The 72,089-nt window shown below is 35.2% G+C and overlaps 2 pseudogenes; both read right to left on the bottom strand.

Annotated features, from left to right (window-relative positions):
- Positions 1–2,918: 2,918 nt before the first annotated feature.
- Positions 2,919–21,191, bottom strand: LOC149152236 (uncharacterized; annotated as a pseudogene).
- A 66-nt stretch (positions 21,192–21,257) lies between these two features.
- LOC149152237 (small ribosomal subunit protein uS14z/uS14y/uS14x pseudogene) lies at positions 21,258–36,970 on the bottom strand (annotated as a pseudogene).
- Between the last annotated feature and the right edge of the window lie 35,119 nt (positions 36,971–72,089).

A 72,089-nucleotide genomic window follows, 5' to 3' on the forward strand; every position in this document is an offset into this window, starting at 1 on the left:
TTAGACCCCATGATAGGTCACAAAATTTCTTATTGCCTCACTTCCATAGATAACAATGCTTCGAGCTCAATGTTCTTTGGCATATCTGCAGCTTTCTAAGGTAAGTATGTGATACGCCTCTGATAAAGTGTGATAGTGGTGCTGTGTTTTCCTTTAATGTCGGTGTAGAAGGATGATGATCCAATGCTTCCCGTGTGTTTAACGACATGTGCTTAAATCTAGTGATGTGTCTGTTCACTAACACCTGTAGATTTTGGTGTAACCGCAATTGTCACTCTAGCAGTTGGTATCAAGCCAAAAGTCTTGAGTTCAAAACACCCCTCGCTCCGATAGGGGGAGATTGTTGTGCTACAGGGTGATTGATTGTAGGGGGAGATTGTTGTGCTACCCTTTTATGGATAACTGTGATTGATTCAGGGGATCTGGTCGCTCCTGCCTACTTCGCTCTCGTGGTAAATTTAATCTGGACTTTGCATTATCCTCCACTGTTCAATGCGCCGCTTCATGGGGTCCCTTCTTTTAATGTTTCTGGTGGAGGGGAGGTCAACTCGATTTTCCTAATCTGGTTTTTCATTTCAGACTGGGTGCGGAACTCGACATCGCATGGCAGAGTCTCTTACATGCACTTGATGATGACGTACTTTGCATGTATGTGGAAAAAACACTTGGTGCCTCCATCATTGGCAACAACGCTTCGGGTGATTTTCATTTTTCCCTTTGATTTGAATAACAATATCATGAGCTTTGTCAAAAGCGACTGTACAAGGTTCGATTGAATCAGGAGGTACATCAGTTAGAGTTTATACACATATATGTATGAGAAGCGATAAGCTAGTAGTATGAAGGTGATGAAATTTCATTTTTGTATGCGATGAGCTGATCGTCTATTTTCTTATATAAATACAGTCTTTTGGTCAAGGTTGCGAGATAAAATGCAACATCATGTGAATGGTTGTTGATTTATAAGAGAAGACATGATAAGGAGGATTCGTGAGACAGTAAGAATATTTTGTGGTGTTGCCTGTAATTATATTTTCATAAGATGAGATGGTTGGAGCGGAGCGTAAATGTGTACTCGTGGCAAAATTTTACTAATGAAAATCAAATGAAATGAGAGAAACCAATGGGTTAATATAGTAGAGCGATGCTAGGTGTTTTAAGATCTCTTATTGGGTAGATATTATAATTTTTACCAATAAAAATTATGTTTATTTAGAAATTAATTTTTAGTTATCGTGATTTACATTAATTTTTTTGAAGTTATATTAATTGATCAATTTATTATTATTATTAATTTTTTTTTATTAGAGATTATTGATTTCGTTGGCCTCGACTACTTTTGGCTTCTGCACAGTCACGATGATTTTTTGATTTTTTTATATCTGTTGGGTTGAAGCTTATCAACGAGAGTGTGGTACGTCAAGAAGTCTGAGTGTTTTCCATCTGACATTCCATTCGTCATATGACATCGCTCTGATTTCACAAATGCCTCGCCTTCACCCATTCTAAGTACCCCTACACTTTCTCCTTCACCCATTCTGTTGTGGCTGCCTCATTTTTAATGTTTCCATGTATTTGTTGCTCAACCCCACTACAAATTCGATTCTAGTGTTTGCAAACATCTCTAAAACTTGTCCGTTCACATCGTATAACTTAAAAATTTCTTGATAATATTGATTGAATGTAGCATCCCTGCTACGCGTTTCTGAGAGGGAAAGTTGTATGAAACTTATCCATACTTGATGCCTGCAATCGTTGTGTTTCTCGTTATTCCTAATATAATGTCAGTCCCTGCGCTACCTTCACCAGCAACGATGTGCAACGGTGCAATCTCAGTTGACAATTCCAACTCATATAGAAAATTCAACCACGATTTGAACCTCTAGAACAAAGTCGCCTCTAATAGTTTCGGGTTTAGATGTTGTAGGATTTGTAGCTCCGATGATTTTCCTACAAATTGCAACAACACCTTTCCCCTCGCAGACCATACTGTTACAGGGACATAAATTATGTACTCTACCAATCCAAGAAAAAAGGGTTTTGAAGGCAAATCCTCGTAGTTTTCCAAAGCAAATGATCTCTCTACAACCACCATCGTCAGACCTTACAAAATAAAGCCCTTCTTATCAAAGCTAGATATAATTTCTCCCACCAATCCACGTTGCACGCCATCAGGCTTGATCATGATGAAGGCCTGCTCCATAATGAATCTACGGAGAGTTCAAACATTACGAAAATAGTAAGTTTCTCGACACGAACAAGGATACATTTCACAATGACGTGCAATTAGAATACTACAAGAATCATACCTAGGAACACTCGCTGGGATAATTTGATTAACTGATCCACAACTCCAACAAAAGAGACTCCTAACCCATGTTCACTCTCCTTTTGATTATGGTAATTGACTGAGATGCACTAATGATCTATGTGTTTTTCTTTTAAATTAAGGCATTTGACTGTGATTCACCGATGATACATTTCTTTTTTCTTTTAAATTATGACAATTGACTATAATTCACCCATGATCAAGTTAGAGGGAAAAGACAAAAACTTGGAACATTGGCTCTAGATTTTAGCAAGAAAATTCGAAGACAAGCTTTGCACAGATTATAAATGCATGCATAGCCATGGAATAAATCCTGCAAAGATGCATAATTTATTTATGGATTTTGCAATGTCCTCATCCCATTACTTCATTGAAGATACAAGGAATACGTTCATTGTACACATCCCAACCTTAGCCCAATCCATAATACTAGACGAGTTGTCTTGTGGGCCGTAATCACTCGTTTAGAGAAAATCCTTGTGTGGCTTCATGCAGTCTGTGGTGTTTACAAGCAAACATCCTGAAATATCCTACCTATATATATTCAACATTGTAGTGAAAGCTACTCGGATTAGAATCCGAATAAAATTTACGAGTTCTTCCACATTTCGAAGGTGTAATTCATTTCCGGGTAGATTTATCGTCGTCGTGAACAAACCGAAAGTAAAAAAACACAGAAATGTGTTAGATATGATTCAAATTTTTGTAACGGTGATCTTCAAATGGAATTAAAGAAGCAAAGATAATGATGGTCTTGAACTGAAATTAAAGAAGAAGAGAAAATAATGATCTTGAACTTAATATATATAAATAAAGAAAATTTGTCAGATGAGATTCTGTTTATTATGCAGGAAAACCTTAAGAAGGAAAATTTTGATCCTGATACCTTGGTTCTTGCCGCGTAATAACCCCTTGTCAGAATCCCATATGGTGTTGTCTCTTCGTCCATAACGTACGTATACGATTTTTGTTAAGGACTAAATGTTCCCAACATAACACGAATATTGTCCACTTAAAAAATTCACAGAAAATAAATTGAATTCCTTGAATATAAGGTGCTTCATTTGACATAAATGCACATCTTGTGAGAGCATAAGCTCTGAGAAAAGATCTTACCTCTGACTCCGCTTTTCCACACGGTCTTGATGTAAGTGAGGCCGGACACAATGTTATCTAGAATTGAGGAACATAATTTAGACTGTAACGACTACCTTCCTTGAGAGTAAACGAGGAAACACTTAGTTTAGAAGCACATGGAATAGGGAGAATTATGTTGATCCATTCGGGGGATAATATCGAAAGGCTCATGATCTTCACATCCAGCTCCAGGCATTCTGTAAATTGCAGAGACATTAGTTATGGGAAAAAAATGTCAAATTCAAAGTAAAAAAGAACAAAACATAAGCAAAAGATTTCCCAATTTAAAGTCAAAGAAAAGATAGCAGAAGCATAGAAATTATTTTAAGAAATGTTCATACCTCCTTTAAGCATATAAATTATTTAAACAAATGTTCATACCTTTTATGGACTCCATGTCCATTCTGCTAAGCAGTTGCTTTTTCCATCTTCCTCAGCGCTCGTCCTTCTGCCAAGCCAAATCATTTTTTCTCTTTTAATATTATTAAGAGTTAGTAATGCCCAGAAAAGAATTCTTGACTTGTCATTTAAGGAAAACATTATATCTTATCTTTCTCAAGTTGTTCCTTGAGAGGAAGAAGCGGTTCGAGGACAAAATCCTCTGCAACTTTAGCACCGTCTTGCTCCTCCTCATCTGTCTCATAGTAAGAAGACTTGTTGAACTGCCTCAACAATGTTTCATCGCTGTAATCATCTACAGAAAGACTGGCCTCACCCATTTCCTCCACAATTTCCTTAACTTCACCCATTTCTGACTTAAAACCACTCTAAACCTCCGACTTCTCGCGTCTCATGGAGCCTGTCAAAACAAACATTTTCGGCACCCACGAAATCTCTGCTTCTTTTACAAAAATTGAGTAAAGAGTAATTGTTGACGGCTAAGAATGGGACAACAAGATTACAAACCTTCACAAGCAAAACACAAGTGTTGGGGATTTTTAATGGGAAAATCCCAAAAACACATAAAAACTAAAACTCAACACACAGAGACAATGCTCTGTTTCCTTCACTCCAGGATCTTTTGTGCACAGGGAAGCTTAAAAAAAATTTACTGAGGAAGAGAGTATTTCACCACCATAAAAACATTTCAATTCATTAAAATATATGCCTGATACATATTCATCCTCTTTGCTGAGAGGGATTCACCACAAAAATACGTTCAACAAAACATTTACTTTGTCTCCACATGAGAATTTACTGTGCTAGGTAAAATTCTCATTTACATTCACTGCTGTGAAAAAACATTACTTACTGGTTTAAAACCTTCTTTTACATACTGCTGTAAAAACAAAATTTACACAGGCTTACAAAACAAATGCGTTCCCCTGTTCTTTTCTTCATGCACTGCTGTGCAAATTCTCTCTCTGTTCTTTTTTTTCGCTGCCCCGAGCTCTCACACATAACAAAAAAAGTCAACAATAAAAAATATACCAGCTCTTCTTCTTTTGATATTACATTGCGTAAAAACAAAAAAAACACAAAGTCCATGCTTTTCTTTAAATGCACCATACCTATCTTTAAGTTCTCCATACGTTCGTGCATAAAAAAAATATTAAAAACAAAATATTTACCAACCATCCTAAGAACACATTTAATTTCATTAAATTACTTTAACGGCGTTCAACCCAAAAACTTTTACTCCACGCAATGTTTTAATTCGATGTTGGTTTGTATGCAGCTTCAATCGATCAACGGCGGAGAGCGCGGGAGCAGATCTGACGGTGGAGGAGAATATCGGAAGCCAATTTTGGGTTGAACTTTACATCCCGATATGTGAGAGATGATGACGTATGGGGAGAGCCACGTGTCTGCACCAAATCGTATCAGAGTTAAAAATACGGAAACCACTTTCATGCAAAAGCGGTCCGATATGCATAAAATGGTTTATGGTTTTGCTGAGCGGTTTTGGAGTTATGTACGGCTGCGCAGTTGGAATTATGACTTCAACACTCCCCTTTAATTTCAACTGCTGGGCATTCGGTCATACCCAGACACTTTCTCAAAAATTCAAAGCTTTTCTGATCCAATGGCTTTGTCAAGATGTCTGCTACCTGTTCTTGAGTCCTGCAATGTTCTAGGACAATTTCTCCATTGTTCACCAATTCTCTGATGTAGTGAAACCTTGTATCAATGTGTTTCGTTCTCTTATGAAATACTGAATTCTTTGACAATGCAATAGCTGAGCTATTGTCACAAAAAATCACTGTCGCTTTTGCCTGCTCTTGGCCTAAGCTTCTCAACATCCTTCTCATCCACACTGCTTGACATGCTGCTGCTGTAGCTGCCACATATTCAGCCTCTGCTGTAGACAATGCTACAATGGACTGCTTCTTAGAAGCCCATGAAATGGCTCCTGAACCCATATGAAAAACATAACCGAAAGTGTTTTTCCGATCATCTACACTTCCAGCCCAATCACTGTCAGTGTATCCAACCAAATCTGAATGTTCTAAGACACTATATAATATGCCAAACATTTTGGTACCTTTGACATACCTTAAAATTCTTTTTGCTGCCTGCCAATGTGCCTCCTTTGGCCTCTCCATAAATCTGGAAATTAAACTAACAGCATACATAATGTCAGGCCTAGTAGCTATTAAATACATAAGGCTGCCAACAATACTCTTGTACAAACTAGGATCAAAATCCTTGCTGCTGTCATCTCTGCTGAGTTTTAATCCCATTACTGTGGGAGTGATCGCTGCCTTGCATTCTTGCATGTTAAATCTGCTCAATACTTGATTTACATATCTTGCTTGTGAGATAAAAATTCCTTTTTCATTTTGATCTACTTCTATGCCTAAGAAGTATCTCAAGAAGCCCATGTCAGTCATTTCAAATTCTTCCTTCATGACTGATTTAAAATTCTCAATGAGCTGATTATCATTACCTGTGAAAATAACATCATCAACATATAAGACAACAATCAAAATTTTACCATCTTTTTCTTTGATGTAGACTGTGGGTTCTCCTTCACATTTGTCAAATTCATTATCCAATAGATAAGAATCTATCCTGTTGTACCATGCTCTTGGCGCTTGCTTCAGCCCATAAAGACCCTTCTTCAATTTGCACACTTTGTGCTCTTCACCTTTCTTCTCATAGCCGAGAGGCTGTTCAACATAAACCTCTTCCTTTAACACTCCATTTAGGAATGCTGACTTCACATCCATTTGGTAGACTTTCCATTTGTTTTGAGTTGCTATGGACAGCACTGCTCTCACGGTTTTCATTCTTGCAACCGGTGCGAAAGTCTCCTCATAATCTCTTCCATACTGCTGCTTGTACCCTTTGACAACCAGCCTTGCCTTGTGCCTTTCTATCTTGCCTTCAGCGTTACTCTTGGTCTTATAGACCCATTTCACTCCAATGACTTCTTTGACTTTTGGTAGCTCAACCAAATCCCATGTTTTGTTTCTCTCTATGGCATTCATTTCCTCATCCATAGCTTCTATCCATTTCTTATCTTTGATTGCATCCTCGAAATGAATAGGATAATCAACATGACAATACAAGGCAAATAAGGAATTCATTCCTTCATCATAAATGTCACTTAGATTTCTAAACTTCTTACCTCTTTCATTTGGTGTGCAAGTGCTTGAAGACGCACTTGAATTTCCTCCTTGTGATGTGCTTGGAGAAGCACTTTCATTTATCCTCAATGGTGTCCCTTGCTGTCCTTGTGTTGGCGCTGCTGTTTGGGGATGCATTTCAGCCACCTCCTCATCATCTTCATCATGAGACAAACAGTTTTTAACATTCACTGTTTTCTCTATGCTTCCATCCCAAGCTTCCTCTTCAATGAATTGAACATCTCTGCTGACAAAAAACTTCTTGGTGGATGGGATATACAACCTGTAGGATTTGCATTCCTCACTGTATCCAATGAAAAGACATTTCTCCCCTTTGTTGTCCAACTTCCTCCTTAGCTGATCTGGTATGTGTGCATAAGCCACACATCCAAAAACTCTCATGTGGGTGACTCCTTGCTTTCTCCCACTCCATGCTTCTTCCGGCACTTTGTTCAACACTGCTTTTGTAGGACACCTGTTCAAAATATACACTGCACAATTTACAGCTTCAGCCCAATAATCATTTGGCAAATGCTTTGCCTTTAGCATGCTCCTCGCCATATCCATGATGGTCCTATTCTTCCTTTCAGCTACTCCATTCTATTGTGGGGTGTACCTAGCTGTAAACTGTTTGTGAATTCCATTTTCTTACAAAATCTTAGGAATTCCTTGGAGATATACTCACCTCCTCTATCAGTTCTCAAAACTTTTATATGCAGCCCGCTTTGGTTTTCCACAAATGCCTTGAAGTTTTGGAATTTCTCAAACACTTCACTTTTGTTTTTAAGGAAATATATCCAAGTCTTTCTTGTAAAGTCATCAATGAATGTTAGGAAATATTGGCTGCCTGCTAATGATGGAGCTTGCATCGGTCCACATAAATCTGAGTGGATGATCTCTAAGGGTGCCTTTGCCCTTATGCTTTTCCCTGATGGAAAACTCTCTCTATGTTGTTTCCCTAATATGCAGTCTTCACATAGGCTGTCCAGTTTCTCTATCAATGGTAATCCTCTTACCATTCATTTCCTACTCAACAAATTTAGACCTCCAAAATTGAGATGTCCAAATCTCAAGTGCCACAACCAATTTTCATCCTTTGGCACGCTTTGGAAAGCCTCTTGGGTGACTGCTGCAATTTCTCCTTTGTTTTTCAAATCTGCTCTTATTCTAAGAGGGAACATCCTGTTCCTTGTCATCTTTACTTCAACAATGCATCGTTTGCTGGGTGCTATATCCATGATGGTGCATACATCATTTTTAAAGAAAACATTGTACCCCTTATGGACAAGCTGTCCAATACTCAAGAGGTTACATCTCATTCCGGGGACATAGTAGACATCTGCTATGGTTTTCCTTTCTCCTTGCTTTGTAAATATTTTTACCTCCCTTTTTCCCATAACAGAAATTTTGCTATCAGTTCCTAGTGTGACTTCTGATTTCACATTTTTATCTAGGGCAGAAAAGAACGCTATGTTTCCTGTCATATGGTTGCTGCAACCTGAGTCTAAAAACCATATGTCTTCACTGTTTGTTTCAGCCATGTTACAAGCTAACAACACATTATTTTGGCTGATGTTTTCTCTACTGACATTTGCATTTTGTCTATTATTTATATCATGCTCCTTCTTTCTACATTCACTGGCATAATGCCCATATTTTTCACAGTAATAACATTGGACATTGGATTTTTCATACCTTTGTCCTTGAGCATGATGTTGTCCTCTTTGTTGGCTGCTGCCTTGGCCTTGGTTCTGATTTGGATTGCTGCCTCTTCCTTGTGCATTTGCTGGGCTGTTCTTTCCACCTCTGTTCTGGCTTCTGCCTCTTCCTCTCTTGTTTCCTCTGCCTTGACCTCTTTCTCTTCCAAAAGACATCTGGATCTTGAAGGCTTGCTCTAGAGATGAGTTTTCATTTCTACTCAACCTCTACTCATGTGTTATCAGTGATGCATGAAGCTCATCAACTGAAAAGTTTGAGAGATCCTTTGTCTCTTCAATGGTGGTGACAATCGCATCAAACTTTGAGGGTAAGACCCTCAATATTTTCTCCACAATCCTCCTATCTTCAAGGGTTTCTCCATGAGTCCTTATCTGTGTGACCAAACCAATTATATGAGTGAAGAATGAGTCAATGTTGTCTGACTCCTTCATGCACAGATTCTCAAAATCCTTCCTCAGCAATTGTAGTTTTGCTGTCTTCACTCTCTCCATGCCTTGATAGGCTGTCTTGAGGGTTTGCCATGCTTCATTCGCTGTCTTAGCTGCTGCTAATCTTGGAAACACACTCTGGTCTACTGCTAGATACAACAACACACGGGCTTTTGAATCCTTCTTCCTATTGCTCTTCAGTAGATCTCTCTCTCTCTGAGTTAATGCATTGAACTCAGTTTCATCTGCTGGTTCTTCAAAACCTTCCTCAACTATTTCCCATAAATCTTGAGAGGCAAACAGAGCTGTCATGGTTATTGCCCAATAGTCATAGTTTTTCCCATTAAACTGTGGTGGCTGGGTGTTAAACATACCCATACCAGTGCTTGTGCTGGCCATTCCTTGCATTCTGATCTATGCCTCTAAATCCTTGACTGTATGTTTAAAACAACTCACTGCTTCTTCAGCAACACAAAAAAAACTTTGTGAAATACCTGAGTATTTTCTTGACTGAGCCTTCACTCTGCTGGAGAAGATCTACTGCTGCAACAAACTCCTCCCTTCAGCTTCTTGAACACCTTCAAAGAGCCTAAGCCTGCTCTGATACCACTGTTGGGGATTTTTAATGGGAAAATCCCAAAAACACATAAAAACTAAAACTCAACACACAGAGACAGTGCTCTGTTTCCTTCACTCCAGGATCTTTTGTGGACAGGGAAGCTTAATTTTTTTTTACTGAGGAACAGAGTATTTCACCACCATAAAAACATTTCCATTCATTAAAATATATGCCTGATACATATTCATCCTCTTTGCTGAGAGGGATTCACCACAAAAATACGTTCAACAAAACATTTACTTTGTCTCCACATGAGAATTTACTGTGCTAGGTAAAATTCTCATTTACATTCACTGCTGTGAAAAAACATTACTTACTAGTGTAAAACCTTCTTTTACATACTGCTGTAAAAACAAAATTTACACAGGCTTACAAAACAAATGTGTTCCTCTGTTCTTTTCTTCATGCACTGTTGTGCAAATTCTCTCTCTGTTCTTTTTTTCGCTGCCCCCGAGTTCTCACACATAACAAAAAAAATCAACAATAAAAAATATACGAGCTCCTTCTTCTTTTGGATATTACATTGCGTAAAAACAAAAAAAAACACAAAGTCCATGCTTTTCTTTAAATGCACCATACCTATCTTTAAGTTCTCCATACGTGCATAAAAGAAATATTAAAAACAAAATATTTACCAACCATCCTACGAACACATTTAATTTCATTAAATTACTTTAACGGCGGTCAACCCAAAAACTTTTGGAGTTGTCTATAACGCGACTTTTTGAAAGCCTTTCTGGCGGATTTTTCCGGTCGAAATCCGGCAAGAATTATTGGAATGGCAAGTTTGATAGCTAGTTTCTGCATAATGAAAGCGTCCCAGGGGTTTTTCAGGGTGCTGAATCCAAATATGCAGTTAAAAAACCATTTTAACGGCAAGAAATCAAGATTTGACCTCAATTTCTTCGCCGGATTCCGTCACCGGAATCTTCAAAAAGTCGCATTATAGACAACTCCAAAACTTTTACTCCACGCAATGTTTTAATTCGATGTTGGTTTGTATGCAGCTTCAATCGATCAACGGCGGAGAGCGCGGGAGCAGATCTGACGGTGGAGGAGAATATCAGAAGCCAATTTTGGGTTGAACTTTACTTCCCGATATGTCAGAGATGATGACGTATGGGGAGAGCCACGTGTCTGCACCAAATCGTATCGGAGTCAAAAATATGGAAACCACTTTCACGCAAAAGCGGTCCGATATGCATAAAATGGTTTATGATTTTGCTGAGTGGTTTTGGAGTTATGTACGGCTGCGCAGTTGGAATTATGACTTCAACAACAAGGCCACCTAGAACAAAAATTGAACATACATTAATCTCCATATTTTTCTAAACACAAACACTATAAAACCCTAAATCCTAAATTTAATTCATTTTCCTTCTCTGTCAGCTCTTCGGTAATACGAACTATAACTATATATTATACTCGAGCCTCCTCCGAGAGACGAGCTCTTCACTTTGAAAAAATCAAATCGCAGCAATCAAATAGCAGCAGCAACGGGGTTTGTATCTCTACAAAATATCTATATATATATATATATATAGGAACAGTAACTGGGATAACTTGATTAACTGATCCACGATCCTAAAAATGTCGTGGGAACTTACAATGCAACGACACCTAGAGAAGCGGAGTTGTCACGTTTCGGTTATGCCTCGCGTGTGTAAGGCATGTGTTCTATCAAAAAAAATAAAAAACCTATCGCTTTGTAGTGCGATATGTAAAATGTGTACCATGTCAAGGTTGCGTTATGGTTGGTTTTCAAACGATCATATCAATAGTGATGTATAAAAATGTATGTTTTTATTGCCTTGGAGGATCTTCCCTAATGGATCGAATCTTCCACGTGATAAATTAGAGAGTTGACTTTGAAGGAAAGTGCCGTTGTCACCACAGAAAATGATTGTAAAGTCATTGCTTGCCGAGAAACTGAAGGTGCTTCCAGCGTCATCGGCTAGATACGTGCAGGCAGGCATTGGCGCTTAAAAATCATCGAATATTTCTACTTAAATAAGTAATCATCAAGTTGTATCCACTATTAAGTAATCATCAAGTTGTATCCACTATTTAATTGTTACATATATTGTAGTGTTTTTATCATCAAAATTATTGATAAATTTTGGTTATCGTTTTACTTTTTTCTCTCAATATTATAATACCTTACATTCATGATGATAATTTTTGCACATATAGTGAATATATATTGGGAATTATTTTCATTTAGATAACACACTAGCATTTATTTAGAAGGGAAGTAATATGATAGTTAAAATATCTCTTTGGTTACGATGGATTGTTGGTTGTAAAATATTTTTCTTATTTATTCTTTTATATAAAGGAAAAATGTGAAAAGATTTTTATCATCAAAATTATTGATAAATTTTGGTTATCGTTTTACATTTTTCTCTCAATATTATAATACTTTACATTCATGATGATAATTTTTGTATATATAGGGAATTATTCCCATTTAGATAACACTCTCAATATTATAATACTTTACATTCATGATGATAATTTTTGTATATAGGGAATTATTCCCATTTAGATAACATGCTAGCATTTATTCAGAAGGAAGTAATATGATAGTTAAAATATCTCTTTGGTTATGATGGATTGCTGGTTCTAAAATATTTTTCTTATTTATTCTTTTATATAAAGGAAAAATGTGGAAAGATCAGCTCACTTGTGTTTGAACCAAATGGCTTCACTTAAAGTGAAAGCCTCATCACCTAGCACCCATCCCTAGTGTTTCGAGTTACCTGCCAGCGATTTACTACTTTTTATTGCTCTTTATACCTTTCTACTATTAAGTAAAGTAAGAGTAAGCTACTACTACTTTTTTGGTGTGTGCCATTGCTTTATTCGTTAACTTTCTTAGATGCTATTTGTAAAATCACCGTCAAATAATTGAGGATACTAATTTGTTCTAAATCAAGTCTTTGTTTATTGTTTTTTTCATTGATCTCCTCAATTTCAATATGACATACATCATCTAACAAATTTATCATATATCTATTGCATCATTGGGTTGATAAATTTATTTTATATTCATTACACCCATGAGTTTTAAGGGTTCTTTCACACTTTGCTATTCTTATTAGATTTTATGATTTTATATGATCATTATTTGAGCTAGATTATTTAATAACCTTGAACATGGTCATGAGAGGTATGCTCTATTCGTAGCAAGATGAACTTCCCAAATCTTCCTTGGGTGTACCATTAAAAAAAATTACTAATTTTATTAATATAAAAATTAATCATCATTATAAATATTTATATTTATAGAAATATACCCATAAATATTTCATAAGTATAAATATGACATATTTATTACATTAATTATATTTAACTTTCATATTACTAATATATATATATATATATATATATATATACCAAAAAAAAATAAAAACCATAACTAAATATGAATAATGATTCTTATCCCTTTTACAATGCGTTATATTTGTTTATATTCCCCACATAAATGTAAAAAATTAATTTTATCTTTTATAATTTCATTTAAATAAATTATTATTATTATTATTATTTTAGGTTAAATATTAAATTTTTTTATTAAAAATAATTATATATTATATAAATATAATTTAAATGTATATTTTAGTAATTTAATTTAAATAAATTATTAGTAATTAAAATGTATTTTTTTTAAATTAAAATATAACGTCAAAAAATATATTTTAATACGCGTATATGACTTATAATGAAATATAGCTTCCCTAATAAGACGAATGTCGCATAATGCTTGTGATAAAAGACAACCAATAGAAGTGGTGAATAAATGAAATAACTAATGAATATTGTTCAACATCTCCAGTAATTTTCTTAAGTATTAAGAAATTGATATCACTGATTTAAATAAATAATTTAAATGTCATATTTCCACATTTTTCCTTTGTCAAGTCACATACTCTGGAGTCACCTCAATTAACAACCTGCAGCATCATGTGTGATGACAAAAATGAGTAACTATGGTTATAAATTTATGCTGTTTTACAGCATTTAATGTTATGTTATAATAGGTGATATAGAGGTTGCTAATTCAATCCCATGGTGTCTGTATTATTTATTGCAACGTTAATTACTTTGTCGGTTGTGAAGTGGATAAGGTTTGTCTTTTTAGTTGATGTGTTGGTTAATTATTTTATATTTTAAAGTTTTTTGATTTAAAATTAACAAAATATTTTTTGGTTAGATAGTTAAGATTTAAAATATGTTTTTGAATGCATAAATAAATTTAGCACTAGAAATTTTAATCATTACAATTATATAAAATTCACAACTCAAGTTTTTTATTCCAACAATCTTTCTAAAATATGTCCAAAAAACCAAAACATAGAATAATTAGATTACCGCTTTAACAAAACCTAGAAATCCCTCTTCCTTGTGTGTCTTCTAGGGAAGCTTTAAAGGTGTCAAACAATTGAGCCTCCCTTCAAAATATATGTCACACAGTTGATACTTTTTCAGTCATTTACCTTCATTTTGGATGTTGGATTGAGACAAATATGTAATTACATCCATAGGCATATTCACTTTGGAATAGAGTCTTTAAAATTTTAATTTAATTATGAATAATTATTGAGTGGATAGTAGGAATTTAACCTTGATGGAATATTCTAGAATATTTTTAATAGTATTCACAAATCAAAAATTGATATTTATCTCCAAAATAGTTATGCCATCTTTGTCGTTTTAATTAAATTGATTAATTAAAAAAATGTCATATGAACTTGTTCATATGAAATGTTATGAATTTCTGGACATGTAGTATTGATTACCCATGATATTGACAATTGATATTGTAAAAAATCCTACTTACAAATTAAGAATCTTTATTATAAAGTGAGGCTAATTTACATAGTTAAGAATTACGTGACTTTTTAAATTCATATATATTTAACTTACATATTATTTTATTTTATCCTTAATAATAATTACATTAATAAAAATAATTTAAAATAAAATTATAATTCAAATAAATTTTGTGATCTTTAAAATTTTAACAATTTAAATTATTTAATAAAATAAGTGTTGTGATATTTATCATAAATTAATACTAATCAATATTTATTAATCATTTAATTTATATGACTAAATTAATTGCAATTTTTATTATAAAAATTAAAACATATTTTGTCACCATATTAGAAAATAAAAATACGTATTAATTAAAAATAGTGAATACAACTTAAATGTGGGTTATGAAAGTTGTGTGTTTGTGATTACTTTGTATAAGTAATCATTTGACTTTATATTTTCACAATAGTATGATGGACGTACTTATTTTTAAGAATTAAGTTTATTTATTTGTTTGGAATGTTTTATATATATATATATATATTAAAATAAATAAATTTATATAATTTTGAATTAAAAAATGTGTTTTTGTATATTCTAATTTCACTTTTAGAAAATTAAAAATATATTCTTTACATTGGTTTTTTCTTTCTACTCTTTTAAATATGGCTAAATTGAAGCAAGTTGTGTGTGAGTTAAATGTTCGTAAATTGAAGGAAGTTGCTCATAAAATAAATGTGTTATTTGCAAAACTCTATTTTTTATGCAATCGTATGGCTGCCAAAACACCCAAATTGCCTTATCACTAAGAACACAACCTTATGAAACCTCTAAAAGCGCTAATCTTTATTCCGTTTTGTTTCGTTGTACTCCTAAATCTTACTGACCTTTCGAGCTTATCGCTTTATCTAACACCTCTGTCGTTCCTGTTGAAATCGTAATTTCAACGCTGCTTACGTACGCAGCCCAAAACCACCAGCATGAAAACCACAAAACCGGCCAGAGCTCATCGCACCGCCTTCCCACGAAAAGCTGTTTCCGTATGTTTTGCTCCGATGCATTTTGGTGCTGGCACGTGGCTCTCGCCTGACGTAGGCAACTCTGACATATCGGGAGCTATCGTTCACTCATGTGAGGGCTTCCGATATCTTTCTCGTCCGTTGGATCTGCTCCACCTTCTCCAACCGTTGATTGTCCGAAGCTGCTCCAAACCTGCATACGGCAAATATTAAATTCATAGCGTGGAGTAAATCTAAGTTTTGTTGACCATACGTTTAATCAATGAAATGTCATAGTGGTAGGTAGTGTATTGAAGTTTTCACATATTGCACGTAAGTTTTTTTATGGAGGCATGGGCGCATATGCTCATTAATTAAGTTTCGTATGGGATATGGGCACGTTTTAATATTTTTTTATATTTACATACGGCATGTATTGAATGTAAAAAAAACGTATGTAATAAGTCTTTTATGTTTTGAGTGTTGATTTTTTTTGCATGTATTGCACACGGGAGTAAAAGAAAACTGGTTTTTACGGCAGTGAGAAGAACCAGAGGGTGTATGCACAGCAGTGCACAAATATGTTGTAATGTTTTTGTGTGGGCATTGAAAAACAGAGGTGAAGGAAAACCATGTGTGGTTTTGCAAGTGCATAAAGAAAATGGTGGAGCGCATTTGTAAGTTTGTGTAAATTTTGTTTTTACAGCAGTATGTAAAAATAGTTTCACACCAGTAAATGTGAATGAAGGTTTTACACCAGTAAGTAATATGTTTTCACTGCAGTGAATGAAAAAAGGGATTTACAGCAGTTAACCAGTAATTTCTCAGAAATCTTTTATGATGTTGAAATACTCTGTCTCTGAGTGAAATTTTTTTTAAGTCTTCCTGCATAAAAGATCCTGGAGCAAAGTAAAAACAGAGCATTGCCTCTGTGTGTTTGAATATTTGGTTTTTGGTATTTTCTCCCATTAAAAATATCCAACAGTGGTATCAGAGCAGGCTTAGGCTCTTGAAGGTGTTCAAGAAGCTGAAGGGAGAAGGTTGTTACAGCAGCAAAACCTCTCAGGCAGACAGAAGACTCAGACAGCAAAGGAGTCAGGTATTCCAAAAGTTTTTTTTAGTGTTGCTGAAGAAACAGTCAGCTGTTTTAAACACACAGTCAAGGATTTAGAGGCACAGCTGTTTTAAACACACACTCAAGGATTTAGAGGCATAGATCAGAATACAAGGAATGGCCAGCACAAGCACTGGTATGGGTTTGTTTAACACCCAGCTCCCACAGTTTAATGGGAAGAACTATGACTACTGGTCAATAACTATGAGAGCCCTGTTTGCCTCTCAAGATTTATGGGAAATAGTTGAAGATGGTTTTGAAGAAGTAGCAGATGAAAATGAGTTCAATGCACTAACTCAGGGAGAGAAGGATCAGCTGAAGAGCAATAGGAAGAAGGATGCAAAGGCCATTTTATTGTTGCATCTAGCAGTAGACCAGAGTATATTTCCAAGGATAGCAGCAGCTAAAACATCAAATGAAGCATGGCAAACCCTCAAGACAGCCTATCAAGGCATGGAGAGAGTGAAGACAGCAAAACTACAATTGCTGAGAAAGGATTTTGAGAACTTGAACATGAAGGAGTCAGATAACATTGACTCATTCTTCACTCATGTGATTGGTGTAATCACACAAATGAGAACTCATGGAGAAACCATTGAAGATAGAAGAATAGTGGAGAAAATATTGAGGGTCTTACCCTCAAGATTTGATGCCATAGTCACCACCATTGAAGAGACAAAGGATCTCTCAAACTATTCAGTTGATGAGCTACATGCATCACTGATAACACATGAGCAGAGGTTGAGTAGGAATGAAAACTCATCTCTTGAGCAAGCCTTCAAGACCCAGATGTCCTTTGGAAGAGGAAGAGGTCAAGGAAGAGGAAACCGAAGAGGAAGAGGCATAAGCCAGAACAGAGGAGGAAGGAACAGCTCATCAAATGCACAAGGAAGAGGCAGCAATCCAAATCAGAACCAAGGTCAAGGCAGCAGCCAACAAAGAGATCAACATCATGCTCAAGGACAAAGGTATGATAAATCTAATGTCCAATGCTATTATTGCAAAAAGTATGGACATTATGCTAGTGATTGTAGAAAGAAACAACATGATATGAACAGCAGACAAAATGCAATTGTTACAAGAGAAAAAAACAGTCAAGAAAATGTCCTGTTAGCTTGTAACATGGCTGAAACACATAGTGAGGACATATGGTTTTTAGACTCAGGTTGCAGCAACCATATGACCGGAAACATAGCCTTCTTTTCTGCCCTAGATAAAAATGTGAAATCAGAAGTCACATTAGGAACTGATAGTAAAGTGTCTGTTATGGGAAAAGGAGAAATAAAAATACTTTCAAAGCAAGGAGAAAGGAAAACCATAGCAGATGTATACTATGTCCCCGGAATGAGATGTAATCTCTTGAGTATTGGACAGCTTGTCCATAAGGGGTACAATGTTTTCTTTAAAAATGATGTGTGCACCATCATGGATATACCACCCAGCAAAAGATGCATTGCTGAAGTGAAGATGACAAGGAACAGGATGTTCCCTCTCCGGATCAGGGCAGACATGAAGAACAAAAGGGAAATGGCAGCAGTCACCCAAGAGGCCTTCCAGAGCGTGCCAAAGGATGAGAACTGGTTATGGCACTTGAGATTTGGGCATCTCAATTTTGGAGGCCTAAACTTATTGAGGAGAAAAGGAATGGTAAAGGGATTACCATTGATAGAGAAACCGGACAGCCTATGTGAAGGCTGCATTTTGGGAAAACAACACAGAGAAAGTTTTCCATCAGGGAAAAGCATAAGGGCAAAGACACCCTTAGAGATTATCCACTCAGATTTGTGTGGACCAATGCAAGCTCCATCATTAGCAGGCAGCCTATATTTCTTGACATTCATTGATGATTTTACAAGAAAGACTTGGATATATTTCCTTAAAAACAAAAGTGAAGTGTTTGAGAAATTCCAAAATTTCAAACCACTTGTGGAGAACCAAAGCGGGCTGCATATAAAAGTTTTGAGAACTGATAGAGGAGGTGAGTATATCTCCAAGGAATTTCTAAGATTTTGTAGAGAAAATGGAATTCATAAACAGTTTACAACTCGGTACACCCCACAGCAAAATGGAGTTGCTGAAAGGAAGAACATGACCATCATGGATATGGTGAGGAGCATGTTGAAGGCAAAGCATTTGCCAAATGAGTATTGGGCTGAAGCTGTACATTGTGCAGTTTATATATTGAACAGGTGTCCTACAAAAGCAGTCATGAACAAGGTGCCAGAAGAGGCATGGAGTGGGAGAAAGCAAGGAGTCACCCACATGAGAGTTTTTGGGTGTGTGGCCTACGCACACATTCCGGATCAGCTAAGGAGGAAGTTGGACAGCAAAGGGGAGAAATGCATCTTCATTGGATACAGTGATGAATCCAAAGCCTACAGGCTGTACATTCCATCTACCAAGAAGTTCTTTGTCAGCAGAGATGTTCAATTCATTGAAGAGGAAGCTTGGGATGGAAGCATAGAGAAAACAGTGAATGTCAAGAACTGTTTGTCTCATGATGAAGATGAAGAGGAAGTGGCTGAAGTACATCCCCAAACAGCAGCGCCAACACAAGGACAGCAAGGGACACCATTGAGGACAACACAAGGACAGCAAGGGACACCATTGAGGATAAATGAGAGTGCTTCTCCAAGCACACCACAAGGAGGAAATTCAAGTGCATCTTCAAGAACTTGCACACCAAGTGAAAGAGGTAAGAAGTTTAGAAATCTAAGTGACATTTATGATGGAGGAATGAATTCCTTATTTGCCTTGTATTGTCATGTTGATGATCCTATTCATTTTGAAGAAGCTATTAAAGATAGGAAATGGATAGAAGCTATGGATGAGGAGATGAATGCCATAGAGAGAAACAAAACATGGGATTTGGTTGAGCTACCAAAAGGCAAAGAAGTCATTGGTGTGAAATGGGTCTATAAGACCAAGAGCAATGCTGAAGGCAAGATTGAAAGGCACAAGGCAAGGCTGGTTGTCAAAGGGTACAAGCAGCAGTACGGGAGAGATTATGAGGAGACTTTCGCCCCGGTTGCAAGAATGGAAACCGTGAGAGCAGTGATGTCCATAGCAGCACAAAACAAATGGAAAGTCTACCAAATGGATGTGAAATCAGCATTCCTAAATGGAGTGTTAATGGAAGAGGTCTATGTGGAACAGCCTCTCGGATATGAGAAGAAAGGTGAAGAGCACAAAGTGTGCAAATTGAAGAAAGCTCTTTATGGGTTGAAGCAAGCGCCAAGAGCATGGTACAACAGGATAGATTCATATCTATTAGATAATGAATTCGACAAATGTGAAGGAGAACCCACAGTCTACATCAAGGAAAAGGATGGTAAAATTTTAATTGTTGTCTTGTATGTAGATGATGTTATTTTCACTGGAAATGATATTTATCTTATCGAGAATTTTAAATCAGTCATGAAGGATGAATTTGAAATGACTGATATGGGTTTCTTGAGATACTTCTTAGGCATAGAAGTAGAGCAAAATGAAAAAGGGATTTTTATATCTCAAGCAAGATATGTAAATCAAATTTTGAGCAGATTTAAGATGGAAGAATGCAAGGCAGCAATCACTCCCACAGTGATGGGATTAAAGCTCAGCAGAGAGGACAGCAGCAAGGATTTTGATCCTAGCCTCTACAAAAGCATTGTGGGCAGCCTTATGTATTTAACAGCAACTAGGCCTGATTTAATGTATGCTGTTAGTTTGATTTCCAGATTTATGGAGAGGCCAAAGGAGGCACATTGGCAGGCAGCAAAGAGAATTTTGAGGTATGTCAAAGGCACTAAAATGTTTGGAATTTTATATCATGCCTCAGAACATTCAGATTTGGTTGGATACACTGACAGCGATTGGGCTGGAAGTGTAGATGATCGGAAAAGCACTTCCGGTTATGTTTTTCATATGGGTTCAGGAGCCATTTCATGGGCTTCTAAGAAGCAGTCCATTGTAGCATTGTCTACAGCAGAGGCTGAATATGTGGCAGCTACAGCAGCAGCATGTCAAGCAGTGTGGATGAGAAGAATGTTGAGAAGCTTAGGCCAAGAGCAGGCAAAAGCGACAGTGATCTTTTGTGACAATAGCTCTGCTATTGCATTGTCAAAGAATTCAGTGTTTCATAAAAGAACGAAACACATTGATACAAGGTTTCACTACATCAGAGAATTGGTGAACAATGGAGAAATTGTCTTGGAACATTGCAGGACTCAAGAACAGGTAGCAGACATCTTGACAAAGCCATTGGATCAGAAGAGCTTTGAATTTTTGAGGAAGTGTCTCGGTATGACCGAATGCCCAGCTGTTGAAATTAAAGGGGAGTGTTGAAATCGTAATTTCAACGCTGCTTACGTACGCAGCCCAAAACCACCAGCATGAAAACCACAAAACCGGCCAGAGCTCATCGCACCGCCTTCCCACGAAAATCTGTTTCCGTATGTTTTGCTCCGATGCATTTTGGTGCTGGCACGTGGCTCTCGCCTGACGTAGGCAACTCTGACATATCGGGAGCTATCATTCACTCATGTGAGGGCTTCCGATATCTTTCTCGTCCGTTGGATCTGCTCCACCTTCTCCAACCGTTGATTGTCCGAAGCTGCTCCAAACCTGCATACGGCAAATATTAAATTCATAGCGTGGAGTAAATCTAAGTTTTGTTGACCATACGTTTAATCAATGAAATGTCATAGTGGTAGGTAGTGTATTGAAGTTTTCACATATTGCACGTAAGTTTTTTTATGGAGGCATGGGCGCATATGCTCATTAATTAAGTTTCGTATGGGATATGGGCACGTTTTAATATTTTTTTATATTTACATACGGCATGTATTGAATGTAAAAAAAACGTATGTAATAAGTCTTTTATGTTTTGAGTGTTGATTTTTTTTGCATGTATTGCACACGGGAGTAAAAGAAAACTGGTTTTTACGGCAGTGAGAAGAACCAGAGGGTGTATGCACAACAGTGCACAAATATGTTGTAATGTTTTCGTGTGGGCATTGAAAAACAGAGGTGAAGGAAAACCATGTGTGGTTTTGCAAGTGCATAAAGAAAATGGTGGAGCGCATTTGTAAGTTTGTGTAAATTTTGTTTTTACAGCAGTATGTAAAAATAGTTTCACACCAGTAAATGTGAATGAAGGTTTTACACCAGTAAGTAATATGTTTTCACTGCAGTGAATGAAAAAAGGGATTTACAGCAGTTAACTAGTAATTTCTCAGAAATCTTTTATGATGTTGAAATACTCTGTCTCTGAGTGAAATTTTTTTTAAGTCTTCCTGCATAAAAGATCCTGGAGCAAAGTAAAAACAGAGCATTGCCTCTGTGTGTTTGAATATTTGGTTTTTGGTATTTTCTCCCATTAAAAATATCCAACAGTTCCTTCTTCATATGACCGCTTTATGAGGTCCGATGCTCCTTAGCATGACTTTTCACAATCCTTCATCAAATCAGCCACTAGCTACGCAATCATTTATCGCATTGCAATTCACATCACATCGCAAATCACCATCGAATCCATATCACATCGCATCCATATCGCATCACTGATCTGTATCGCATCGCTATATCCATATCACATTGCCAATATCCTCCATGTAAAATACAATATCCTACCCAAAATCACAACGCTGAGGAAAAGCCCCTTCGTTTGCGAAAACACAATGCATCCTTAAACTTCATGCTTCTGCTACACCACTCTGATTCTTGGCAATCCCAAGGCTCTGGCCTTGATATGCAAATTCATTTATAAATGTTTTTGTTTCAGGAATCTGACTATTTCGATATCACCCATCCGGTTTTTCTTTAAGAACTGTAATTAGATGGAATGCCCACAGTATACATAAGAAACTAAAAACATAACTATTTAACATAGGCTTTTGCTATTATGGTTTTAACTAATTCTGGGCTTATCTATCTACACATCATTTCTGAAATTAAAAGAATATGAAATAATACAGTTTTTGTATCGGCCCTTGGTGGCCTGATTTACACTACATTTTCTTCAGTCTTACTCTTTGATTCCTTTCTTCCTCTCTTGAATCCTCTCAAATCCTCTCCTCTCTTTTTTCAGAAAATAAAGGAAAATACATATGTCTCCTATCTAACAATCTCCTTCCACTAAATAAGGAATTTAATCTTATCCTAGCTTAATAATCTAAACTACTTGGCTTGATCTCCACGTAGGGAGGATCAACTTGCCACTTATTCCCTTTTCTTCCTAGAATTAGACAACAAATAACTACTTACATAATTTGCAATTAATAAAAATTAAGTAACCTATTTTTCCTCCAAACCTTCATTGGCCACGGCATGTGAACAAACTATCGCATTGCTGGCTAGGTCTAGATGTTCCTGCATCATTTTTTATTTATTCATTTTCTTTCTTATTTTCCTAATACCTTTTACTAAGTTAGTTTGGTCATAAAAGTCATGTAGTTCCTTTTTGGAAACATGGGAAAGTGTTTCAAGTTACCAAGGATTAAAGAAGTAGAAAAAAATCATTCCAAAGAGTTTCACTAGTTGTAAATACAATTCTTTCTCCTCTTTTAAACATGGGTAAATTGAAGCAATGTGTATGTGAGTTAATGTCCTACTAATTTAGTTTCATCATAAAAGTCATGTAGTTCTTTTTTGGCAACTTGGGAAAGTGCCTCAATTTACCAATGAATAAAGAAGGAGAAAAAAGTAATTTCAAAAAGATTTTATAGTTTTAAATACAATTATTTCTCCGGTTTTAAATATGGGTAAATTGAAGCAAGTAGGGTGTAAGTTAAATGTTAGTAAATTGAGGGAAGTTCCTCGTGGGTTAAATGTGTTCTTTGTAAAACTCAATTTGTCTTTATGTTTTATTTATTTATTCCTATTTCTATAATACCTCTTACTAAGTTGGTTTGGTCATAAAATTCATATAGTTCTTTTTGGTAATATGAGAAAGTGTCTCAATTTACCAAAAAAACGAGAACAAAAAATTCCAAAGAAATTTTATAGTTGTAGATACAATTTCAAGATGTGATAAAATAGATTTGTGTGAAAGTGACTCTACACGCACCCACTCAACACATGACATTAAAGAGGAAAGACATAACCATTACCATCAAAACGAGAAACAAATATGTAAAAGGACAAATTGAAATTTTCATCCAAACATTTAGCTAGCCAAAAAGGGGAAAACATAATGTCATTTTTTTCTTTTATAGTTCTAAACACAATTTAAAGAAAAAATTATAGTTATAAAGAAATTTTGAAGACACCAAGAAAAAAGTGTATCCCATTTTGATTCGGCACACTCCCACATAAAACATGTCATAAAAGAGTAACTACAAAATCATTATGATAAAACCAATTTGTCTCAAAGTTGCACAAGAAATTATGGGGAAAAAAAGGTAAAATAAAAGACATGTGTATCACATTGTCACTCAGACAACATGTCCCATAAAAGAGAAACTACAAAACCATTATGGCTAAATCAATTTCTGTCAAATTTTTAAGAGCAATTATTATGAAATAAAAAGATAAAAACTTAAAATATAAGTAGACACTAAATTCTCTAAAATAAATTTATGCATATTTAAAGAAAAATAAGAAACCATAAAAAAAAATTGTATAGTTATGAAAGGAATTCCTAAACATTACACTTATACCACATGTGTCACATACTAATTATATAGCCATTATGACCAAACCATTTTTTGTGAAATTTATAGGAAATTCAAGAATTTGATTTCCAAAAATTTGTGCAGTAAGAGAGGAAGCAATGAACCAGGTTTGATGAATAAATGGTGTCTTTTGAAGGAAACTAATTCAACCTAGAATCTGTGAACGGGTGAGTAAGAGAGGAAGCAATGAACCAGGTTTGATGAATAAATGGTGTCTTTTGAAGGAAACTAATTCAACCTAGAATTTGTGAACGGGTGAGGCGACACAATAGTCAAAGAGGGACGTTAGATCATTGAATATGATGTGGACTACAAATCTGTCTCTCACCACCTTCTCCGTGTTTCTCCTTAGGAACCGTAATTATTTCGCTCTACAAAGAGGGACGTTAGATCATTGAATATAATGTGGACTACAAATCTCTCTCTCACCACCTTCTCCAAGTTTCTCCTTAGGAACCGTAATTATTTCGCTCTACGCGTGCTTGCTTGACCATCTCTTTTAGTCGATAAATTATAATCAACTTCATCCATTCTATTGAATACCCACAAAAATGCTGTTGAAGATCTCATAGGACGTTGTTCGAGATCTTCAATGTAAACCAAATGATTACAAGCATTGGAGCTAGATCCAGATTCTCTCTTTCGTGGTCGTGATTCAAAGTCTGGTGCTCGTCGTGGTAGAGATCCAGTGCCAAGGTAAAAGCCAGTTGAAGAAGTGTCACACGTTTTTGACATATTCACTTTCAAATGTTATGTGTCCAAATTTAATATTGTATGTATCCTGAATTTGATGTCGCTAATATGGCTTTAATATATTTCAGCGTAACTAAAACAACCATTATTAGTTCGTTGTGCTTTATCTTGTCCCATGGAAGTGAAGGTGAAGGTTAGCATTTGTTTGTGATGTTATATGTTGTGAAGAATTTAGATAAGTTATCTTCATGTTAAAAGTAGAAAGCCTTCAATGCTTATCAAGTAGCACTATATTATCCTCTCTATAATCCGAAGTGTGTATTTGTTAAAGCTATGTGCATTTGAATTACAATTGTACTTTTAACTTTTGGAATTATACTAAATCAACATTGTGTTGAATTCAAATTTGGTGTGGTGTTTTAAAACGCTGGTCATGACCAATAACTCTCTGTGGGTGGATGCATGCACATCTCAATGTTTGGCATGGATGGAATTTCTTTATACATATGTGTGACAAATAATGTAGCTAATTTTTTTATTAACATAATTAATTTAAATTTTTTCATTAATATAATATTTTTATTAAAGTACAGTGATTAAAGGTTTTAGTTTTTCTTGTAGAAAAAAGAAAAACATCAATAAATAGAACTAGCTATATAGAAGTTATAGTTTTTGTCAGAGAAGGTGGAATTCATATATGCGTTATTTTGAGGTTTAAATTTAAATCTATCTTACACCTATCAAGTTGCACTTGAATTGGATTTATTTGTAATACTAGTATATATTCATACTAACTTAAGGGGAGATGTGTAGGAGTTACATGTAATGTAAAAAAATTAAGGGGAGATGTGTAAGAGTTAAATGTAATGTAAACAAAATTGTATATCAACATCTTTCAAATATTTTATTTTAATTTAATTTTATAACAAATTTTAAATTTAATCTATAGGGAAAAAGGTGTGAGGGAGATGTAGGTTGTAAAATAATGATTATATAACAATATCTAAATTTAATTAATAAGCACATAAAAAATTAATTCTTACAATAAACTTAACATATAACAAGATTTATAATCATAGATATTCACTATAAACATTTTAACTTGGTCAAATTAGATAAAACTAAAATTAAAAATAAAATAAAAAATGAAAATTGAAAAATTATATTTATAATCATTGTGTCTAGAGATGCTCTCCATCCCAATGCGGTAGAGATGTTGTAATGTAATTTTAACATTTTAACTAAGCCAAATTACATTAAAATAAAAATATTAATATTAATATAATGTAATGCAAACATTTTAATTTATTCAAAATTAAATTAAAAAAATAATAACCCTATAAAAATAAAATAGTAATAAAAATAAAATTTTCCCATGCTATCAAAAACCCATGGTATTCATGTGGACAATAGTCTATTTAAACGGGGGAGTTAAACCAACGTAGATCCATCTGAACTCTTGATCTCCTAAGCTCTCAGAGGAATCAAATCTCTTGATATGCAAACCTCTTTTGGAGTGAAAAGAGATTTGATCCCTATGTGCGCTTGGTACATCCAGACTTAACATGGATCTAGGTTGGTATAAAATATTTAGATGTCCATATTATGTAATACTAACTTAGATCCATCTTAAATCCATATAATATGGATCTAAGCTAGGTTGGTATAAAAATATTTAGATAACCATTTTAAGTAATACTAACTTAGATCCATCTTAAATCAAGATAATATGGATCTAAGCTAGTACACTTGCATTCTATAATGGATTTCCTTAAACGTTTAAATAGGCTTCATGATAAAAAATACCATGGGCTTGTAAACCACTATTAGTAAACCCATGAAATGACTAACTCAAACTCATCTTTACTAGTCTATGAGCTAAACATTTCATTTTAATTTTAATAATTTAACTGAGTCAACATAACATTACAATACATTACAAGGCTTCATGATAAAAAAATACCATGGGCTTGTAAACGCTATTAGTAAACCCATGAATAACTCAAAATCATCTTAACTAGTCTATGAGCTAAATAGTTAATTTTAATTTTAATAATTTAACTCAGTAAACATAACATTACATTACATTACGTTACATTACAACATTAAATTTTACAACATTGCTGCCATATTGGGCTATAGTGGCCTTTGGACGCAATAATTTTATATGAATTTTATGTAGAAAGAGATAAAGTAATTTAGAGAATATATATATGAAGTGTGAAAGATGTGTAATTTTTTTAGTTTATAAAGATATTTTAATATAGATCTATATATAACCAAATGTTTCTATATATATATATATATATATATATATATATATATATATATATATATATATATATGCACCACAATGGGGGTCTTATGACATCAATTCATGCACCTACGATTTAACGTTCCCTCTTGTTGCCACCCTCTATGTGTGCCACCACCTTAAGGTGCTTTTATGAGACCTCACCTTCCATATAGGGAGGTTGAAGCCCATTGGAACGATTATTGTATAGGTGTCTGTGCGAATCGAGGTTACTTAATTGTGTTCTTTGTCCTTGGATTCTACCTCAAGCTCTGCCTCATCCTCTTTCATTTCCTATTCTTACTTCCCTTGGCTTCCATGCACTTGGACTCTCATTTGGTTGCTTGGGTGGGTTTCCTCTCATCTTCTTCACTAAATTACCCTCTCTCCTGTCAACATTTTTCGATGGAGAAGGCTTGGTCTCAAGCACATTTTCAATGCAATGTTCCTAACAAGTTATCATGGTCTCTCTCTTTCATGGACATTTTATGTAACTACCCTCCCACCCCTATATTGGTCCCTGAGATGTCTTGCTACCTTCAGTAGCCATGACTTGTCAATGAGCTTGCTTTTAGCATGACAATAACGGTTGTGGTGCTTATGAAGCATCTGTGTTGTCACACCCCTATCCCGACGGTAGTCTTTCAATAACGCATAGGCAAGTGTGGCACTGCTTCTGAATTTATTTTTACGAATACTCTTGTGTAAGGACTATGCTTGACATTCAACACTTAGAATATTTCTCAACTTTTACTAACAATTCATCTTTTAACACAACAGAAATAAATTAATCATCATCATTTATAAAAATGCACACCAGATACAATCTTGTTTTAATGGGAGGGGAAACTCCCTAGTTAGAGTCTGGCCAAATAATAATGATAACAATCTTTTATAAGTAAATATACATGTACAACCTTTGCAAGGGAACCCCAAGTTTCTCCTTTACAATTATGTCAAAATCCAATAATTCAGCTTGCACCCTTTAGCAGTGCCAAAACTATTATTCACGGCGGCCCACATTCTTCGTGCATCTCACACTCATGTAGAGGTGCCCATCGTAATCTTCCACACAGTCGGTTCTTCCATAGCTCGTTTGTCATTGATTCGCGGCTTGTCGCACTTCCGACGCCTATCTGCTACTAGACCTCGGTTCTCAACACTCAACCGCACTACAAACCTGTCGCACTATAGTCCAACCTTGATCCGGATTTAAATGAGAACGCAATAGATTACAGAGATAACCATAAATACAGAGATGCAATAACCATAAACACAGAGATGCAGCGGAAATAATGCTTCATTTCATTAATGGAAAATACTGAAATATGCTTACAACTAGAAATGGAAATAAACCAGCTAGGGCGATGGTAGCTTATCTCTGAGAAGAGACGTGGTGGCTACATGCCTCTGAACTGTGTTACAATGAGGCTCGAAGGCCTATTTATTGTTGAGAAACAATGGAAAACCCTTAACATTCCAAAACCTAACCCTAGAAGATGAAACGCCAAACTGTGGGCCCCATTTAGGTAAATTGGTACATCAATTTCCCGGGGTCGTAACTTTGGCATACGATCTCCGTTTGACGCGTACGATAGCTCGTTAGAAAGATCTATCCGAGTACTACCACTTTGGGAGGCAACATCGGTCCATGGACCCATGTTGCCCTAGATTCCCAAAAAAACGTCGTTTAGGGCCTCAAAACGGCTCCGGAAGTTCAGGACCCGAAAAACTGCTAAAAATAGTAAACTGTGCTACAATTTAGGAAACTGAAAAAGCTAAAAGAGACAGTTGTGGGGGTCCAAATGGGATAGGTGGGTGGCCACCAACATCCACCTGGATCATTCCTCCCCCCTTAGGAAGCAATGGTCCCCATTGTGTTGAGTTCCTCCCTGAGATGAGGAAGCTTCTGCTAAGCTGGTTCTCTGGTGAGCTGTTCTGCAATCTCTGATGTGTCCAGAAATGGTGGGAAGCATGGTCAACGACAGTCCACATTGAACACTCGGTGCAAGCGAAGGAATGGAGGAATGTTGTGCTTCAAAGCATTGTTTCCCGTAGCCTTGGTACTGATGTAAGGACCATGTCGGAGTGGTTTGAGTTTCTGATGGGTTCTGGTAAGGTGTTCTCTCTGCATATGCAACCAGACTTTGTCGCCCACTTGAAGCTTGTGTGGTACCCCTGTGCGTGCGAAGTTGTTCCTGTGTTCTGTCATGACCGTATTCCTTTGCTACTACTACTGCGTAGAGGAACCCTTTGCAGGGGTCATGGATGTAGCAACAATCTTCCCCTTACTTTGGGAGTGGACCAGACAGATGAATTTCCTGGTCTGTGATATGAGCTTGCTGCCTTTCTTGGTAGTGATCAAAGATGTGGCGGTAGGTGGGGCTACCTCTGGTATCCTGTATAATGAATTATTCAAAGAAATAATGACAGAACGAGGGCTTGACTCATACACAGCATGTTGCCTCCACAAGTATGGCTGGCCTAATAATACATCACAAACATCCAGAGGTGTAGCATCACACAATACCTCGTCTGTGAATGGCTTGATGCTGTATGGAAGGCGGCACTGCTGGCAAACTTTCAGATCTTGTCCTTCGTGAAGCCACCCGATACTGTATGGTTGCGGGTGCGGTGTAGTCGGTAGGCCCAACCGCTTCACAACCTTTGCTGAAATGAGGTTCTTTTGGCTGCCACTGTCGACAATGAATTGTAGCGGCGAACCCTTCACCCACATCTGTGAGTGGAAAAGACGCTCCCCTTCCTCTGGATTTTCGGGCTCATCTTTCTGGATCTTGGCAGTGGCAACAGTGGCGCTGGGATCCGCATCAATTATCTGCTTCCCTTTGCCATTCCCCTTGTCAGGTTCTAGCTCAGGGTCAGAACATGCATCTGATTCGGAAGCCTTCAATTCAGCCACCAGCGACTGCTTGGTCTGACACTCACTTGTGTTATGAGTGGGACTCTTGTGGAACTCACACCACTTTCCTGTGTCCTTCTTCGGCTTCACAATGTTGTTCTTTTCTTGCGGCTTCGACGGGTTGTCTTGGGTCACCCCGCCTTGGCTTTGTCCTTTGGGCTTCGGATTTGCAGATCCAAAGTCTCGCTTCTTCTGTTTGAACTTTTGCTCGATTTTAACAGTGTATCGGTATGTTGTGCCGAGTGAGGAGATGTTCAAGAACCCCATCTCTTCCTGGATGTATCTGTGTAGGCAGCCGTGGCATTTGAGTACCAGATGCAGCTCAGAATCTTTGATACCCAACTGTGTGCGAAGGGTATGAAAAATGTTTGTGAACTCCGGCACATCTTGGTCTCATCCCTGCCGCAGTGTGGTCCATTTGATGTATTTGTCCCCATAGCTTCCGACAGGGTAGTACTGCTCTTTGATGGCATCCCGGAAGTCATTCCAAGTGGGTGCGGCTGAAAATAGTGAGCCTGTACTTTCATCCTTTTGCTCGCGGTAGGTTTCCCACCAGTCCTTGACGTGGGGGGCTGCTTTGAGAAGGGCGAAAACAATCTTTTCCCGATTTGAAAATTCATGAACAGAAAAATACCCATCTAGCAGATTTAACCATTTATCTATGGCATCTGCGTCTATTTGACCCTCGAAGATGGGGATTTCAAAATTGACTTGTACCTTAAATGTTGTGGCATTTCCAGAGTCGCTGTTGGAAGCCGATGCGTCGCCTCTGGGTAGCCGCTGAAGGATCTGCGCAAAGCTATCCATCATCGCGTTCCTTTTCCGCTCGAGCGCTTCTTCGAGCAAGATTTTGATAGGATCTCCTGCCCCCTCGTCTTTCTTCTCATCCACCATGGGAGGCCGTCGGGATTTGCGAGGCTGATCTTGCAAAGGTTCGACCAGTTCAAGCCCTAACTCCTTATATCCCGACCTCGTTGGGGACATGCAAAGAAAAACAGAGAAAAAGCAGACCGCTCTGATACCACTGATCCAGATTTAAATGGGAACGCAATAGATTACAGAGATAACCATAAATACAGAGATGCAATAACCATAAACACTGACATGCAGCGGAAATAATGCTTCATTTCATTAATGGAAAATACTGAAATATGCTTACAACCAGAAATGGAAATAAACCAGCTAGGGCGATGGTAGCTTATCTCTGAGAAGAGACGTGGTGGCTACATGCCTCTGAACTGTGTTACAATGAGGCTCGAAGGCCTATTTATTGTTGAGAAACAATGGAAAACCCTTAACATTCCAAAACCTAACCCTAGAAGATGAAACGCCAAACTGTGGGCCCCGTTTGGGTAAATTGGTACATCAATTTCCCGGGGTCGTAACTTTGGCATATGATCTCCGTTTGACGCGTACGATAGCTCGTTAGAAAGATCTATCCGAGTACTACCACTTTGGGAGGCAACATCGGTCCATGGACCCATGTTGCCCAAGATTCCCAAAAAAACGTCGTTTAGGGCCTCAAAACGGCTCCGAAAGTTCAGGACCCGAAAAACTGCTAAAAATAGTAAATTGTGCTACAATTTAGGAAACTGAAAAAGCTAAAAGAGACAGTTGTGGGGGTCCAAATGGGATAGGTGGGTGGCCACCAACATCCACCTGGATCAAACCTTCAAAACTCATTTGTTTGGACAGGGTCGTCCCACCGTGCAGTTGCGCCCCAACGTTCAGTTCATTGGGAATACGCGTCCCTCCGTTCAGCAACGCCCTCCTGTGGCTCGTCTGCCAGGGAGACGCACCCCACTTGCGACCTGCCAAAGCCTATTTTCTGGCTTTTGTTGTATTTCAGCCATGCTCACCACCCCCCGGTCCACATACACTTTAGCCTCTTTGTTCGCTTCTCTTTTAGCTTGTTCACCCTTTACTTAGAAATTGCCTTTGGATATTCGAACTTGTGTTGTTTGCCTTCTCCTCAAATGCGTCCGCCCATATATAGGAACTCTCAAAGGATAATGGTGGCTCAACCTACCCAGGCCGACCATACAATTCGAATGTCGCACGACGAAGTCATGTTGGTTCGGCCGACCATACATTATCTCACCCAACCGCTCGATTTTTCGACCGTCGTTATAAACTCATCGCACTTCCCCACACTTAGCCAATTTTCGACTCTTCGGTTTTTCGACCCCCATGTTGGCTCATTGCAACTTGTGTCTTGGGGATATTTAAGCGATCACTCAACTCGTCTGATCGTTGCAACTCATCGCACGTTCGCTTGGGCATGTTTAACTGAATGCCCAACTCGCCGCACATGTCGAATCATCACTTTTAACCGAAGATGCCTGTGCCCCGCCACCACACATTGCATGCACTCAACTCATGGGTGTGACACTTGTCATGCTTACTAGTAGAGTCTTCTACCCATAAATTCTAATCTAGCATGCCTTAAGACATTTAAGAGGAAATATATCTCATGGAGGAAGAAAACCATCACAGAAGATAGGTCAGATTGGATTTAAATGGCATGGATTCTATTATATCTTGGGTTCTAGAAACAAGTAATTCACAAGGCCAACAAAATCACTATTTTCATACAATTGATTTGTACCAAAATGTAAAGCTACTATTAGGAAAAATATTAGTTGATGAAATATGGTCATAAGTCAATATCATGTATAGGTTTGATAAGCTTAGAGATGTTATACTATTTGTGGAAGGAAAATTAGCTAGGCTTGAGATAGGTTTGCGACCTAGTTCTCCAATTCCTTCTTCATGCATGGTTGATGAAAAATATATTAACCTTGACTTTCACCTTCATCCTCATGCTAAGTTTCGATATTTCTCTTCTAGCTTTGACCGTAGGACTATTGACTGGTTATTTTTAGTCTCTATTCCATTTACTTTTCTTGTTTCCTTAGACTATGCAATCACCAAAGGTTGTCCAATTTGTTTATATCTGCTGGTTTTCCTCATGGCAGCGAAAAAATTATTTTGGAATTTTCTAGCGTTCAACAATCTATTGAAGTTAGTTTTGTTATTTTTATATGCCATTCTTTATTATGTCTAGTTTTGCATAAATGTTATAAATATTTGATATCTCAGTGCCAAAACAACCTAATATATATATAGCAATGTCTATTTTGAATAAAACACTTCAATGTTAATTATCTATATATTATATAAAACAAATGAAAATAAAATATTTCAATGTTATTATTTCAATGTCAATTAGGGATATACTAGGGAAGCTATATAAATTAAATGGTTGGTAAATACTTATAGACATCAAAACATTTATCTCAGGATACATCTCATATTACTCAAAAAACATAGATAACTTTATTTTAAATTGTTATTAAAAAGAATTTTAACCATGGAGATTCACTCCCCTTTACCATGAATATTTTGAATATGTAATTAAGCTTTGCTACAATACCATGGCTTAGTAATACTACATGCCCAAAAAAACATAACTCATTTTCATATGACATGTTTCCTTTTAATTAGTCAATTTAATTAATATGATGGAAAACATATCACTAATTTGGAGATAAATCATAATCATTGGTCTGTGATTATTATTAAGAATGTTTCAGAATATTTTGGCTAGTTAAATCCATACCACTCACCTAATTACACCGATAAACGTGTTTATGTTGGAATAGGGCTTCCAAAATTTTAATTTAATTTTCAATAACAATAAGGTGGATGGTAGGGATTTAACCTTCAACCATCTAGGGTATTGCCACATCATCATCTTGACTACCATGTCATCTTTCGCTTGTGCCTGATTTCTATTACCCTTCATGGTATCAAAATTATAATATATAGATATTCTTTGTCTCATTGTGCTAAAAACTTTGGATGCAATGCATGTAATGTTCAGCCCAATCCTATTCTTGAAATTCCACCTGAATTACTCCCCCTATCCTACTAACCAAGTTTGACCAAGCCCTAATTTTTCATTAAATGTGATGATTATAAAATTTCTGCATGACATGGAATCCTCTAATCATGATGTGCAATTTGAAATTTGGTTGATTTATTAACAAACTATACCATTTTACATTGGGAACCATGAACTACCTTGGTAAACATGAAAATTGTCATAAGAGACTTCTATGTTGTCAGAGCTCTCATGAGTAATACTACACCAAACTCGAGGTATTCTATATACTCTATAAACATTAACCATTTGAAGTGACACATGTGCACCTTGATGTGGGATGGACTATGCCATACATAGTTGATCACCCCTACAAATGTAGGTGCCCATAAAACCACGAGTCCTCAGAAGAAGTCGACTAAGGTTATGTAATCAATGTAGGGATGAAATTACCAAGGTGAAGTGACATCCATTCTAGGAAATGAAGTAATATCCAAGTAATAAATTAAAGATGTTGTGATATGTAACTAACTAAGGAAAGTAAGTAACAACAAATCAATGAAAGAAAATGAAAAATATGTTGTAGTGAGAAATGTGCCCCTCATAGTGCTAAGTTATACCTTCGTAGAATAGTTTTAAAGCTTTCTCATTAATGGGAGAAAGAAGACTCTCACCATCTAGATGGCCAATGCTGAATGAATTCTCATCAGCAACTTCAATAATTACATAAGGGCCTAGCCACAAGCTATCAAATTTGCCATGGTTCTTAGATTTCTCTCCATTTTTGTTCCATAATAGTAGAAGATCCACTATATAATAATATTGCCTTTAAACCCTTCTATGATTTTTTTTCCTCATGAATTCTTAGCTCTTGACAAGGTGATAATATGCTTTTCTCCTATTTTTATCCAATTTTATTAGTTGTGAGGTTTGTTCCTGCAAGGAATTAGAGTTAGTAGAAACATGTTGCAAAATACAATCTACCAATATTTTCAAATGAATAGGAAATGTAATATCCATCCCATACCCAAGCTCAAATGGACTTTTACCTATAGAATCTTTCTTTTTTATGTGGTATGTGCATAATTCATACTTAATTTGGTTATCCCATATTTTATTATTACCCCCTAAAGTATTTTTAATTATATAAATTATATTTTTATAATTGGATTTGACAATGGAATTAATTTGAGGGTAATAATTAGAAAAGTGGGACAAGATAATTCCATAATCCAAGAAAATTGACGAAATATTCAAAGAACTAAATGCTTTGGCATTGTTAGTAGTGATTGTGAGAGGGACATCAAAATTAGTTATGAATTTTTCTTCTAGGATATTAATAACAACATCATCAGTGGCCTTCTTGGTAGGTATGGCATCTATCCACCTAGTGAAAATAATTTGTGGTAGTTAAGATCCATTTGGGGCTACTGCTTTAATTTTCTTTAAATTCACCAATGCAATTAAGACCCCAATGTTGAAATGGTTCCTCTACCACCATTGGTTATAAAGGGAAATTGACTAACGGTTTTTCCCCATAAAGAATTGACATGGTTTACATTCTCTAACAAACCTATCAACATCAATTAAAATGGATGAACAATAGCAGCCACCCCTATGGATCTTTTGCAAGGTAGTATTAGTTGTGTGATGTCCCCTACATAAGCCTTGATGAAACTCTTTGTTAGATGATCCAAAAATAAATATTATCATAGGTTATTAAGTTAGAATAAACTAATTATTAATTTAAGATATTAAATTAATAATTATTAATCTAGAATATTTAATTATTTAATGGAGACATTTGGAATTAGTATATTGTTGTAAAATATATGACTCTACAAATGTGTCATATCTTAGGCTCTATTCTAGGATAATTGTTAATAAGTTGTTTGAATAGCTTTTATTGTAAGTGGACACTTGTTATTTCATAAGTGATCCATAATTAGACGTAGTTAGGACATTGAGCTTATAAATAGCTCATTGCAAGAGTGTTTGGTTGTTTGGGTGTAAACTCTTGCAAAATTCCAGATGTAATTGTTTTTTTCTGATTAATAAAATTACGTGTCTGAGGACACTTCTGCCATTATTATGGTATCAGAGCTTCAGTAATGCAGTTGATGTGAGGAGGAGATTCCAGCTCTACAAGTTTTTGGAAAACTCCATTGAATTGATCAGCGAATGATTGGCATGGAGATTGTCCAATTTTATGTTCAAAAACAAAAAATAAATAAATTATTATCTTATTGATTTTAGATTTTTAATCTGAAAATCAAATTTTGTATTATTATAAAATTGATGTGTCTTATTTGCTTCGATTCAACAATTTTTCTGTGTCTTAATCAATGTTCTATTTATTCACTACGTGGCCTTGCCTTGACCTAATGCCTCTGAGCACTAAATCAATCCAACATCTCAACCTTGCACATCTAATTCCCAGTTTTTGGTAGGATAAATCATATTCGTGAACATCCCACATGGTCCTGCTCCACTAGCACTGCCGTCAAGCTTGACATATCCATCTTATCCTCAGCTACTACCCTACAAATTTTTTCCATTGACTCGATAATGGGAAAGATCACTGCCAACATTGCACCACCTTCACCAACTTATTCCATCTCATACTTAACAAATCCGATGTCTTTGGCATAAGAGCGAAAGCACTGTCGGCAACAATTAAGACCATATTTCCTAATCAAGCCATGTGGATTGCCACACACCCGATAGGTGCAGGAATCTGGCCCATATTTCTTGGGATGAGAATTCCAGACTGCAGAGTGAGGCATATTCGATAAAAAAAATCACCAATTTCGACCTCACAAACTCGTATTAACTAGTATGATTTCACTCCATCCTCACCTTGCCACTCCTTCTACTTCACTTTGTTGTATTCAATAAGGACCCCATCGCTGTCATAACCAACTATTAAAATGGCATGCTTCTCTTCGATTCCACATCTCTGGTGAATGATGACCCTTTACAGTGTCTAACCAGAATGCGGTTCCAATTATAGAAATCTAGATTTTTTGATTGAAGGTTATTTAAAATGCCAGCAAATCATTGTGTTTTTTTTTCCATGTGCCGAGAAGAACCCAATGCAGTGCACGTGCGATAATTTCCAGCATAGCCAACCAGTGTGACATCCATCTAGCACAGCTAGCCAGTGTGACAGCCAGCTAGTGTGAGCACAACCAGCCAACATCAGCCAGCTAGCGTGAGTCAGCCAACAACTAGCCTGAAGGACGAATAAAAAAAAATCCAGCTTCTGACAGTGTTTGTTTTTAAGTAGGTTTAAAGTTGAATTGGAGAAGTGGAAAAGTCTTTGTTGGAGAGATAAGGAATATTTTTTTAATTTTGTAAATTTTTGGAGAGATAAGGCATATTTTATTTTGGAGAGATATGATGAGTTTTTGTATTGTGGGAATTTATTGTCTGTAATTTTTTTTTTTTGGAGTAATAAGGGGATATTATCTGTAATTTTTATTTGGAGAGATAAGTATGATATTGTAGCTCAAAGTAATTTTACTTTGAGAGGGGGGGGGGGTAATTATTTTTTTACCAGGATTTGCAAGAGCATCATTGTAAAAGTCAAATTTTCAAAGTTACCATGTAAATATTTGAGAAATTGACTAGAGCCAACTGCAAACCTCAGTCATTTTTCTCCTGTTTCAATGACTAAACGAGGGTCAAGGCCAAGCCCCGATAGATCATTTTTTCTTTTTGCGTAGTGTGTTGCGTGTTGTGTTGCCCATGTTGATATTTTTTCTCTGAGCCTAATTCTTGGTGCAAAGCTTCAACACTACAATGTCAAAGTTGATTAATTTGTTTTCTAATTCCGACAAACTTGAAGGTACAAAAACTTATAAAACATGGCAACACCTCATCGAAAGCACTCTCATTTATAATGAATTGTGGCAGGATATATGTGATGGTGATATTAAGCAAAATAAACCCACAGATGCAGCTACACTAGCAAAATGGGAAGTTAAGAATGCCAAAGTGTTAGCTCTCATTAAATCTTCTGTCAATGATGAAATGTATGTCCACATAGAAAATGCTACAGACGCATGGTCTGCTTTGAAAATTTTTAAAGAATTATTTGATACTCAACCCGAATCAAAGAAAGTTGATCTACAATTAAAATTGTTGCAAAAAAAATTGACTGAAGGAGGTGACGTTATTGAATATATCTCCAGACTTAAGAATATTAGGCAGGAAATCATTAATGTTGGTTTTCCAGTAGTAGATGATAGTTTTATGGACACAATTTTAATTGTTGGACTTCCTTCTTCCTACACACATTTTTTGGAGACTCTACAATTAACTGGAATGTTAGAGAAACTAAAGTTTGATGAGCTCTGTGAAATGTTGACCCAACATGATAAAACCTTTGGGAAGAAAAAGAAAGTTGGTGAAGATGTCTTTTTCAGAGAGGCAAGCACTAGTAAATCATCGATTGACAGTTCTAGAAACAGAGGCAGAGGGAATTTCAATCAAAATCAAGCAACACATAATGTACAAAGTAGAGGTAGAAGCCAAAGCTGAGGAAACAACTTTAATAGTGGCAACAGTTCAGGCAGGAGTAGTTTTCAAGGCAGAGGAAACAATCAAGGAAGAGGATATTTTCAAGGAAGAGGAAATAATAAATAAGGTAGAGGACAACCTCAAAACATAAGTCAAAGCAGAGGTAGAGGACAATCTCCACGAAGAGGAAGAGACTTAAGTCAAATTGTGTGTCGAAGATGTGACAAAGTTGGACATTATGCTGAAGATTGTTGAACTTCTCTTAATAAAATTCCCAAGTTTCATCAGCACTCAACACAATTTACAGATGATCAAGATGATGATAACTCAGAATATGTTTCTACTTCTTCGACGACATTACGACTTTAATCCCATCTTAGAATTCATTATGAAGATGCCTGGATCTTGGATTCAAGGGCAACTCAACACATGACTTGTCAACATGATTTTTTTTGGAATTTTCAAGATTGCCAGCTTAATTCCATTTTTCTTGCAGATGATACAAAAAATACTCCTTATGGAAAAGGAGCAATTAAAGTTTTTCTCCCTGGCATTGGAGAAAAAATGATTTCAAATGTATGGTATGTACCAACCTTTAAGAAATTTTTTCTATCTTTAGTCACGAGTCGACAAGCAGGACATCAGGTAATTATGGAAGATGGCCTAGTTAAGATTAATTCAGTGAAACAGAGCTTGAAAATTGTGATGATAGGTTATGAAGATGGAAAATTGTTAAGGATAAAAGGGACAATTATTCCAAGGCATTCTGATTTTGCAGGGGCAGTGACTATAGGAATTTCACCTATAAGGTTATGGCATGTAAGATATGGACATTTAAATTTTGTTAGTCTTTCTTAATTGCATAAACGAGGGATGGTTAAAGGACTTCCCACTTTAAAAAATGAAAATGCAAAATGTAAAGCTTGCACTTATAAAAAACAAAATCGAGAAAGCTTTCCAACAAGTTTATGGCACGCAAACAGGCTGCTGCAACTAGTTCACAATGATGTTTGTGGACCACTACAGACTTCATTTGGTGGTTGAAAATATTTCTTACTATTCATTGATGATTTCAGTAGAATGGCTTGGGTTTATTTCTTAAAGCAAAATTCAGAAGCATTTGAAAAGTTTAAAATTTTTCGCCAACTTGTTGAAAATGAAGTCACAGAAATGACAGGTACTCTCAGGACAGATAATGGGGGAGAATTCACTTCAAATGAATTCAAAAATTATTGCAGTTATAATGGCATAAGAAGACATCTTACAAATGTTTACGCTCCATAGCAAAATGGAGTAGTAGAAAGAATGAATTGCACCTTGTTAGGAATGGTGAGATCTATGTTAACTTTTAAAAGGTTAAGTCCAACATATTGGGTAGAAGCAATTCATACAACTGTCTACTTAAGAAACAAATCTCCAACTGATTCTTTAGACGAAATCACACCTTATGAACCTTCGTTTGGTTTCAAACCTTGAGTTAAACATCTTAGAGTTTTTGGATTAGTATGTTATGCCTTAGTTCTGAAAGAAAAAAGAACTAAGCTTGACTCAAGAAGTTTGAAATGCAGAATGATTGGGTATTCTGATGAGAAGAAAGGGTACCATCTTTTTACGAATGGAAAATTTACTGTGAGCAGGGATGTAATTTTTGATGAAACATACAATAAGAGTGCTGAAGAAATCGAAAGTATTCTTCAAAAGTTAGAAACTAAAGGCAGTCAAAGAAAAGGAAACATGCAAAGTCAACCAAATTCACCAAATTGGTATGAACTTGATTTTCCTTCATCTGAACATGATTCCTCTAGTCCATCTACTTCAACAACACAATCAGGACCTTCTAGCAATTCATCCACATCTTCAAGCAGCGACAATTCTTCTGATAGTGATTCTCCATAATCTTCATCTGATCGACTATCACCAGTTTACATTAATCCTCTTTACAATGACAATGACTTTTCAGAATCTCAAACAAGTGAGCATCAACTACCAAAATGGGCAGTTCAACTTTTGAAAGATGTTAAACTTGATGAGCAGAATAAAACAGGAACAAGGAATTCACACAGAAGTGAAGGAAATTTTGCACTGATAGCACATGATTTTACTAAACCTTCCACATACAACGAAGCAGTAAAACGTAAAGAATGGAAACATGCTATGATTGAAGAATATCGAGCAGTAATTGATAACAACACTTGGAAAATTATTGATTGTCCTTAAAATGGTAAACCCATAGGATGCAAATGGGTTTACAGAATTAAGTATAACCAAATGGGTGAACTTGAAAAGTATAAAGCAAGACTTGTCGCTAAAGGTTTTGCATAGCAGGAAGGCATTGATTATGAGGAAAATTTTGCTCCTATAGCTAAATGGAAACACCCTCCGATTAACACTTGCATTGGCTGCTCAGAAAGGATGGAAAGTTCATCAAATGGATGTGAAAAGTTCTTTTATCAACGGGGATTTACAAGAAGAAGTGTATATGACACAACCACCAGGTTTTGAAATTGAAGGGCAAGAACATAAAGTCTGCAAATTGATCAAGGATTTATATGGGTTAAAACAAGCTCCCCGAGCTTGGTATGAAAAAATGGATGAATACCTTAGGATAGTTGGTTTTCAACGAAGTGAATCTAATGATACTTTGTATGTGCAACAACAGGGAAAATATCTGGTGATTCTTGTTATATACGTAGATGATCTGATCATTACTGGAAACGATGATGATCATCTTGCACAGGTGAAAAAGGAGTTACATGCAGCTTTTAAGATGACAGATTTGGGATTACTTCACTACTATCTTGGAGTTGAGGTCTTCCAACGTCCACATCACATTTTCATTTCTCAGGGTAAGTATGCCGCAAAGGTTCTTCAACGATTTGGAATGCAGGATTGCAAGCATGTTCTTATGCCCATGGAGCAAAACTTGAAACTTTCAAAATTTGAAGGGGGGGAAAGGTGGACAACACTACTTACAAAGAGTTGATTGGCAGCTTGATTTATTTAACAAACACTCGCCATGATCTATCTTATGCAGTCAGTATTTTTTCACGTTTTATGCTGGAACGACGAGACAGCCACTGGAATGCAGCCAAAAGAGTTCTTCGATGTATCCAAGGAACAAAAGATTTTGGTCTTCTTTACACAAAGACTAAAAAATTCGTACTTTGTGGATTTTCAGATGCCGACTTTGCTGGAAGTATTGATGATCGAGCATCAACATCAGGTTATTTAATGAACATGGGGGCAGCAGCAGTGTCTTGGAGTTGTAAGAAACAAGCTACAGTGGCCACTTCTTCAGCAGAAGCAGAGTACATTTTAGCATGGGAAGCAGCGTGTGAAATTGTTTGGTTGCGCAGAATTTTGCAAGACTTGGGAATTTCTTAGGTAGAAGCTACGTCATTATTCATTGACAGCCAGTCAACCATCAAACTTGACAAGAACCTAGATTTTCATTCAACGACAAAGCATGTGGACACCAAGTATGAAGCAGCATGTGAAATTGTTTGGTTGCGCAGAATTTTGCAAGACTTGGGCATTTCTTAGGTAGAAGCTACATCATTATTCATTGACAGCCAACCAGCCATCAAACTTGCCAAGAACCTAGTTTTTCATTCAAAGACAAAGCATGTGGACACCAAGTATCATCATATCAGATCTCTCATTGCCAAAGATGTCCTCAAGCGAGTTTATTGTCCTTCAAAAGATTAGATCTCCGACATTTTCACGAAACCTCTTGGCAGAATAAAATTTACTAAGTTCAGGGATGAACTTTGTATTTGTTGTAATGTATCTATGGATCATAGGGGGGAATGTTAGATGATCCAAAAATAAATATTATCATAGGTTATTAAGTTAGAATAAAATAATTATTAATTTAAGATATTAAATTAACAATTATTAATCTAGAATATTTAATTATTTAATGGAGACATTTAGAATTAGTATGTTGTTGTAAAAGATGATTCTACAAATGTGTCGTATCTTAGGCTCTATTTTAGGATAATTGTTAGTAAGTTGTTTGAATAGCTTTTATTGTAAGTGGACACTTGTTATTTCATAAGTGATCCATAATTAGAGGTAGTTAGGACATTGAGCTTATAAATAGCTCATTGCAAGAGTGTTTGGTTGTTCGGGTTTAAATTCTTGCAAAATTCCAGATGTAATTGTTTTTTCTGATTAATAAAATTACGTGTCTGAGGACACTTCTACCATTACTCTTTGATGAGAGTTTATGATTCCTTTAAACTAACACATCATAATACCAATCCATCCATATTTCTCCATCCTAAACCTTGGTCAAAGAAACAATAATTGGATGAATTCTACCTCAAATACGCTCTCTTATGCTTAATAAATTTCCTAGGACTACTCTAGTGTTTGAGATAATAAATCATATCTAGAAACCAATTCGTGTTCTCCAACTCTTGAGCAATGGAATTTAAAATAATACACATCTCATCATATAAACCCAAAGCTTTCTCATTACCCTTGGCCATGAGCTTTTCTAGTCCCTGGCCCTTAATGACTTTGGTGGGTTTAGTCTCTAGATCATATTCCTGAATTTTTACCATCCACTTTCCTCTAGTTCTTAGATAATCTTGTTGAGATAAAAATTCTTTCATTCAAGAATGGGGAACAAACGCTACGGTCGTGTAGTAGCCACATAAGTATGGAAATTATTAAGTGATTTGACTAAGGAATAGACCTACTTTTCCACAATTTCATAGTTTAAATTTGTATCCCTAAACATGTTTCTTATGAGTGTGATGGGTTAGTCATAGCCTTCTTTATTATTCTAAAGAAAGACCCCAACAATGGTGTCTTCTTATTTGTATTGTTTAGTATAGCCAGGGTTCACCAATATTGGTGTATGGGTGATGACACCTTTTATCTATTGGAATGCACTTCTACTTGCTTCATCCCACTTGAATGTAGCATATTTCTCAAATAACTTTTTTAGGGGTTTGGAAATATGATATATGTTTGGTATGAAGCACTTGATAAAGTTGAGATTACTAAATAATGATTGAATCTCGTTGACTTTCAATTATGATGAACATTGTTGGATGGATTTAAACCTTTATAGGTCCACCCTTGATATATTCTAGGGATTTAGGAAAATACGATATCTATGATGTCTTTTAAAGAATAGATGCAAGTGACTAATTAGATCAAGCCTTCCAATTAAGATCACTATGAGGTCATCTTGGTAGGTGTCATGATATTCTTAATGATATCATGGAATGTATAATCCATTTCATTTTGAAAAATGGCACTCGTATTTCGCAACCCAAAAAGGCATTCTTATGTATTAAAAGTTATCCCACATAGTCATGGGTGTCATCTTTGACCTATCGTCCTTATTTAGTGAAACTTATTTGTATCCAAAAAACCCGTCAAGAAAATATGTCATTTTGGATCTCGTAATCCATTGCACCAACATCTCCATGTTGGGAAATGGATAGTTATACCTGATGGAGGCCACATTTAGGTTTTATAAGTCCATGCACAAGAAAAAATTTATTTCTTTCTTTCTTACTACCATATGGTTTGGAATCAACATGGTATGTCTATATGGAACAATGGTCCTTGCATTGAACATATTCTCAAGTTCTTGTTTAACAAGAGTATCTAGCTTCATATTAATCTTCCTAAGCATTTTCCTAAATGAATTGGTACCCTTGACCAATGGGATTGTGTATTGTATAAATCATATTTATAAGATTTTAGGTCATCATATGACCAAGAAAACATGTCCCTAAAGTCCATCACTAAGATTTTACTCTTACTCCTTTCCTCAAGTGATGTGACTACCAACTTTAATTGGTTTCATATAAGCCTTAGTCCCTATGTTTATCTCTTCATACTCTTCCAAGTTGAGTGAGTTTATTCTTCCTTTGAAAGCACCATCTGAGCCAAAGGATGATTCTGGAGGAATTAAACCAAATAATTTTATTAGAGGGCAAAAATTCTACATAATTTATCCCCTTGAATCAAGCTTATCTCCCTCAAATTCTTTAGTTCCATTAAGAAATATGACAATTTGTTCATCATCATAAAAAAAATGTTAGTTCTCTACATTTTTTGGAGTAAAGGGTATATAAAGTATCTTGATTCTAATTCTTGATTGAAAATTTCATGCAAGTATATAAGTTTGTAGTCCTTAATCCTATTAAATTTCTTTCCTCCTCTATAGATCCAAAAAAATGTTTCTCTTTAGAAGCTTGAAGAAAAAGGGTTTCCTCATTAGGGATTTAGGTCATCTCTATTGGATATAAAATCATTCCAACTTGGAAAAAAGTGATATCAACTAATCCAAAATAATTTTGAGAAGTTGCGAAGACCTAATTCATTTTAATAAGAAGACTCTTCTGGAAGCCTACTTTAAGATAAATGAATTGGAGAACCTCTATATCATGTAGCATGCAAACACTATGAATTTGTCAATTCAATAAAATTATAGGATTGGTTTATTGGAAGTTGATAATTTGGTTAGAAATTTGCCATTGAATCTTCAAAAAGACAATGTGTCATCAACCTCAAATAATTAGGTCAAGCATATTAGGCCACGTACTCAATGAGGGAGATGCTTTCTTATATGAGGAGGATATGATAGGGTGTATGTTTCTAATATTAAGATTACAATTTATAAAGGTATTTTGGATTTGATTTGTCCTTCTTCAATATTATGTAGATATACTTCATCCCAAAACTTCGCATCCATATAAGATAACATGAGTGATGAAAGTATCAAATATGATCTTTATTATTATTATTATCATCTCATAATCGAATGTCCACTAATTATACATGTTTAGAATCCCATGGTTGGATTGAATTTAATAGAATATCCATTGCATCAAATATAGTAGGTATAACAAGAAAAGTGTTTCTTGGATTGGAGGAAGTGAAATTGGAGGAATCTATGAAGAGTTAAATACTTGGTAGGACACCAAGGCCACAAGAGAAACAAGGTTGAGAGTTGCAACGATATGAGACAATGTCGAAGATGACTAATTGGTGAACCAAATGGCTTATGAGTAGTTTTCCCTAGTGTTCTAATTTTAATCCATGGGAATTTTAGTGGTGATCAACTTGTATAGAAGTTGTAAGTTTGTTGAACTACTAACTATCATTATTTTTTTGAACTACTAATTATCATTTTTTTAAAAAATAATGATAAAATTTCCAACATACAAAGTACCTCCATATATTTTCTTTACAACAAAATCATTCATATAAATCCTAAGTAGATTTTATTACATTTTCTTTTCCAAAATTGAAATGGGAAGTGGTTCACCAACTTCCAAGAGATACCTAAACATAGCTCACAATTTTAAATAGACTAATCATGACATGTTTTTGAAATATTTTATTTATTTAATTAAGTAACTATTATTGTATCAAATGAAAATGGCATAATTATAGGAATCATTCCAATTACATAAGAAAAATGCATATATACACTTCCTTAAATTAAAATCTAATTTCTACATTTATTTTAATTACATATAACAAATTCATATGTACAATTCCTTATTTAGAATATAATTTCAGCATTTAATAATGGATGAAATGTTTAATCATGACATTCCAATAAGTACATTCTTTATTTTCTTTAAATAATTAATTAAATATCGGTGATATCAAATGGGAAAGGGATAATGAAGTGGTTTATTTGAAATTCATACATAGGACTGATAAAGTTAAAATCTAATTTATTGATTAACGGACAGAATAAGGATTCATGGACAGGTTTGAAGTTGATTTTTTTATATATATTTTAGCTTGATATCCATTTATTTTCATGGCTGAATAGAGAATCTATCTCACAAATTGTACGAATACAAGTGAATTTCTTGATAGATTGGTGGGATGTTATAGATCTAACTCGGAAATATTATATATTTGATATGAAAATATAAGACAATGCAAATAAACCCAGAAATAATATGAAATGCTTCTTTATTGATCAAACCCTTAAGGTAAGGAAACACCATTCATTCACTCCTTAATGAAGGAGAACACTCCACAAGCCATATGCCTGTTCATACAATAACCCTTGACACAATTCCTTGACGCGGAGTCTCTAGCCTTTATATAGGCCTCATACATACAATACCATGGGTCATTACCATGGTTCCCTCATACCATCAAACTAATACCATGGGCCCATTACATTATTACTAACTACTTGTGGTCCCTTACATGATATGGGTTAACCACCTTATTTATTACTATGGCCCATCCCATTATTACATTATTACCTTGGGTACCTCCCTTGCTACCCCATATTATCCCCTCTAGGTATATAACATTCCACCCCCCTAGCATGTTTCATCCCCAAAACATGGGAAGAACACAAATAATAAGATCTACTCAAAAGAGTAGTCAACTGGTACCATGCACGTGAATCTAGCCATCCAAGAGAAAGGTGAACCCTCAATCTCGTTGGTGCTTCGCTCGCTTGAGATGGAAGTTGACTGTGGTAGCTCTTTTGTGTAGATGTGTAGTAGGTGGGTCTTCACTCCTCTCTACCTGTCCTGCGGGGGTTGTTGTCCGTGTGGCTAACTGGTTGCCATCTTGATGGTTGTCTTGCGTGGTGATGTGGGTGATGATATGTTGAACTTTTAACCCACGATGGATTTTTCTTTAATTCACCCCTTACGGGAGCCTGACTGTTATCTAGTGCATGTTTTGGTTCCTGCTTTGGTGTCTTATCTTTCAATATTACTTCAACCACTGAGCCCTCCTCTCATGTATCAAACACCTGTAACCTTTTTAGCTTCAGCCTCTGTTTGTGTTTGATTGTCTATCATCACTGGACCATCATCTAATATGTCAGACCATGGAACATATTTTTCTTCAACCTCCTTGGACTCTACTTGTTTATTAATGGAAATATCTTGTAATGTAATTTTCTTCTTTTTATACTAGAGCTTTAGGAATTTCTTCTGTACATTAATATTGATAGTACCCACTGATTCCATCCAAGGGTATCCCAAAACAACATCCATGTTATCCATATCTGAAGCATAAAAATCACTATGCAACACATACTTATCCATAGAAATATTCAAATCCTTGTACACTTAAACATTCTCATCATCCACTTGTGTGTTTTCAATGTGTTTTGCTGGAATTTGCAATTTTTTTGCCAAGTTGACATTTATGAGATTTTTCTTGCAACTCAGATTTATAGACACAATGATTTTCTCCCTCTGAATCAATCCATGAACCTGCAATAAGGATATATCAGTAGGAAATAGCTCCAGATGTTTCTCTTTATCTTGTTTTCTGGCATGAGACCATCTGTCTAAAAGTAATTTTTCAAATTCTTCATCGGGTAGGTTGGAACACTTCTATTGGTTAAGTAATCCCCACCATGTGGCTACCTCATCTTCAAAATTAAACACTACAAAAGTTCTCCAATTATGTGCCGATAATGACTTGTGTTTTTTAATGTATTCTTCAATAGTAGGACCATTATCTTTTCCTATAAAACATACCGCCATGAAGAGGGTTCTGAAAAAATTCACTTACTTGGGGAAAATTTGAAATTGTCACAGTTTAGTCGATATTGATCAGAATCCCTATTACGACATGTTTTTGGAAATGAAACAATCATCCTGCATCTAACCATGTGATAAAAATCCTGATCCAGACACTAGAATTTCAAATCTGTGCTGCAACTCTCCCGTCGTCACCCAAGAATTCTGAAAAATAGCTAATTTTAAATCAGCAATATCTTCCTCATCAGGACTCCGATTTGACTGATTTTTTTTTGCAATTAGGTATTTTTTCACAAAGATTCTAGATCTACAATTAGATTTTACATATCTTGCACTAGGACATCCATATCTACACCGCAAACTCATTGCCTTGAAAAACTGTCTGAAACCCCACTGATTTTTAGATCAGTGGTATCTCCTTCATCCAGACTCCGATTCAACCGATTTTTTTTTTGAAATCGGCTATTTTTTCACAAAGAATCTAGAGCTGCGATTAGATTTTGCAGATTTTACACCAAAACATACAGATCTGATTTGAAAACTCGTCGCCCCCGAAATCCTACAAAAAATAAAAACATTTCTCTACTGTTTGCCCAAGAAAGTGCTCTGATACCACTTGTTATAGATCTAACCCGGAAATATTATAGATCTGATATGAAAATATAAGAAAATGCAAATAAACTCAGAAATAATATGAAATGCTTCTTTATTGATCAAACCCTTAAGGTGGGGCAACACCATACATTCACTCATTGAGGAAGGAGAACACTCCACAAGCCATATGCCTGTTCATACAGTAACCCTTGACACAATTCCTTGACGTGGAGTCTCTAGCCTCTATATATGCCTCATACATAAAATACCATGGGTCATTACCATGGTTCCTTCATACCATCAAACTAATACCATGGGTCCATTATATTATTACTAACAACTTGTGGTCCCTTACATGATATGGGTTAACCACCTTATTTATTACTAGGGCCCATCCCATTATTACATTATTACCTTGGGTACCTCCCTTGGTACCCCATATTATCCTCCCTAGGTATATAACATTCCACCCCCCTTAGCATGTTTCGTCCCCGAAACATGGGAAGAACACAAATAATAAGATCTACTCAAAAGAGTAGTCCACTGGTACCATGCATGTGCATCTAGCCATCCGAGAAAAAGGTGAACCCTCGGTCTCGCTGGTGCCTCGCTCGCTTCAGATGGAAGTTGACTATGGTAGCCCTTCTGTGTAGATGTGTAGTAGGTGGATCTTCGCTCCTCTCTATCTGTCCTGTGGGGGTTGTTGTCCGTGTGGCTAATTGGTTGCCATCTTGATGGTTGTCTTGTGGGGTGATGTGGGTGATGATATGTTGAAGTTTTAACCCACGATGGCCTTTTCTTTAATTCACCCCTTACGGGAGCTTGACTGTTATCTGATGCATGTTGTGGTGCCTGCTGTGGTGTCTTATCTTTCAATATTACTTCAACCACTGAGCCCTCCTCTGATGTATCAGCACCTGTAACCTTTTCTGCTTCAGCCTCTGTGTGTGTTTGATTGTCTATCATCACTGGCTCATCATCTAATATGTCAGACCCTAGAACATCTTCTACTTCAGCCTCCTTGGACTCTACTTATTTATTAATGGAAATATCCTGTAATGTAATTTTCTTCTTTTTATACCAGAGCTTTAGGAATTTCTTCTGTACATTAATATTGATAGTACCTATTGATTCCATCCAAGGGTATCCCAAAACAACATCCATGTTATCCATATCTGAAACACAAAAATCACTATGCAACACATACTTATCCACAGAAATCTTCAAATCCTTGTACACTTGAACATTCTCATCATCCACTTGTGTGTTTTCAATGTGTTTTGCTGGAATTTGCAATTTTTTTGCCAAGTTGACATTTATGAGATTTTGCTTGCAACTCGGATTTATAGACACAATGATTTTCTCCTTCTGAATCAATCCACGAACCTGCAATAAGGATATACCAGTAGGAAATAGCCACACATGTTTCTCCTTATCTTGTTTTTTGGCATGAGACCATCTGTCTAAAAGTAATTTTTCAAATTCTTCATCGGGTAGGTTGGAACACTTCTTTTGGTTAAGTAATCCCCACCATGTGGCTCCCTCATCTTCAAAATTAAACACTACAAAAGTTATCTAATTATGTGCCCATAATGACTTGTGTTTTTTTATGTATGCTTCAATAGTAGGACCATTATCTTTTCCTGTAAAACATACCGCCATGAAGAGAGTTCTAAAAAAATCACTTACCTCGAGAAAATTTGAAATTGTCACAGTTTAGTCAATATTGCTAAGAATCCTTATTATGATCTATTTTTGGAAATGGAACAATCATTCTACATCTACCCATGTGATAGAAATCCTAATCCAGACACTAGAATTTCAAATATGTGCTGCAACTCTCCTGTCGTCACCTAAGAATTCTGAAAAAAGAGCTGATTTTAAATCAACGATATCTTCCTCATCCGGACTCCGATTCGAATGATTTTTTTTTTGAAATTAGGTATTCTTTCACAAAGATTCCAGATCTATGATTAGATTTTGCAGATATTGCACCGGGACGTCCAGATCTACGCCGCAAATTCGCTGCCCTGAAAAATTGTCTACAACCCCATTGATTTTTAGATCAACGATATCTCCTTCATCCGGACTTCGATTCAACCGATTTTTTTTTGAAATCAGTTATTTTTTAAAAAAGAATCCAGATATTCAATTATATTTTGTATATTTTGCACCAAAATGTATAGATCTGATCTACAAACTTGCCGCCCTCGAAATCCTGCAAAAAATAAAAAAAAATTCTCCACTATTTGCCAAAGAAAGTGCTCAGATAGCACTTGTTATAGATCTAACCAGGAAATATTATAGATCTGATATGAAAATATAAGACAATGCAAGTAAACCCCGAAATAATATGAAATGCTTCTTTATTGATAAAACCCTTAAGGTAGGGCAACACCATACATTCACTCCTTAAGGAAAGAGAACACTCCACAAGCCATATGCCTGTTCATACAATAACCCTTGACACAATTCCTTGACGTGCAGTTTCTAGCCTCTATATAGGCCTCATATATACAATACCATGGGTCATTACCATGGTTCCCTCATACCATAAAACTAATACCATGGGCCCATTACATTATTACTAACTACTTGTGGTCCCTTACATGATATGGGTTAACCACCTTATTTATTATTATGTCCCATCCCATTATTACATTATTACCTTGGGTACCTCCCTTGGTACCCCATATTACCCCCTAGGTATATAACATTCCACCCCCTTAGCATGTTTCGTCCCCGAAACATGGGAAGAACACAAATAATAAGATCTACTCAAAAGAGTAGTCCACTGGTACCATGCACGTGCATCTAGCCATCCAAGAGAAAGGTGAACCCTCGATCTCGTTGGTGCTTCGCTCGCTTGAGATGGAAGTTGACTGTGGTAGCTGTTTTGTGTAGATGTGTAGTAGGTGGGTCTTCACTCCTCTCTACCTATCCTGCGGGGGTTGTTGTCCGTGTGGCTAATTGGTTGCCATCTTGATGGTTGTCTTGCGGGGTGATGTGGGTGATGATATGTTGAAGTTTTAACCCACGATGGCTTTTTCTTTAATTCACCCCTTACGGGAGCCTGACTGTTATCTGGTGCATGTTGTGGTGCCTACCATGGTGTCTTATCTTTCAATATTACTTCAACCACTGAGCCCTCCTCTGATGTATCAGCACCTGTAACCTTTTCTACTTCAGCCTCTGTTTGTGTTTGATTGTCTATAATCATTGGCTCATCATCTAATATGTCAGACCCTGGAACATCATCTGCTTCAGCCTCCTTGGACTCTACCTTTTTATTAATGGAAATATCTTGTAATGTAATTTTCTTCTTTTTATACTAGAGCTTTAGGAATTTCTTTTGTACATTAATATTGATAGTACCCACTGATTCCATCCAAGGGTATCCCAAAACAACATCCATGTTATCCATATCTGAAGCATAAAAATCACTATGCAACACATACTTATCTATAGAAATCTTCAAATCCTTGTACACTTGAACATTCTCATCATCCACTTGTGTGTTTTCAATGTGTTTTGCTGGAATTTGCAATTTTTTTACCAAGTTGACATTTATGAGATTTTGCTTGCAATTCGGATTTATAGACACAATGATTTTCTCCTTCTGAATCAATCCATGAACCTGCAATAAGGGTGTACCAGTAGGAAATAGCCCCACATGTTTCTCCTTATCTTGTTTTCTGGCATGAGACCATTTGTCTAAAAGTAATTTTTCAAATTCTTCATTGGGTAGGTTGGAACACTTCTTTTGATTAAGTAATCCCCACCATGTGGCTGCCTCATCTTGAAAATTAAACACTACAAAAGTTCTCCAATTATGTTCCCATAATGACTTGTTTTTTTTTTTATGTATTCTTCAATAGTAGGACCATTATCTTTTCCTATAAAACATACTGCCATGAAGAGGGTTCTCAAAAAATTCACTTACTTGGAGAAAATTTGAAATTGTCACAGTTTAGTCAATATTGCTCAGATTATCTATTATGACATGTTTTTGGAAATGGAACAATCATTCTACATCTACACATGTGATAGAAATCCTGATCTAGGCACTAGAATTTCAAATTTGTGCTGCAACTCTCCTGTCGTCACCCAAGAGTTCTAAAAAAAGAGCTGATTTTAAATCAGCGATATCGTCCTCACCCGGACTCCGATTCAACTGATTTTTTTTTTTGAAATTAGGTATTTTTTCACAAAGATTCCAAATATACAATTATTTTTTGTAGATATTGCACCAGGACATCCATATTTGCGCTGCAAACTCACCGCCTTAAAAAATTGTCTACAACCCCACTGATTTTTAGATCAACGATATCTCCTTCATCCAAACTCCGATTCAACCGATTTTTCTTTTGAAATCGGCTATTTTTTCACAAAGAATCCATATATGCAATTATATTTTGCAGATATTGCAACAAAACGTACATATATTATCTGCAAACTCTCCGCTCCCGAAATCCTGCAAAAAAAATAAAAAATTCTCCATTGTTTTCCGAAGAAAGTGCTGTGATACCACCTTTTATAGATATAACCTGGAAATATTATAGATTTGATATGAAAATATAAGACAATGCAAATAAACCCAGAAATAATATGAAATGCTTCTTTATTGATCAAACCCTTAAGGTAGGGCAACACCATACATTCACTTCTTAAGGAAGAAAAACACTCCACAAGCCATATGCAGGTTCATACAATAACCCTTGACACAATTCCTTTACGTGGAGTCTCTAGCTTCTATATAGGCCTCATACATACAATACCATGGGTCATTACCATGGTTACCTCATACCATCAAACTAATATCATGGGCCCGTTACATTATTACTAACTACTTGTGGTCCCTTACATGATATGGGTTAACCACCTTATTTATTACTATGGCCCATCCCATTATTACATTATTACCTTGGGTACCTCCCTTGGTACCCCATATTATCCCCCCTAGGTATATAACATGGGACACGTGACAAACTTCAAGTGGAAATTGAGAAATGAAGGAGGCCCGAATAGAATCACTCCCTTACAAAATTCATTCGACATAATTAAACATCATTTAACACCCAACATGTTTAAAATTATTTGTTGCAATTTGGGACAATCTCCAACATGTATATTCTATAATGACATACAATATTGGATTCCTTCCATCTCTTCTAACTCGTAACACCCACTAATGGACAAATCTTGAAGTTGTGACAATTGTCCCAATCAACATATGCTCTTCAACCCTAGACACCCAATTATGTTCAAATGCCTCAAAGATAACAATGGTTCTGTACATGGAAACTTCTCCAATTTCTTGGAACGAACAATTACCATAGTTTGAAGTTTTGGGAGACCACAAATCATATGTATTTTTATCAAATTATCACACCCTAAATGATAAATATTCAAGTGTAGCGAGTGTTTTAACCTCCTCTACATTATTACAATAAGATATTGTAATATCACAAAGGTTGAAGCAAACACCTTTAACAAATGATATCTCTAATATCCTTATCCCTGCAACCTCTAATCGTTGGAGCTGTGGAAGTATGTAGTTGTGAATGGAAGAGTCCAAATCACTTGATGTTTCTCTTTCTCCTCTCACCTCCTCAAATGGAAATTGGTGTATCACTAGATAGTCAATTACCCTCAACTCAGTCAATTGGGCCAATAGTCCAAGAGAAGGCAACGAAGATTTCACTTCCTTACATTTATGAAGTTGCAATTCATTAAAGTTCTTTAAATCAAACAGCAAAGCCAACAAACATTTCAATTCCTTACATACGTGGAGCTACAATTTATTCAAGTTATTTAAGTGACATATGGTAGTGTGTAAAACAAAGGTCATACATCGAGAAATTCTAGATCAATTCACTCTCCAATTACACTTGACATCTATTTTAAATTTGTACCTATCAAATATAAAATTTGAAGCAACCTATGATGAACCACATGCAAAGGGAACACTTCAATTTTCCTAGAGTTAGAGAGATTTAGCTAGTCATGTGTGGTTATATTTCCTAGTGTTTCTCTTGACATGGTTAAATTAGTGAGAGACTCCAAGTCAACATGCTCGAGTTTAACTAGTTTACAAAAGGAATCCGACAACCTTTCCAAAGTCAAGAACTAGGACAACTTGATTTGTAGGAGGTTGGTTAAATTATAAAACATTATGGAAGCCTCTTCAAAGTTGGGAAATTGGATAACTAAATCTATTGGAATTCAATTAAATTACCAAAGGAATCTCGTGGGATCTCGAAAGATTGAAACATAATCACCTGATTTTGTTGGAGGTTGTTTAGCTACCAAAGAAATTTGAAAGGCTCTTCAAATCTTAGCACTCAAAAGCCTCAATTTGTTGGATATTGTTCAAACTACCAAAAGAATCTGACAACATATCCAATTTATTGCACTTTTTCAAAACGATGTGTTGGAGATTGGTTAAGTTACCAAAGCACTCAGGATTAAGTGACTTCATTTCTAAGCATATTCTTAATTCCAATTCTCTTAATGACTTCATAAGAAAAAAATCTTATGGCAATTTTGTCAAAATGACCTTGTCCTCCTTGAATGAATATTCAGTAGCAAGACCAATCACAATTCATTGTAAGTGCTTCAACTCCTCTGTAGCCTTTGGAATGCTTGAATGTTTTACTATCATAGATGTTCTCCTATTAGTTCAATCCCTAGAGGGATTGTATATGAATTTTAAATTAAAAATAATCCAACTACATCAATCCCTATCCAATTTGTTTTTGCATATTTCTTTAAATACTATTATGGCCGTTTGCTCATTTTTGTCAATCTTTTCACATTGCTTCATTGGTCTCTTTCATAATAAAAACATGGCCTCACCTTCAATATGATGCCATATCCATTTCTATTTGTATGGATACTTATAATTGAGATAAATGGAGAACTACAATACGACATATTTATAAATCATAGGGAAATCAATGTCAAGAAGGGCCTTGCCAGCATCATCTACAATTTATTCAAAAATTTGGATTGAAGACTACATGTCTTCCTCGATCAAAAGGATATTCATTGTGGAGTTAATGTCTTGACAACAATCAAAGAAACCATTAAAAGTGTCTATGTTCATGTCACCATTTTTTCAGATCATTATGATGAATCTAAATGGTGCTTGGATGAATTAGTTTCCATTTTGGGTTCCAAAAGGAAGGTTACTCTAGTGTTCTATGATATCGAACATATGACTCTTTATAACATTAAAAGAGAATGTTACCAAAAATCCTTTCAAAAGAACAAACAGAGAGTCACCACGGAAAATATATAAAAATGGAAGAAAGAAATCTTATATGTCTCACTTCTTAAAGGTGAGTTATGCAAAATGAAGGAACAGTAAATACATGCTTTACTCATTTCTCATTAATTTGCTTGATGTATAAATTTATGTTCTATTTTTTTCCGAACTCAAATGACTATTTTTTCTCATTTGAGTGACCTTTGGGATATTTTACAAAATATTGTGGATATTTTATTGAAGGAAGTTGAGAAAGAATCATTGGTTGTCACAAAAGAGTAGGTGATGAATGATTCCCATCAACGCAAGTGAATTAGATGTTTTCAAATTTATTGAGGAATTCAGCACATAAGATTTTCACTTGCACATGGGTTGGATGACGATATGCCTCATCTAAGTGTGTGGTGTGAGGTGGATGAGGATAGGTTGTATCAACATGATTTGTTCGATGTAGATGAGGATGAATGTCTCAGAGTGAGATCCTTGAGCTTGATTAGGATGGACCGACTCTAAGTGAGCTGACTAAGGTAGATGGTAATGGCCCAATTATAAGAAATCTATTTGTAATAGAAAAGGATAAGTTTGCATTAAGCGAGCTATTTAAACCAGTTGAGAATGAACTAAAGGATAAGGATATGTTGACTTTAAGAAATCTATTTAAACTAGATCAGGATTGACCAATTCTATGTGAGCCATCTGAGGATGGATAACATCTAAGTGATTTATTTGAGAATGATTCAAATGAGGAGAGATAGGTTGTAAATTCATGGTGAATGCCTTCTTCATATTGAGAGGACCTGCCACAATGGGCAGATGACAATGAAAGGTTGGCCATCTTAGAAGACACATGGTCAATTTTGAGTGACCTTCAACAAACATTGAAGGTCGTTGGTGATCCATCCCCTTAAAGAAGGCTTTTGAAACAATTAGTTAATATGGTATTTAAGTAGTTTACTTAAGTCCTCTATTGAGATATTTTAAAAAAGTATAAGAATTGTAATCTTCCCTATACTCAAAAGTGGATATATATATATATATATATATATATATATATATAACTTTTTGTTCTTTTATCTTTCGTAAAGTTCATATAAAATTATTTTATTTCATATTAACGTTTAAATATTTTATTTATGTTTGAGAATGAGAATGATTTTTTTTACCATGTCTTCTAAGTTGTAATGTAAAAAAAAAGACATACGAACACATCGAGAGTAGGATTATTGATGTTTTATAATATTTTTAATTAAAACTAGCCAAGTAAGTATATTCATTTATGTGTTTTTAATTTAGTAGAAAATTTTATTTTATTTAAAAATATTTTATTTTTATTTTAAAAGGGACACATGTCAACTTAATACACATATCCATCATGTTGGGCTATAGAATAGGCTTATATATATATATATATATATTAAGGATGATATAGCATTATGTTGTTTGATATAACATCCAAATATTTTATTTATAGGCCAGAGCTAGAAAAATATTCTTACCACATCATTTAAGATGTAATGTCAACAACCAATTTAGTGGCACTATTGATATTTTATAATTCTTTTATTTAAAACTAATGTAATAAATATATACATTTTTGTTTTTAATTATAATATACATTGTTTTTTTATTTCGAAAATACTTCATTTTTATTTTAGAAAGGACAGATGTCAATTAGAAGTTGAGCACTCAAAAAATTACACATCTACCATACTCAATTGTAGAATGTGTTTTTGGACACAACATTAACTTTTATAAAATTGAAAGAAATGAATAAAATTTTATGACAAAATTATTTTCACGATAATATTGCTTGCTTTCTAAATTGATAATTTGTTTTTATAAATATTTAAGATATTGAAATATTTTTTTAAAATAATAACACAACAATTACAATATTGATAAATAAACAATATTGGTATTTATAATTTTAATTTTAAATCCAACCTTTTCATTAATCATTATTGATATTTTTTTTTCAATTTTAAATAAAAATTCCAATCATTAAAAATAATTAGAAAATCTCAGTTTACATTATGTAAATGCAGTAAGTGAGAGTGTAACAATTATCGTCGGGTAAAAACGTTAAATTAAAATAAAGCAATTGTTGTTGCCAACGTTTGTTAATGTTACCTGTTGCCATCCAGTTTTCCAAAAGCATATAATGGTGACAGTAGAGATAAAAAAGTTATAATTTATATATTACGACACCCCACCCATGCATAATTCCAACCATTCCATGAACATGATAAATACTTACAATACGTTTGTCCAAATAAGACAACGATTTCGTTGGAATTTGTTGCTTTGCAGAGGCTAGCTGTAGTCGCATGGCTTGAATTGAATCCCATGCCTCGAGCTCTCTACTAGGCAGTGCAGGGACAAAACAAATTTGTAGTGCAAGTACCATGACAGAGTTCTTATCACAAAACATTTATTGACGATAGATTTTCTGCTGCAAAATTTTTTCAACTAGAAACAATTTCGATAATAAATGGAAACGTCCGGCTTTGTAAACGGAGATGGAGAAGTGGGCCCAAAAAACCATTTAAGTAAGTTAGAATAATCTACAATGGGGATAAGGGTGGTCATTTTGTTCACTCTGTTTTCATAGTAATTCAATTGAATCTTCACAATAGAAGTTTGCACACGTTGATGGAAAAAAAGCTGCCTCAGGAAACATTTAATTAACTCTAGTATTGTAAATAGTGAGAATGTTCCCTCCTCAATCATTTACTTTAAGCAACTTTATCTCTAACAACCAACTCAAAATTTTCCTCACTAGGACTGTTATTTCCAAAACTCGAGCAACAACCACACCAATGAAACAAGACCACCTCTCTTCAATAAGTTTGTTGGAGAAATCAACAACAGTAAAGCCACACATTAGTTCAACACCAGAAAATATTTATGAAATGATATTTTAATGTCCACCAGACTAAAAATAATTTATGAGACCATTAATTCCTTGTTTTTCCCTTTTTGCAATTCAATCCTTTTTTGATTCAAATTGATGATGAGCTGGCCCAAACTTACAACAATCACCTTGCTAAAAATAAAATGCCAAGAAATGGATGCTAACATGTTCTCATAACTTTCTCTGATGTCTTTGAATGCATCACATTCGAAAATGAAAAGTGTTCTTCAAAAGCTTCTTTAGGCCTTTTCCACTGTCCTATTTCACACCGAAGTTGATGTGAGTCGGTCCTTAATTGAGCAATAAGAACCTTTGCCCTCCACAAAATGCTAGCTCCAATGAAATCTTTTTGTTGTAGATCACACGTAGGGTTGAATTCCTCAATGTAATATTTCTTCTTTCTACTCGATTCCTTTCCCTGTATCTTTTTACAAAACTTCTCCATAACAAAATACTTTAGCTCCTTGCGATTTGTGGGACACAGATTGAGGTAGATATTCCATTTTTGCATCTATGTGTAGTTTTGTTTCATCCATGTTTTATTTCTTTCACTCATGCCTTCATTGAAGATAACATTAGGCCATCTACCTACTCTCATTTGCTCAATTATTTTTAGATATCTTATGTGCCGTACCATATAAATTGCTTCAATGGGAGTTTCTCTTGTTTCACTCAGCATTATCTCATAAGGTACTGACCTTTTCATTTTAAACTTACTCATTATCAAGCATTTTTTGATTTTCTCAATTTGTCTCCATTTTGAGACAAGAGTGTTTACTAGCCCACAATTCACACCCATATAGCATCGTTGGACAAACTAGGAGTCCAAAAAGCACTTTAATCATTTTCCAATCCCCTAACTCTACCTCCCTACATCTGTTTTGAAGAGCATATAATGTTTTCCATCCTCCTAAAATTCTCTTGTTTCTGCATTCCTCCCAATTGAGTTTGTTGTTGAAATAAATCCCAAGCTATCTCTTCTTTCCGCACTTTATGCTATCCGCGAAGGAAAACGCACAAAGCATCCAATACGGAACATCCTCCGAATATCTTTTTTCATATGCTACAAAACCACAACTCCCTAATGTGGAAAATATGAATATAAAACTACAACCTTTACACACATTATTATATTTTAACGAATACACTGACTTTTGGCTAAAAATTCATTCAATGAACATGGGATCCCAACCCGCTTTGATTTTTTGTTCCATCGACACAATACAATCCCTATCTTTTATGTCATTGAACACATGATCCAAAAAGGTTTTTCATGTTGTCGAAATTTTCAATGCAATTGAATCCATATCTGTGACTTTGAAACCAATAGACATGATAACATTCACCACCTTGTACATTAAATAAACTATCAATTTTGTACCAAAATGGGAAAATGCACCTAGATAGAGGTGTAGATGGATGTAGAGTGGTGCAATAGGTGTAGGAAACGAGGATGTGGATGTGGAAGACATCATGAATCAGGAGGCAAGGGGTGAGGGGAAAGGGAAGGAATTGGTAGAGTAGAGGGTTGCGTGTGTGGCATGGTTTTGTTATCAAAATATACTGAGTTGTTAGGGTGATTAGATGCCCTCATAGAAGTACCGATGAGATATAGATAACCGCAAACTAATAGGGATGGCAGTGAATCAAGAAACTAAGTAAGGACTTAGAAATTAAATTTCTTGAAATAATGAGAAAAAAGTGGAAAAATACATATATGAAAATATATACATGCACCCTATCATATAGATTTTCTATAATTATGCTTCACTTAATCCATGAGCTCATCTAGTCCCTACACTTCACAAACTCTTAGTTTATAAGTGGTGTATCCATGGCATGACATTCCAAGCAGTGGAATAGTTTGTCATTACATCCACAATGATGTGTTTCTGCCACATCCATATTGACAACAACATATACAAGGTAAACTCCATTAATGTGATTAACCACATGATTTTTAGTTGATTCCTCGATCGGAATGGAAAATGGCATCAACCCATGGTATTCATCCACCCATGTTATTGATCCACCCATGGAATTTACCCATATTATTGTAAGTGGCATCCACCCATGGTATTGTAAGTGACATCCACCCATGGTATTCCTTCATCCATGGTATTTTCCCATGATATTGTGACATCCACCCATGGAATTCACCCGTTGTGTTGTAACTAAAAAATACTATAAGTAACAAATCAGATTTTGTAAAAGGAAAATTTGTCCTCCGCAATGTACGTTTTACAGTTATTCTCTGTTTTAATAAAAAGTTTCTTTATGGCTTGTTTATTGGGCATTCTCCTCTTCTTCTTCTGGAATTTTAATTTTCATATCTTTGGGGCCTCTCCCACAAAATCCATTTCAACCTTTTAGACCTTGGGAGGCCTCCCCCGAAGATCTAGGCATGTGCTACGTCCTCCACAGAGCATTTTCTTGGGCCAAGCAAGCAGAATTTTTCTTTTTTTCATTGTCTTGTCGGAATGTTTTTGGGAGCCGAGTTTGCAAATCATATCTGAAATTTTTGGTGCAAAATTTACAAAAAAATTAACATATCTGGATTCCTTGAAAAAAAATACCAAAATTCTAAAAAAAAATTGGCCGAATCAGAGTCCGGATGAGGGAGATATCGCTGATTTAAAATTAACTATGTTGCGGAAATATTTCTAACAGAAATTTATGGATGGTGACTCTCCTATATGTTTTTGAAATTTTTGTACATAAATTCAGAAAAGTGATTCTAGATCTGAGCGCCTCTCGAAAAATTGTTCAATTTCAAAAAAAATGGGTCGAATGAGATTTCGGATGTGGGAGATATCGTTGATTTAAAATCAACTATTTTTTTTTGAACTTTTGTGACAACAAAAAAGTTGCAGTGCAAATATAAGATTCTAGAATGTCCAGATAAGGATTTCCAACACATGGGAAGATGCAAAATAGTCATTCTGTTTCAAAAAACAAGTTATAATAAATATGTCGAGTTATATTGACCGAGTTATGTCCATTTTAATTCTGGAGCAACATTCAAAGCGGGTTCCTTTTGGAGACGTGGCCTCCCACCCTGTTTTAGTAGGCATTTGATTCAGATTCATGAGTTTCAGCATAGCAGCATTCAGCTTGGGTTCTTGGAGATGTGCCCTTCCACCCAAGGCTATGTAGGCACCTTCTACTTGATCAACAACCAACATCTCTGTTATGGGTCGACTGCACAAAATCCTTGTCATCGAAGTCCATTTGCTAGGCCACACACTGTTAGTATCATAGTTGGTCACAAGCATTATAGGGTATCTCTATCCTCAGATCTTCGTTGGTCATGATTATGGGTCATCCACAAACTCACACTTCATCGAAGTCCATTTGTTAGGCCGCACATTCTCAGTATCACAGTTGGTCACAAGCATTACAGGGTATCTCTATCATCGGATCTTTGTTCATCATGGTTATGGGTTAACCACGTAAAACCTTTCTCTTCAGTGGCTCTTCATATTCAACAAAGGTTTCACAGGAGGGAACTTCACGCAATGGGGACCATTGCTTCTTAAGGAGGGAGGAATGATCCGAATGGAAAATGGCATCAACTCATGGTATTCATCAACCCATGTTATTCATCCACCTATGGAATTTACCCATGGTGTTGTAAGTGGCATCCACCCATAGTATTGTAAGTGACATCCACCCATGGTATTTAGTCACCCATGGTGTTTTCCCATGGTATTGTGACATCCACCCATGGTATTCATTCACCCATAGAATTGACTCGTGTAATACTATAAGTAACAAGTAGCATTTTGTAAAATGACAATTTGTTTGCCACAATGGATTTTTACAGTTATTCTCTGTTTTAATAAAAAAATTCTTTGTGGTTTGTTTATTGGGCATTCTCCTCTTTTTCTTTTGACATTTCAATTTTTCAGGTCTGGGGGCCTCTCCCCCAAAATCCATTTCAATCTTTTAGATCTTGGGGGGCCTCCCCCAAAGATCAGGATCATTCCTTGAGTACTGAAACCAACTTATTTTTTTGTATTGGAGTAACGATATCTATAACATAATCGCTTAAAGAATGTTTGTAATTTCATTTCTTGAACTTACACAGTGGATGAGTTTGTTTCCTACAGATTCAAGAATTGTTTCAGTGATGACCTAATGCAAAATGGAATTTGTTCAAATTGCTTCTTTCGTAACCAAGACTGTTTCAAAATAAACAACAAAAACATTAGCAATTCATAGGACAAAATGTTAATTGGGTGAATTTGAACTCTACGTTTATAAAGTTGTAATTGAAGATTAGAGGTTTGTGCCATAAGAGGCTACCAAGCCACGGATAAAACTCTCTTTTTTATCACTTGTGAAATGGTGCTTTGAACAAATATTACAAAGTCACCCTTGACATATGAATAAGGGCTTGGAAAATGGGCTGATTCAGATCAACTAGTGTTATTATGTAGTTTTTTATGCCATCCTCCATTGATCAAGAAAGATAAAATTGTTATCTTTAGGTTTGAAAGTATAATGCCTTGCATTTTCATATCCACCTTGACATATGAATAAGAGCTTTGCCAATGGGCTGATTCATATCAACTAGTGTTATTGTGTAGTTTTTTATGCCACTCCTCCATTGATCATGAAAGATGAACTCGATATCTTTAGGTTTGAAAGTATAATGCCTTGCATTTTCATATCCTCTAGGCCAACATAAATGCCTTTGTGATTATACATATACCATACCTTGAATACAAGAAACATTTGAAGGATTATGATCTTGGCTAGCTTCAAATTCCGCTTGTATAATTGTTCCAAGGGGAGGCTCCCAAATACTAGTTAAGCATTTTGGGATAACATGCAAAAGAAAAATGAATTTTTTTAAAGATATTTGACTCAACTCTTTCCATCTTTCATTTTTTTGCTTGGTTACATAGCAAAAAATTTACAATATTTCTCCCTATGGTAGCCTTAGTTAAAATGGTTTGGCATTTGCAAAAAAAAATAATGAAAACCAAGTATTTGGCATTTCTAAAAATGGCTGGTGCTGTTAATAATTTCAACTCTTGAATAAAGGATTTTTCAAGTCATTCAAACCATCTTAGTGGGCTTGGACCATGAAAATTCACAAGAAACTCAAATTGCAAGCCATGTTTCGAGGTTCCATCTTCCATTTTTCCATATATGGGTTGCTTATTTGGCACTCTCATCTTATATTAACAAGTCAATACTTTTAGGAACCGAGTTTGTTGAAAACCCAAAATAAAAAAATTTGGGATTCTGATTAAATGGCAACATTGAAGGTAGAACTCAAGAACTTGGTATCTTTGATCATGAGCTCAATCCAAGCACTACTATATAGAGGGGGGTTTAAAGACAATATTTAAGATAATTTACAAGTAAATTTTCTTAAGTTGAGAAAAAAAAAAACTTTTCTCTTGTCTTAAATATTGTCTTGAAGCGAGTATCTCAAATTATTATCTTAAAAAATTGTCTCTATAAAGACAATATAAAATGCATGAATTATTGTCTTTTAAGAGACACTTTCGTTTATATCTCTAGAGACAATTTCATTTTTGTCTCTCTACAAACGATATGAAATATATATTAAAAAAATAATCAAAATAATTTTATGGGTAGTAGTTGTGTTGCTTCGATGGCAATGATTGTTAATTGATGTGATTCATTGCAATGGTTCCTGGGCAGAGGGATAGGTTTTATTGGGAAGGGTTGAAGGCAACATATATAAAGGTGGGTTCTATCATGGGCCATAGGCCATGAATTTTTTATCGACTATGCAATTTCGATGCTTGAGTGTGATGGATGCCTAAGCTATGTGTGTTCATTTGGCTTTGTCCCCTTAATTGCTGTGATAGGTTATGTGTTTCATGTATTTCCATTTGTAGCCCTGAGCTATATGTTGGTGAAACTTTTTGTTCAACGTTATTTCTTGATCTTCGTATCTACATATGTTATTTCCATTATTAATGTCTCTCTTTCCCAAAACAAATTATTTTAAATATTTTTTTTAATTATATGACTCTTTTAATTTGAAAAATAGCATTGTCCCTTTTGTAAAATTCATCCCAGCCATATGAACTGGTATTTCTGTGTTTTTGGGAAATATTTAAGTTGTATGACAACAATATCAATTACAAGAGATTATGTTTATCTATAGTCATTTTTGGGCTCTTCAATATCTCATAGAAGTATGGAGTTGTTGAAACACTCAATGACATACAAAGGAATTCCAAAGCATGAGATGCTTCAATGAAGAAAATAAGAATTCAAATTATTTTTTGTTAGAACTTCAATACAAAGTTTCTCAAATACAAAGGTTCTTTTCTCCATAATATCTTTTTTTAAAAGGGAAAAGGATTGAGTGCCTTAGTTAAACAACAACTTTCCAACCTAGATAAGTATCCAAAAAGGAGACTAAAACTTTGATGTCTAAATTCAATCACCAAGTACTTAATACTGAATCAATCTCATTATTTTATTCGTTACTACAACACACCAGTTGAAGCTAATTCCAAGTGTAGAGGCAGAGCGAGACCAAAAACATGTTAATGTGCCAGACCTTCGTGTTGGGAATACCCTTTGAAAACTCATCCTTCCTTGGGACCCTCATAAAAATTATGCACTAAAATATCTCTATACAAAATAAACTATAGACATGAGGTGTCAAGTCCTCTTCTCTACCCCATAGGATTACATGCTCATAAGAAGTGAGGAACATGGGAGCATACCATTTCCTATGGTACTAAATTTGATCATCACATACTTTGAGGCAGTCACATCAATACCATTTGTATTACGACTATGTCAAGGAGTCGTGACTCTAACATTTATTTCTTATACCGGAAAACATCTCTAGAATTCCATGTGCATCTAGTGGCTATTCTCAACATTCAAGCTTCTCACATGCAGATTATTAATGGTTTCAAAAGTTAATCCTTGAATTAAACAATAAAAAATGAATCAATCATTGGATTACATATCGTCAAAGTTAGATAAAGCATGCTAAGAAAGTAGACAATAAGTGTATAGTTGGAGCTTATGTAGATGGGTGCAAGAGAAAGGGAGAAGACTGCTAGAAGGATTGCTGAAAATTTTTTAGAAGCAATTGAGATATTAGGCCCTTTAAAAATCACGGAGATCATCACAAAGAATAATTCACATTCATGCAAAGGAGACAGTTCCATTATTGAGGGTAGGTACGACCATCTATTTTGGACCCCCATTGTGGTTCTTAATTTATATCATGTTTAAAACATAATATTTATGAATATCGATGGATGAAAATAATTATATGAAGATGGTAAGGAAATTCAAATTTTCATCACTACCCACCAACAAGCACAAGCTACATATCAACAATTTTCCAAGATCCAACTTCTAAAAGATGGGGAAACCATACTAACATTCCAGTATATCAGGAAATGATAGAATATTCTAGTGAGAGAACAACAACCATCTTGAAATTAGAATCACCAAATATGCACCCTAGTATTTCTATAGATATTAAATGTATATTTATATTAAAAGACATAGGCATATTTTTTGGAATAAATTTAGATTTCATCATCATTCATGCATCATACAATATACTTGAGTTCTAATTTTGGGTTGTAGATTCATTATTCACACCAATACAATAATATCGAAAATTAATATTAACTATTTAAAACAAAATCAAATTCCTCAACATAAACAAATTTAAATTTCAAAATTTCATTCCATTTTCTCAAAATTTGAAAATCAAAATGGAGAACTTTGAAATTAAATCATGTTTCAGATTCAATGATTCATAAGCACATGGCACTATGGATATTAATATATCAATACCAAATACATTATAAAATAAATGTCAAATGTTAAATAAAAAAGATCATAAAAACTAAGTCTATCTGTAAACCTCCAAGAGTCCAAAATGAGGCATGAGAAACATCAAAATCTAGAGAGATGAAATAATTATATTACTAATAATAATAATAAAAAAATTGAGTGCGCCAATTAACAATTGAAAGAGTTAGTTTCCTATTCATCCTTTCAAACAATTGACTATTTGAGATTGTACTGATACAATCCACATCTATGGAATAAAAAAATACTATTTAGGTTCTCTACAAACTTTTGGAGATTTGACACATTTAGCCCTAGTTGTAACTTAAAGGATTGTGTCCTCTTTATTTTTATATGTTTGCATTTTCTTTAATATTTTTGATATTTTTTTAATTGATATAGGATAGGTAATTTGGGGGAAGACATCCAATCCATATTTTGTAAAGATTTGTATGTGGTCCATATATTTACGGGATACATATTTGTATGGATCCAAAGAGAGTGGGAAGGAAAGACCAGTAACATACAAAAATTGACATGATTGCATGTCTTGACATTTCAACAACCTCCTTGTAACCTTGGTCTGACCAACCAGTGCACTGAAAACCTCTATGATTTCACTTCCCAGCTTCAATACTTTCTTTTCTATTGCTCCCTAAGACTTCTTTTAAATACATTCTTCATGCCAATGTTATCCATAACCCCTAAGATATTTTAATTTTTGTACCATTACACTTGAGACATAAGAAAAAATATGCTTTTGTCCTTAACATTAAAAATTTCCTACTACATTTCCTCATACATGGGTTGTAAAATGACAACACAATGAGTGGAAGAGTTCAACTTCCATGTGATTAACTATTTCCCTCTAGAAATATCCATTTCCATAGAACCAGAGGAAGAGGTAGAGCAATGCCACGAAATGTTGAAAACTGGTTTATAAAGAAACCACATTATATTTCCCTTGTTTGTCTACAACAAAATTTTCCTCAAAGGAAATGATGAAACACATAGAGCTTTGCAATTTTGTGTCATTGAAAATTTTTCTCCATGAGGAATTAATGAGTTAGAAGTATTATCATGCAAGTAGTTAATTAAGGAAAATGAATAATTTAGAAAAGGAGTAAATACAACTCAGTGTCAGTATATGCTAATGATTTTGTTATGAAACCAGCTCACAAAAAGATAGAAAAGCTATATCAATGCCTTAGAATTCAACCTCTTCGAGGGGACAACCTCCTTTACATTACACAAATGAACAATTCTTCAATGATACAAATGAAAAGACCTCCTTTCTATATATAGGAGTCTAAGGAGTCATAATATAATCAGAGCCAACATAACAATAATAATGTAAGGGCACAATAATAACAATTGTGGGCTTCTGTGGGGCACAATAGTAACAATATGGGGACTACATGGGTACAACAATATAATAAGGGGGCTGTAATAATAACAATATTGGGTTACACTAGTAGTATAGGGGCCTAACAGATTTAGCTATGTAATGATTTGAATTGAGTTACTTTTTATGATGATATATGGATTTACAAGAGTGCTAGAGAGAAAATTGCAGGATAGGGATGTAGTGATTACTATATGGACTCAAATAAAAAGTAAAAATAAATAAATAAAACATCAGGGCTAGACAATCACTAGCAATAATTTATCCCCAACACCTTTGCAGGTTGGAGAAAGGAATAGATTATTTCAACAATTAATATAATATATTTGACAATGTGTTAATGAAATGATTATAGTGCATGCAATGTTACAATACAAGAGTGGTAAGGAGCAAGTTGCAAGGTAGAAATGCAATGTGTTCATGTAATGCATATAGTTCATGAAAATGTTAAGAATGTAAGAGTAGTAGAGAAAACATTATAGGGTAGTAATGTAGCAGTACATCCTTAAATGTAAAAAATTCCAAGCATACAAGGAAAAAATTCTCAATGACAACTAAATACAATCCCCTACACTCAATTTCTACGCCTGGCAAAAATAGGTTCAGTTAGATAAGAAAGCAACATGACTTGGACTTACTAAAATATTAGCAGATACCAGGTAAATGGCAGGGAAAATTAGCCAAAAATGGTTAAGTCAATGAACTATTGGAAATGTTGCTAATTTTTTGGGCACTTGGATATATCCATGCTAGAAAGTGCCTAGTTTGAATCTCCCATGGGTTAGGTGCATTAATCTAGGCCAATAGGTTTAATAGGGATGCCATCCACAAATGTGGGGAAAAATACCTTGGGTTTCCGCATGAGCTTCTCCTTGGGGTAAAATAAAATACTATAAAAAGGCTTCGAAAACTCTGTGAGTCTATAGTAATTTTGTAAATATAAAAAATACAATAACTTGGCATACTAACATGCCAAGACACACTAATAGCTTCAATTTTCCCCATGTTCCATGTATTCAACAATCTGGAACCGGACTCACCAAGGCTTCATATTGACTTAGAAATTTGCCCAACTATAGGGTTGTGGACCAAGCCAAGTTCACTCACAAAGACACACCATGCCTTGGAAAGTGTTCTAAATATAGTCAAATCAAGAAAAGGGAGAAAAATAATGTTGATTGTTTAACGACATATAACCTAAGTTACCACCAAGATAGACATCATAAATTGAATGATGTTTGGCCAATAAATTCACTGATCAACTAAACGTATTTTACTTGAAAGAATAAAAGATTAGAGGTAATAAAAGCATAATGAAGGCCCCATCGACTAAATCACATACTTTTTAGCATCCTCAACTTTACCTTTCGCCACTTAGTACTACGAGTGGAAGGTTTTTAAAGTGATAAAATTTTGTATTTATGATAACCATGAATTTTTGGGTGGTCACAAACTTTTTTGAATCCCTCATTTTTTCAAGGTGGGGTGAGGTCCGATAGAGGAAAAGGAAAGGACCTCATAAAAATCCTTTAGACAACTATCAATCCCATAAATCATGCCCAGATAAAGAGCATTGAGAGCAATGCAACATTATTACACCCAATAATGGAAGGAACAAGGGCTTGCACAGGGCCAAAAAAAATCTAACGGCTCTATATTAAGTATGGCAGTAATTAAGGAAAACCCTATAATAGAAAACAAAAAATCCCATCTTACCTATAATGTAAGTATTGATGGCTGGAAAGGAACAATATTTTTCCATAATGAGATAATGAAATAGTAGAGAACCCATAAAAAGAAAGAGTTGAAACATGGACCATAAAGTGAAAGCCCATGTTGTTGATTTCATCACTCATTATGCCCAATTTTTACAAATTGGAAACTTATTTGCACAAACGCCTACACAAACATAAGAAAAATAAATCCTTTCTCTAATATGATTCACAAATGGTTAGCTCACTATACAAACTTTCGAACCCTATAATGGTGTGCCCTATTTCTCCTTTATAGACTAGGAGAAGATAGGGACAATTATTTTAGATTGATGCACAACAACGTGTTGACTCGCAGTGTGAACTCTAACCATAATCATGCAAAAAATAAGGTGTGCTCTCCTACAGATCTCCATCCTTCAGTGTGGCCAGAATTTTCATGCAAGAGTGTTCCTATTGGCTTTGGGACCTGCACCCTACTTTTTTGTGTGTAGAATTATATAAAGAAAAACATAGATCTAGCACTGAAATGTTGAATACAGAAAAACATCTAAAACTGGAAGTAGAGTGAATATGGTGCATGCATCATGCATGTGCCTCCTTGCCTCTCACTCCTTTAAATATGAGTGTGCCCTCAACATTGTTGTATGGACTATTGAACGTGGGCATTATGATGGTGTATGTTATTATGCTGAAGTAATATCGTTGTAGACGGAAAACTCTTTGAACCACATAGGTAAAGTAGCACCCATCTTTGTTTTATGATCCACCCATGTTTCTTACATGGTCTTACCAAAATTGAACGTGCATATTCTTACAACATATATTATGGCAGCTAAATGGTGTTGGCCTGTAGTATAGCTAATTGTAGTACAACTCATTTGTCATTTCCTTTCAATGGAGGTTTATGTGACTCTTAATAGTTTTTGGTTTGAAATTTAATTGGGATTAGGAAGGATGATTTAGTATCTTTTTTCCAACAAGTCTTTAGGAATGTTGATCCAAATAAATGAGAATTTACAAGTGAATATTTTCTTTAAGGACAAAGGAATTCATTGAAAAACATTCATATATGCAAGCGCGTGCACAATAATTCTGAGAATCCCCAATAATTCTAATGTAATGATGCTATCAAATATGAACTGAAGGAAGAAATTTAGAGGCTCAAAAGGGATAAGAGTATGCTCATGGTAAATTTTGTTATAATTACACAAGAAACATCGAGGAACCAATATGCATATGCAGACCTTGGACGAGAATTTGCAATCCACGGAGCACTACCAACAACAAATGATGGAAATTTTGGCCAGAGATGTATAAAAGCCTGGATTTGTGGCATAGCTTGTGCAATAGAATGAAAACAATAAGATTATTGAAGAAGCTAATAAGAAGAGAATATTACCCAAGTAAGATAATTGTTCAAAGGTTGGGAAAACGGAGTTGACATACAGTCAATTTGTGAAAGGGTTTTAAACACATACATAATCAATAGAATGGAATCATATTAAAAACTTTGGAAACCTTTCTCCAGGATGTTTTCATACATTTCCCCTTCTTCTATACAGTTTTAACACTTTCAAAGGGGGAAGAGGTGATAGTTGTTGGGGAAATTAATTGCTTAATAAAAGAAACAGCTAATCACCTAGACATTAATTATCAGCCTAAGGACTGTCTTTTTGTTTCAAGGCAATCGACAAAATATATGGAAGCAACTACCAACGGTTAACATTGGTTCTAAACAATTGCATTCTGTACTATCAAACTCATTCAACAAGAAATAAAATGTACGACTTGAATAATAATACTAAATTTAAAAAGTAGAAAGTAAATTACATGATAAAGTATTATGCTAATCACATGACTTGAAGAAATACTAAATTAAATCACACCTTGTTGAATCGAAATTTTAACCTATTGCACACAACAAAATTCAAATGCTAATTTGGAGGAGTAAATTAACATAAATCTAGAAATTGCAGGAAACAACAAATCAGGAAAATGCAGCAACTAACAAATTACTTGAAAAAAGGAAAATTACTTTAAGGAACAACAATTTAAATTCAATTAAACAAGCACACAAATAAAATATTTTAGATCTTCAAGGAATGACCTCATCCAAGCTAGTGGGCTCAACTTCCCAAGAATCAGTTCTC

This window comes from Pinus tabuliformis, chromosome 9, assembly GCF_031772625.1.
Source record: "Pinus tabuliformis cultivar Carrire ecotype Pingquan chromosome 9, CPIR1, whole genome shotgun sequence".
Lineage (NCBI taxonomy): Eukaryota > Viridiplantae > Streptophyta > Pinopsida > Pinales > Pinaceae > Pinus > Pinus tabuliformis.